The sequence below is a fragment of the Neolamprologus brichardi genome, chromosome 16 (assembly GCF_056152115.1).
Source record: "Neolamprologus brichardi isolate AB-2024 chromosome 16, ASM5615211v1, whole genome shotgun sequence".
NCBI lineage: Eukaryota > Metazoa > Chordata > Actinopteri > Cichliformes > Cichlidae > Neolamprologus > Neolamprologus brichardi.
In genome coordinates this window covers 23,372,546-23,438,023 of record NC_142119.1, presented here as the reverse complement: position 1 = coordinate 23,438,023, position 65,478 = coordinate 23,372,546, and the positions used below count along the sequence as shown (strand labels likewise).

Genomic DNA, 65,478 nt, shown 5'->3' with positions numbered 1-65,478 from the left:
TCTCATATGCACAGAGGCAGCTGCCAGGTGGAGGATAGCACACTGCATGTTTATGAATAGAAATCATTACAGGGACTGGGGAGCATACCGGCATGGACCAGTGACACAGAACTTTTTTATCGTCTACCCAGTGCACAGTGCAGCACTTAAAAGTTCATGTTCCGAAATATTTAGTACAGTAGCGCGTCACTTTATTTGTGGTCATTTGGAGCAGTGCTTGATTAGTGTTTTTAACTGAATGCTAATTACTTGAAGCCTTGACCTAAGTATGAGTCGTTCGTGCCATGCCGACACCTGAGGGGCCAGCTTTAACAGCAGTGCCACTGCTTCGCTCTTCCGCTCTACCTCTCAGCCTGTGCCTCTTATCAGATGAGCCACTTCAATTCATGTGTCAAACACCTCTTTGAGTGCAAATACAAATGTTCAGCAGCTTTTAAGAGGCAGAAGTGCTGTTTGTGGCTGTGTTTGACAAGGGAGGAAGTGTTTCTGGCCTGTTTGGGAACCCTAGCTAATTCTACCTTTGACTTGCCCGTTGTTGTCTTTGAGCCCCTTTCGCTCTCTGCTCCTCTGGCTGGCTGAGAGTTAGGGATTCATCTTAAAACCTCCCCTTTGTCTGACAGACCGTGGAGTCAGCAGTTATTCTTCAACTGGCGACTTTCAGTGCTTGGTGGTGAAAGAGATGAAGCTGAAACACAAAGGCAAATTAAGGGTACAAAAACACTCGCTATTGTTCCATTGTTGAGGGTCACAAATCGTCAAGTAAAAGCAACACAGCGTGGTTGAAATGTATTCGCCTTCATCCCTTTCCCCCCCTCCCTCCCATCTCCTCTCTTTATATTCATTAGATTCATTATAGGCCACAAAGGACTGCCAACAAAACAGCTTGTGATTTTAGTTGAATTCATCCCCCTCTGAGGCCTGCAGGGAAATTAAAGTAGGTGACTATCACTAGAGGGGGAGCAGGCTTGACACATCTGAAGCTTTCAGTGATGCTAATAGTCAAGCGTATCCAAAATACACAGGAGCTGACCTCAAACAGATTGTGGGGGTTTAAAATCATTAGTTTGCAAATGAAGCAAAAGTACATTGGATCTATGGAAGAATCAGCCCACTCTGAACCTTTGATTAGTGTTTGTCAACTCCCCTTTCTCTTCATACTCCCCCGCCCACTTGCAATCCAGAAATTAATAAAGGAGACATAGCGACACTTTGGAGAGAAGCGCTTGCATCTCCAGCACCTGTTAAACAAATGCACTTAAGGCAGGAATCAAATTCCAGGCAGGTTTAAATTGGTGTAAAATCTTCATTTAGATGATGTCCCCAGGGCCTGCTTATTACTTGAGATTTATATAGCATTAGTTCTGCCTCGCAAATGTGGTGCACCATTCCACCTCAGTGAAATATGAAGAGGTTTGATAAAAAGCTACAACAGCTTCTCTCATTAAAAAAACCTAAACCCTTTAAAGATTCATTAATTTAACTTGTGGCACGCAGCTCTGACATGCAGAGTTCTGTGCTTGTGCCCTTGAGCGCAGAATGTTATACAGTGAGATGCTGCTGTGGCTCATCGGCGTAGGTCTTTAAGAACAGGGCGCGCTGATAAAGTAGGCTACCTGCAACACGAAATATACCTCGCTGCATTTCAGCGGTTCATTTTGAACCGTGTTCCGTTGCTGGAAGAAAGCTAAATCTAAAGAATTCCTGTAAGATTCTTTGCACCTGTTGTCTTTTGGAAATCTGCAGTTGGTCACGCTTGGTATCATGTCACATTGCTGAGAGTGGCACACATCGTAGTGAAGCCTGGAACCTGGAAGGAAGCGACGACAAAGGCATTTCATTTGGAGCAGTACCCCTATTGAGTATGTCTGTTTCATTCAGCAATCTGTTTTGTTCTCCATCCCTTTCAATTTGTTTACATTTGGCCCCTACTGGAGAGGGACAGTCTATTGATTTATTGTCCCTGTTTCCTGAGAGTAGCGTTAAGAGTGCACAAGGCCCCCCGTCCTCACACCCTGCTCTCGCATTGTGTCGCCTCGTTGCTGGCTTCTGTTACCGAGACAGGCCAGCGAAAGGCCCTACCCAAGCATCACAAGGACCTCACAAGGAAAAAAAAAAGCCTCGGCCGCACGAAGGCCTGAGAGACAGCGCCGCTGCACAATGTAGCTTCGTCTGAATAGCAAGCGCTGTGGGGATGTTTGCCGCCCACAGAGGGCTTTTTGTCATCCTCGGTTTTCACTGAAACTGTTTCAGTTTTTAGGTGAGATCTCTTTTAAATAATTTTATATTTACACAATTTTATTAGCATGCAATTATTTTATGTATGTATATATATATATATATATATATATATATATATATATATATATATATATATATATATATATATATATATATATATGAAGGACAGATATAAATGGCACTTTCCCTCCATTTTTTTCTTCTATCAGTGTGCTTCGCATTCATGTCCTGTGACATCTCTCTTTTTTGTGCGCGGATGCTTTTCCATGAAAAGCACCTGTCTGAAATTCTACAGAACAATTTATACGAGTGAAAAGAATCATTCCAGATGAAAGTTGAAAACGCTTTTGTAAAAATGGCCTTTCACCGGTCTCGCTTGAAGATAAACAATTTCCCATGAATATATGGCTGGGCCCGCTATCTATCACAAAAATCAGACTGTGTCCCATACTGAGCCTATTGTAGTCTATTAAAAGGAATCCTTCCCTGTGGCAACCATTTTGCAGGTTTCAAGTAGATAAATGCCTTCCAAGAGGGATAAGAATGCATTTCTACAAAACTGCATTAAAGAGTAATGTTTGTCAACTACTCCGATAAAAACTTCACAGTCACAATTCTTTTTAGATGCTGCAAATGCATTGGGAATGTGTAAAGCTGATTGGTCTGGGGAGGCTGCCTACAGGTTAGCAGGCCTCATTTCCAATCTCTGACAGCAATATGTGTCGCCGTGCGCTTCATCCCGATTGCTCATGTTGAACACAAACCATGGTCACTCTATATATGGAAATCTCTGTCTTCAGGGCGAAAAAAAATTAAAAAGGTGAGATTGGCACTTTAACCTCCATGCCCCCCTGAAAATATGTTTTAGTCTGATACATTATACTACTGCGAATTATTTATCAAGAAGATACAAGCTTGATATTTCAAAAAAATAATGAGATGTTGAGGTGGCAGCTGGAATGTTCTGGTCCAGCGAGCAGCATCTATGAATCGGGGGAAATGAAGTAAATATGGCAGGCTGGGACACACCATGTGCTGAATGCGAAAGAGTGGAATACGGTGTTTAGGTGGCAATGGCCCAAAACTTGAAATCTACCCTTTGTGGCTGCCTTCTCCAAGGAATAATCATAGTTAATATTATGAATTCAGTGTTTTAAAAGAAATGCTCATATGAAGAATCGCCCATTAAAGCTCACTTCACACCAAAATCAGATGTGTTAAGAAATGAAATTTGAATATCTGTTTCATGAAGGTTTTTTTCCTTTTTGTGTTTATCAGACAGCTCGAACGACGACGAGTCTAAAATCTATCAGGCAAGAAAAAAAAAGAAGCAAGTGTCGTGCTAAGTTGAATTGAAAGAGCTCACCTGTCGAAACGCTGCGTTCAGAGAACAAGTCATCCGATTATTGTAGTTCATAAAGCGCGATTCAAGTGAGGGGGGGGGGGGGGGAATCCATTCATACACTTTGAATACAGTTGAAGTGTGTTTCTCCGCAGATGAATGTGATTTGACAGGACAAAACAGAGAAAGTCTGTGTGTGTTACTGCGAATCCTGACAGCCCCTTGTGCTTTGATGAATGCTGCAATCAAGGTGAACCATGACTTGACGGATTCTTTTAAGGCTCAGCAACATGTTTCTCTCGATAAGCTATTCAAGCCCAAACAATGACGTTTAAGGCTCAGGTATGAGTTTAGAGAGAGCATTTTGCTCAAAAATCATTTATAAAATCATTCTCCATGATCTCCGTGGTGTAAGATTGTTAATAAAATGTGAAGTAACTGAATATTAAGATGAGATTTGATTCACGGTCAAGACACACGTCACACTTGTAATGAGTGTTTGAACTTGCTAACTAAATCAAATCAAATCACAAGAAAGAAAGTGTTTTATTTCAGCGCTCTCCCCCATCTCTTCTGCTCCCCGCCCCAAACTCTTGTCTTTGTTTTGAATTATTTCATCCTCTCAGAACATCCCGTTGCTTTTCAGGGCCCCTTTTGTTCTTGGTGAAGGGGTCTTTTATTTGGGAGAAATCTCCCATCTCAGACGAGCGCTTTGCCTTGATGCAGATCTTCATTAATCTCCAGGGCCACTGCGGGCTCTACAGCAGCCAGCCGTTTTGATGGGAATTGAATTTGATACCGTATTGTGGCTTGTATGGAAGCTAACAATGGGCTGTGTTCCTTCCTGTGCACAATCAGAGAGACCCAATTAAATAATTTGGTACAATAAAAGGGGAACAAAAGGATACCCAGGCATAAAGTGAGGGCTCCAATATTTGCATTCTACCTATTTCTGTATCATGTTAATTAATTCGCTTTGAAACCACGAAGGGAGGCAAAATGGAAAAACAGTGCAGCTCATTTCAAAGTATGTCTGACGAAGCTTTATATTCAGGTGACATGCTAAATCAACATTGTACAATGGGAAATTTCACTTCTTTCTTATTCATTTATTTTCACAAAAAGGTTCTTTATTTAATCACTTGTGATATTTTGATATCGGAAAATTATTTTTTCACATGTACTGCACATGTATATTTAATTTCCCACAATATACGATAAATTAGAAAAGGCTCTCCTCCGACTCAACTTTTGTTTAAATAGGATTATTTTGCATCTAAAATGCTCTTACCTGCTCTTAATTAACAATGTGTGAATTGTGCGATATATAACTGCTTTTGTTGATGGTAATATATCATATTCAATGAAGGGTAAATGAATTATCCACGAGTGGCCCCGTGATAAGGGGTGATGGGACCCATATGGAGCTGTCAGTGGACTGCTGGTGGGCTCTTCTAGCCCAGCCACTGTAATTGAAAGAAATGAGCCATGGAGCTGACACATTAGCAGTCTCCCCAGAGATGGACCACACAGTCCACGCACACACATGCACACACAAATGGACACACATACACTGGCTTACTTTTTATATATCATCTACACAGACTCTGCCTCCCTGGAAGTGTAACCCAGACAATGTCAGCCTAGTTGGCGCAGGGCAGTTGCCCTACTGTAACTGAGACAGGGTGTAAGATTGGGTAGGTCTCCGTCTGGGTTAAGGGGATAATGAGAAACTGCCCTGCAGTGAGTTAATCAGCTCATCGCTCTCCCAGCACTGCCATTTATTTGCTGTTTATTCCCCAGCACAGGGCCCCCAGGGGGAGGCCTGTCTGTGAGGCAGCACCTGCAGCTTCCCCGACGCTTGATTTAGTGCTGTAAATGCTGCTTGTGGGCCAGATTACGCTGGACAGTGATCAAACCCTATTTGCACTCTGATTAGACAAACTGCTCCCTGCACTGACCAGGCTGAAGCAATTCTCCTTTAGCAATTTTATATTGCTGCCCTGTGTAAAAATGATTAACACTGCCTGAATGAATGTGGCAGCACATTCACCACAGCCGTATTACTGCCCAGCCCTGATTCTGAACCGGGCATCTGCATTACTGCTAACCATCAGCCGACTGCTACAACAACATATCTGATATTTATCTGTTTAACCACACAAGTTTCACTGTTTTTGTATGATTAGGTGGGACTGGATTATTACCATCTCCTAATAGCTCTCAGATAATTACGGTATATATACATACATATCACATACTATTATAATTGTTATTAAATAGCAAACTGAGCGTGTATAATAAAATGACAGCTTTGTGAAATATACTTTATGTTTATGTTTTTTATGGCTAATAAGTGAACAACAATGGAATTTTGAGGACATCAGCACACGCAAACACAGTATGCTTTGTAAGTGGTAATGATTATCACATGTTATTAGTGTTTTATTGTTGATAAAGGATTTATTACTGGTCTGTGAGCCTGTCTTCTTTCATAGGCTGTCAAATTCTGCTCTTTCTTCAAAGTCGTCAGCATCTGAGAGACCTGCACAAGGTGTCCTTTAGTGTTATGGTGCAATGATGAGACCTGTCTCTCTCCCAGCTAGTTACATATCAACCTGTCATCAGGAACCTTTGGCCTCACGTTTTAATGCACTTCCTAAACCTAAAAAAGTCATTTTTGTGCCCAATTTTTTGAGTGCGTTAAGACACAAATTGCACCCCCTACCTGCCTACTAAGATCCTCTTTAGAACAAGTATTACATACAGGTTCAGCTTTGCAAAAAAAAAAAAAAGTCAGATATTGCTCACAGTTGATTTCAAAACCAATTATCAATGAAGGCATATTAATAATTATAATTCCATTGTTTAACTACAAAATAGCTAATGACTAAAGTTTAGTTAACTATAAATTTAGCATCTGTTATCACTCATTTTAAACTGGTAATAAACTAAAATACCAGCCTAAGCCTAGAAAAAGCAGCATGTTCTGCTTTGGGTTATAAATAAACTTGTGTAGGACTAACTCCTCAAATTAAAATACAGCTATTTAAAAAGAAGAAGTTGCTGTGAACCAATTGAGGCTATGCTCGTGTTGGTCATATGAGTCATTATTTATGATATTTTTTATCATTCTTCCTACCCTCAATGTGTACATATAAATGCACATGTGAACACATTCACATATGTGTGCACTCACTTCTATGAACAGACAATACATCCTGTAACCTTCAAAGGTATTGTATAGAGAGAAGGTCTCCTATTCCTTTCAGAATGGAAGGCACTCCACCTTGGTCATTGTACAGCATGTTTTCATGCTTTAGTGCTGGACAAAGCCTGCTCTTTCCACCAAATGATCAGACCATCTTAAATGTTTACACAATGCACCTGAGACTGAATGGGAACCTGTGTAGTGCACTGGCAAGGTCTCATTAATTTCATTCTGTGCAGATGTTGTTTTCTGATCTGCTCTTTTTACCCTGATCCTCCCTCGGACCTTTTCCTCGTCGTCTTTCGTATTCATTGTATTACCATAACCCAACGCAAGACCCATTAAGGACTGTGCTTGAGCGACTGGCAAGCGCACTGAGGCAAAGGGGTATTATTGTGAAGGAAATGTACAGTATAAACAGCTGAAAGGAATAGATTGCAATGCTCATAATGGAATCGGAAAGCTTTCATTTCCCCCCCCCCCTCATTGTCTCTCCTTCCTTCTCTAAACAACCTTCCTCTTTCCAGCTATCGGAGCAAAGTTCTCCTCGAGAAAATGAAGTGCATTCATGCATCGTGAAAGAGGCTTTTAAGGTTGAGTACAGCTCAAACAAAAAGGAACGTGAGCTACGGCTGGCCCGGGTATGACTCAATCTTTGTAACCTTGCTGTGCATAATTTAAGAATCGTGATGAAATGAAAGGAGCTGGTTATGAAGCGCATCCATCCCACAATGCTGGGAGTCTTATTTGTATTCATTAGCACTTTTTGTCTGGGTTGCTTAGGTGACACAAGATGTTGTACGTTTTGTGGAAATTTTCTACATAATTAAACTCGAGCATTCAAAGCTGCTGATAGATTTCAACTGCCGAACAAACCGAGGTAGAACCAACGCTGTGTATGTTTTATTTCTTTTTTCCAAAGACATCTTTCTTGAAAATAATCTCATTGTGCTTTTATTGATTTGGAATGCCAAACTGATATACATCTTAAAGATTAATGTATGCTTACGATAAGATACAAAGAGCATTTTTTTTTCTTAGCTGTCAAGCTCCCTCCCATTGCTCCTGGGCCCTTTCTCTCTTCATTTTGCTAACTGGTGCTCAAAGCTTCTCCTCCGCTGACCAAGCATCAGCTTCCCCACGCTGATAAATGGGCTTCTTTGAATTGATGGCAGGCTGGAGGAAAAAGAGATAATCCTAGATAATGTGGACACAGTTTTCATTTCTTGTCACCCAATTAAACTGCAATTATCCCACTCGCAGGAGAGGAGAAAAGTGGAAAGAATGGCTAAAGAATGGGTAAGCGAGGCTCCCTGGGACACTTTCTACCAGACACATTAGCCCAGATTTGCTCCATTCTGATAAAAGAAACCCATTTCTTGCACTTGGCAGTGCGCAGTGAGTGGCAAACCAGCTGCAACCTGGGGTTTAGAAAAGAATGCCTGTACAATGTTTGTGCCATGCCTCAAAGTGGTTGAGAAGAAACAGATCAGAACATATACAGGTTGTTGCCACATTAAAGCAGCGTGGCATTTTTGTGGCGCTACATGTGTCTTTAGCTGCAGACACCAAGGTTTTATCCCTCAACAGCCCATATGGAGTTTATATATTGTTATTATGCTAATGTACGAGACACATTGTCAAAAGGGACAAAAGTGTGCATTTCGTGAAACCTTTGTCATGGCTGACCAATGCAAGAACCCTGGAGTTAACTACACAGGGGTTCAAAAACCTTCAAACAGTCTTTCAGCATATCCAAAAGTGCTTTAACCGAGAGCTTGTGTGCGCCCACTGTTCCCGCAAGAATCGACCGCTGCTTTTAAAAAAGGGACGCTTCCTCTGTGAATTGTTTGCCTCCAGATGAATCGAGGCTGGGTGAAACTCTCCCCTGGCACAAAATCTAAGAAGTAAATTAATGTCTTTTGTAATTACTGTTCCTCTTAGTAATTATCACACAGGACAATTTATGGATTAACATATTGATTTCACTTGACCCTTGGCAAGGCTTAATTTGAGCAGAGAGGTTACTTTCGGCTTGTGCTGCCAAACGCAAACACCCCTGAGGGCCCCTGGTGGAGCTTTGCTCTTTAGGCATGTCACATCATCTTTAGCAAACATCCCATGGGACGATGATCTGACTCTCGCAGGGTCCCACTCTTTGGTTCTGGTATCTCACTTTATTTATTTTAGCTAAACATTTAAAAAAAAAAGAAAAGAAAAAGGAAAAAAAGCACAAGTGAAAAACTAAGAGGAGCATTGGTAAGAGTAATTCATTAATCTTCATGCAGGCGATTAGCTGCTTTGAAGTCTTTGATTTTGAAAAGCCACGTTCCTTGCTTTACTATCCCTCCCTCACAGGCTGTTTAGATAAACATTGGAAATAAACAGATTAGTTAAAATCATTAGGCAAACATCTTAACACACTAACACAGGCTGTCTGCTTTGGATTGCTGATAAGTGGAAGCCCTTCTGCAGTGGCATCGAATGATGCTGTCGCGTGCGCTGCGTGCGCTGGATCGGCGCTGTGGCGGTGCGTTGCTGATTATGGAGAGGGGAGAATACTCTGTCAAAATATGATCAATATTTCCTATAAGTGCCTCCGCTGCTCTGCATGAGTAATGGCCTGATTAAGCGTGCAGCACGAGAGAGGCTAGTGTGAATGCAGCCTCTCCACTGCTGTGTCCATCAAATAATGAGATCACCTGAGACAGCCACTGTCACACACACACACACTGAACAGAACATGCTGACGGGACACTTACCCTCTCATTGATCATACTGTCATTCAAGCCAGTGCTTAGGAAGAACACATGCACACAGATGACTTTTACACACACAGACACACACACAAACATATTTGGAAACAAACAAACAAAAAAACTGCGCAGGTATCGCTAATCTTTCCATGTGTTTTGTGTCCGGAACAAACGGCTCTTACTGCAGTTGCTCGAATGGCCACATGACAACACCTCTACAAAGTGCTCACCGAGAGAGAAAGAGATGCGATGTTCAGCCGCAACACTGAGCCATCTGCAGGAAGTTGGTTTCACTCTCGTGAAAAGTGGGACTCCTTTTTCTCTCTCGGTGACACGGTTATTATCTTGGTCACTTAATCTCCTCAAATAAGATTGATTTCTCCTTTCAAGCTGTGTTAGAGTGCCTCTGTCAGAAGGCGCTCGGGCCATGGGAACCATAGAGTTCCAGTGCATCCTCACAATTTTCCCATTTGATGGAGGTCACAGTCACCCTGCCTGTTTCTTTGACGTAACGATGAGTCAACGCACAAAGGCTCTTTCATTGTTACAAGTGATGGAGAAAGGCACAGCTATGTGCACAATACGCGACAGGAAAGGATGCAGCGCTTTGAGCGTGTCATACAAATGCAAACAGGCACTCTGAAACTGACAGCTAATTATATACATAGATAATAATCACCAACTGTCAGTAATGTGATCACAAAAGAAGGAAAAGAAAAACTTTTGCAGCTACGTATTTCTCTCACATTAATGGGTAGTTTAGGGGTCATTAAGGTGTAGATCCAAAATGGAAGTAACATTAAGAATTTAGTTAGTGCTACAAATGTTTGGGTGATTGAGAATCCTCAAAAATTCTTATACATACATACATACATAATATATTTAACTCTTACATTCGCCAGAATATATATTCATTCGCAGCACTGTTTGGTCTCTGTCAAGGTCAGTCTTCTGCTCAAGCTTAGTTAAGTCATCTGCTTTTGTTTTTTTCTCTCTTTGGGTTATTTTTACTTATTCTACCTTTCATAAATGACTTTTAGTGGGAATTTTCGAGTATAATGACGTATAGAAAAGGGTAAAAAAAATAAATCACAGAAGGTCATTTTTAATAGGCGACCTGTGAATACTTTGAACAGTTTTGCAGTTTGATCTGATCACATTTAACTTTTGCTTTTCTTCTTTACAGACCCGTGTGTAAAAAAGCATTTAAAAGTATACATAAATCTTGACCTTTGACTTTTCACAGTTTTTACCTTTTGTTTATTCAGTTCAGATGAGCACAAATCAATAGATTCATTCTTTGCATCCCATTCAGAACATCAAGCAAGGTGGTTCATCAAGTCAAAGGTAATTAATAAGCTGGACTCAATAAGCTGCCAACTTTTACACAAGTGTCTTTGACACTGTGTGCAGTGTTAAAGATGAACGAGTCACCTTTTGGATTTTTCTTTTCCTCCCTCTGAAGGACGACAGGGCACTAGAAAAGCCCAAATAGCATGATACTGCGCTGCCACGGGTTCAAGGAGATTGGATCGCTTATTGTTTGCGGAGTGGCCTCAATTCAGCTCGGACATAAAGAGCGAGAGACTAGGAGAGGACTGAGAGAGTGCAGTCTTTGTGGGGCTGAAGGAAAAGGGTGGATAAAAAATTGCCTTGGTGCATCAGTTTTCTCTGATCCCAATTGGAACTATACGTGTATCTGAGAGATGAGCTATCTGTGGTGGGCTGTGCCACAAGCAGGCCTTTTCTTCCCTCTGTCTCTATGATGAGTTAGCAGGACCTGGAGTGATAAAGCTGATAGAAGGGCTGCTATCAGGTGGCAGTCTGGGTAATTACAACTCTCTATTTGGGGCTTTGCAGTGATGCTGTGGCGATAAGGGGAATATAATAAGGAAGAAAGGCCAGTGATAATGTATCCGCTAAATGGTTCAAAATAGTCTATCATTGGAAAAGTCATCTCATAGCCCCGAGGTAAGCAAGTATCTTTGGATATGAACCACGGGGCTCTGCCATAGAGAATACGTGGCAGGTTTAAGCTAAACATATACCCTGAGGGCGGGTGGCAGCAATCGCAGTTCAAAAATCTGACTTTTCACAAACGGTTGGATCGGCCGTTTTCTTTTTAATGATCCAGGAAGTCATTTGATTGCCGCTGCTATTTTGTTTGCCCCTCGGGGTGTGGAGATATTCTGCAGTGTGAGATTACATATAATACTTTGACAAGCGGCAGTTTAAAGATGAAGGTCTTATCAGCCTGGCGGACTCCACATGCTTCTGTGTAGCCATTCTCCTTCCATAATGTGCTTTCAAAGTTTGTTGTAACTGTCAGTTGAGGTCCTCGAAGATTGAACTGACAATCACTCCCCCTTTTTCTTCCCTCTTTACCATCATTCAAGCTTACACACACACACACACACACACACACACACTCTCGCACAGTCCTCAGGGCCATTTTGCCTGTTCAAGTCCCCAGTCTTTAATTTGTGTTCTATCTTGTATGGCTTTTTTATTGTGAATCACAGATTCCCTCACCAGGGATCATGACCACTATCAATAGTATTTTCACTAATGTGATTAAGTTAATACTGTGCTCTATGAGGGGATTATTTCTCAATTCCTCTTGATATGCGTAATATTTAGGTTGTGGTTGAGTAAATATTTTGGTTCTTCACCAAAATAATTCCCACTGAGACAAAGACACAAAATTCTGCCCTAAGGAGCAATAAAGACTGTATAATTAGAATGATTAAAGAACTGCACAACTAATTTGGCACTTATTGAATATATTTTGAGAACACAACCTTCAAAATAGGTCACATTTTCAAACCACAAAAAAAAATTAACTTTATATTCACATTAATTATGCATTTATTCAGACATTCTGCGTGTGACTCATTTGAGGTGATGCTGAAGTCGGCATTGTCTCTTTACCAATCCTGTCATTATGTTGCCTTGCACTTAAGCATGTTTTCTACGTATTGTAAACACTGTAAAGGAACCTCATTAGACAAAATGACTTCTAATCTAAACGCAATCACCTTTAAATAGTAATCAATGGGATCACTTTCAGCACTAAACTGTTTGTCATTAACACTTTATCAAAGGCTCACTTGAGATAAGACTCTGCGGCTAATGGCGTGCGATAGTGACAAATTGACTTTCAATGCTCTCCACATCACGGGGAAAACACTTTTGTCCTTCGCTGTATGTCACATTTATGCCTTAAAATTTGGGATTTTGTTGTCCTGTTTTCTTTTAGCGAGTGATTAGCAAAAAATGTGCAAAAATGATGAAGCGAGTTAACTGAAAATATCCAGTAATTATGTGTGTAACAGAATTATATTTCTCCATCCTTAAAGCGCCGCTTTTATGATAGCTATCGCGCTTTTAAATAGGTTTTAGCTAAATTAATGAAATATTTGGATCCTGATTTGTGCTCTTTATCTGCACACTTAAATCCTTAATCTGAAAATCATCTGTAAAAAAAAAAAAAAAAAAAAAAATCCCAAAAGTGGAGCAGTTGTCATGAGCGTGTAGGGGTAAATAAAGATCATCTCAGCACAGTCGAAATGACTACCTTTCGCTGTGGAGGTGTATGTTTCTCTCTTGGCTCGGTCTGCATGAAGCAGCCACAGCGGCAAAAAAAGGAAGGGGAAGATCCAGGCAGAGCTGTGATCAGACAAGCAGAAAGAAACCACATCAGGTACACAATCAGGAACCCTCCCTCTCCCTTTCTACAAACCTCCCCGATAATGAGCAAACTTTCATGTGACAGTAAATACTCCCCACTCTGGGGTTTGAAGTGGCAAACAGAAGATATTGTTGTTTACCCTCGCTTTTTCTCCCCCCCAGTCAAAGGAAAGCCATCAGATAGCAAGAGGTCAACTTGTGTTCCCTTGAAATCAATTTAATTTAAAGACTCGATTCCCCCTCCTTCCAGCTCCAATGGGAGAATAACAGTAAACACTTTGAAAAGTGGGAGGAGGTGAAGTGCACATCCTACAATATTCTTTATAGATGAGGGCTTTTTATGCAAACTGGGATTATCCAGGGATCCTCATCAAGTCTCTCCCCACAATTTGTTGTGCTTTCTCACAGACTTAGTGGAGTGTTGAGCAGAATAAACTGTTTGTCGCTATCGTGGAGATTCTTGCACCTCCGGGGGGTCCTATTTCAGAGTGATGGCTTTAGCACTTTAGAGTGAACTGTGCGCGATCTCCCCGGGTAGGAAAATGTCCCCATGGGCTTGTTGTTGCTGCTGTCTGCCTTCTATTTGCATGATATTTTTCTATTCACTCTTATCATCAATGTGCTGTGAGGTGGGAGTGCTGGCTCCGTCTCAGAGGCTGGACCCAGGCTTTATCGGCAGGTAATTCTCCCACTCTCACTAACTCATGTTGAATTATTTAAGTGTTCCTTCTAGGACCCAAGCAGAGGTTAAAAAAAAAGAAGAAGAAGCAGGGGGGAAACACAGACTGGAGTGTTTACTGTTGTTGTTATATTATTATTATTATTATTATTATTATTTTAGATATGAATTCCATTACAAATTGAATAAATTAATGTTGTATCAGTCTACAATATAATAAGCTCTTCTTTCAAACAGATAAAATAAATCCTGACATTTTTTTCTGAGCACACAACCTCCTTGGTGGCTGTACCTGCCCCGTTAAAGCAGGCCTCAAATCCGCAATATACATCATTAAAACAGAGACCATAATTTATATATTTCCATGCAGTCAAATAACCCTAACAATAAAAGAGAACAGCAATGAGAAATTCATATAAAGAAGTAAATAAGAAATCTGGAGGGGCCCAGTGACAACAAGCATGTGTGCACATACTTACCTCTGCACGTCTAGAACTCCCAACGAGAACTTTCCACTCGGGCTTCTACGTACAGTTTATAGAAATGTTTGCACTTTGGTGTCACGAGAGGTTTACGCTCCTGTGGAGTGAGCGCGTGCAGCGCTTCGTTGCAGAAACGTTATCGAGGTGAATGACACGCGAACAAAAAAAAAGGGGCGCGCGGTGCTGAGAGATGCTGCGAGCCAGCTAATAAGCAGCAGGTTTGTCTCTCATCTGGTCCCCGTTTCCGGCGCGGATCATCTTCACCTTGTCAGGTTTCGTACCTGAAACAAAAGAGCGATGCCTCAGTGAGCGTCTTCTCTCCGCGGTAATAAAACAACGCTGATCCTTGTAAAAAGAAATGTGAATAAGAAAAAAAATCCTCATCTTCACTTTAGGTCTTTACTGATAACTTTCAATAATTTCCCGACATAATAATAATAATAATAATAATAATAATAATAATAATAATAATAATAATAATAATAATAATAATAATAATTCCACATTCTATATTGTGTAACTGGAGATTAGGCTGAACCGTTAAAAAAGGACAACACTAAGGTGAATTGAATTAAACTTCCGTTTATATCCTCATTTAAACGCTCGACCTACAGCCTAATTCCTCATTTATAATATTGTTCGATGCCGCTCTTCTATTTCTTTTTATTTCCTTTTTTTGTACACACACATACATACATATATAATTATGTACAACAGAGAAGGTGCCAGAACAAGCCACTTAAACCTACAATTTGCTCAACAGGTCCTGCAGATAGCTGTAATTGCTTAGTTGAATATTCGACAACCTAATTTCAGTTGTTGATTCGCTGCCCTTGGGAAAGTCCTTTGAAGTGAAAGTGAAAAGGGGGATTTCAGGAAAGTAATTAATTTTCACCAAGCGCGATTAGAAACACTTCAGACCTCCTCAACATTTGCTTATTTACCGCAAATACCGCAATATCAGAAAATTAAAGAAGACATTCTTTAGCTCTCGTGTTGTCTTGTGCTCACGCTACTTTTTTTTTTTTTTGTTTGAATGGCATTGCCACCCAAAGGGAAAGAGGGAAGGGAAAAGGGACAGCAGACGGAGTCACCGCTGAGGATGAGAGGTGAGAAAGTGGAGTGAGCTGGTTTGATTTGTCAAACGCACACATGAAACTGAGAGGAAGTGTCTACTGATACATTTTAAATCAGTGAAAGCACGTGAGTTGTTTTTTTTTTTTAACTATCTGATTTCAGAAATTCAATACGAGGTGAGAGTAAACGTCAACACACATCTGTCTGCAGTCGCTTTCCACCCTAAACCTGACACCTTATTAATTTTCACATGTGCTGCCATACTCAGGTATTTCAGGTACATCTCTTAAGTAGCCTACTTTTTCTTTAAAAAACTAAACACAAAGTTCTCATTAGAATAAAGCTGCTGGGATGAAAAGATGAAACTACTGACCTTTAACACCGAGGACACATGGGTCTCATATAATACATAAAGATGTAAATACGAGATGCGCATAACCTTTAAAATCAGGGTGGAATAAAAAAAAAGAAAAGAAAAAAACTGTCCAGCAGTAGTCTGCGTGATCGCTGCAAGTGCGCATGCGCCATCAGCACTTTCACTACCTGCCGCACAACCCCTGTATTTCACATGGGGCAGGCGGGAGTTACCATTCACTTGCGTGTATGCTGTTGCTGAGTGCTGTTGACAGTCTCAGGCGACAAGAAGAAAGCAAGACACAGTTTTTCTTTTGCTTCATCTTCTTCATCTTTACTAAAGCCGTACCACTGCTGGATGGAACCATGAAGCAGGAAACACTGGAGCACTCTTAAGGACGCTGCCGTTTGTACTTTTCGCATGATAATCACCGGGGAGATGAAGAACTGAAGTGTTAAGTAAGTAAGCAAACGTACGAGCTGCAGTCTAAGTGAATCTTCATTTTAATGTCGTCCTGCTGACGCTGTCTGAATAAGCTACTCTTTATAAAGTGCGTTTTGTTTTTCCTGTACTTAACTTGGAAGTTATCTATACTTTGTTTGATTTTTGTGCAATATTTTGCTTTCAGAGACAGTTTGTGCCAACATGTCTAAACCGATGGATCACGTTAAACGTCCGATGAATGCTTTCATGGTTTGGTCCAGAGCCCAGCGCAGAAAAATGGCTCAGGAGAACCCTAAAATGCACAACTCTGAGATCAGCAAGAGACTGGGAGCGGAGTGGAAACTTCTCACCGAGTCTGAGAAAAGGCCATTCATCGACGAAGCCAAACGGCTGAGAGCGATGCACATGAAGGAACACCCAGACTATAAATACAGACCGAGGCGGAAGCCCAAGACTCTGATGAAAAAAGACAAGTTTTCTTTCCCCGTGCCCTACAATCTCGGGGAGCACGACGCACTCAAAGTTAACGGGCTTTCCACTGGAGCACTTTCCGAGTCTATCATTGGGAACCCCGATAAGGCAGCAGCCGCTGCTGCGGCTGCGGCGGCCAGGGTATTCTTCAACCCCTCCATGTCCACGAACCCCTACTCATTTTTCGACCTGGGATCCAAGATGACCGAGCTTTCCCCACCTTCGTTTCCGTACGCTTCTCCTTTGGGTTACCCGCCGGGAGGCGCTACGGCTTTCACCGGGACTGGCAGTGTAGGTGGCGGGACGCACACCCACACTCACTCACACCCGTCCCCGGGAAACCCAGGCTACATGATCCCGTGTAACTGTACGGCCTGGCCCTCAGCAGGACTCCAACCACCCTTAGCATACATTCTGCTCCCCGGGATGGGAAAACCTCAACTTGAACCGTACCCTGCATATGCTGCCGCATTATGATAGGCCCACTTTGGACATCTGAGAAAATGAAATGTGAAATCAAAACAAACAGAAAAAAAGCTATTCACGCAAGAGTTTTATTGTGCATGCACAAACCTGTACATGTGATGAAGTGCTCGTCGTCTCAGATATCACATGTGTATGTATATTGATTAATGCCTTTATCTAAGGTAATGCTTATTTAGAGAACTCTCTAATCTATTATTACCAAGCCATTACTTCACACAGCCACAAGGAAAAGGACTAAAAAGATGGCACACATGCACACAGTTTAGAGAGAGAGAGAGGTATAAAAGCAGTTTCCCCTTGTGAAAACTCATTTTTAAGGGTGTCCTGATCGATTTCTATCTTTTGCACCTGCCTGACTAACCAGTTTGGAATCAAGGGCAGCATATACAATGACCATGTTAAGCATCAAGGCAATTCCTCGCAAATAAGTTGCCGGAGGTTATAATTCATGGGTCAAGGGGAGTTGTTACAGCACTGTAAATGTGTACAGATAAAAATGACTTTAGTTTATTTGCCGTTATAGGCTTAGTGTTTGAGATAGGGCCAGGAAGCTACGTATTTCACTAGAAACCCGGTGTATATTTTGAGTTTTTAAACCGTTTTATAGATGTCTGTACTATTTATTGTTTAGTGGAATCTATGGTGAACCAGACGATTTTTTTAAAAAAGTGAATGAGGCTAGTTCTGTATTATTTGCACATGAAACGTAGAGTATGTAATTTATTTTGAAGGTGATATTCAGTTTTAATGCTTTATAACTTTCGGGGTTTGATTCACTAAACCCCATTTTCTTTCTCTTGAAAAAAAGTTCAGATTTGAAGATGCAGAAGAAGATTAAAAAAAAAGTTGCAGATGGAAGTTTATTTAGTGGGTTTATAATTTCCTGGATTCACCATTCTCCCACTCCTCGTATCATGTGCAGAAAAAAAAAAGACGTTTTTAACTAACTCTTATGGAATTTGTATGTTTTGTGTTTTCTTTAACCTCCGTTATGTACTTCAAACTATTGATACTGTTCACTTGTTCAGCAAAGGACTACAATAAAGCGTATTCGGATTAAACGGAAGGGAATCGCGGCTGTAGTTCTTGATGAGATGAACAAGATTGTTATCTTTTCTTTTTCCTGCTCTTGCTCCTCAGTCCAGGTGAAGTGTAAGGTATCCTCCAAAGGCCGCTTTTGTCCGCGCATTGAATGGCATTACTAGGGGGGGGAAATCTAAATCAGCCCATTGTTATCAAGAGCCAAAACCTTATTTATCACAATTTTAATCGTGAATAGGAAGGAAGATAAAACTGTGTGGTACTCTGAGCTTTCTTTTTCCCAAGGAGAAAGAAAAAAAGGAGAGAGCTGCTTTAAGGCTGCAGAACAAACACGTCTTTTATGCTCTAAATCAGCCTGAGCTGCGCGCTCTAAGTTAAAAAAAAAAAAAATCCAAACAGTTATAGCAATTAATAAAAAAATAAAAGAAAATTAATTAAAATTTTAAAGACAAATAAATGCTTATCACCCGATTTAAGGAGTGTGCAGTCACGTGTGCGCGTGCACGCGCGTGCGTAAAACAGGTGTGTATGTGCATTACCGCGCACGTAGTTTTTGTGTTTGTTTTTTTTTTAAGTAAAATGCGTAATTTAAGCAAAGCGCTTCTACCAGACTACACTAAGAGATTAATTCATAAGGATCAGAGCGATTATGCAAAACTAATTTGGACAGTCCAGGGATAATTATCTCCGTCACGGTTAATTAAACCCTTTCACCGCTATGTTCTCCATTGTAACACCTCGATCTCTTCTTTTTACGGAACTTCCTTCTTGGCCTCGAAAACAGCGCGCTGTGTTTAGTTCACAGTAGAAAAGCGCAGAGCGGAAAAAAACGTGTACTTTTTGACACCGGAATTTGACGCTTTCCTCCAGGTTAGGCCTCTTTTTTTTTTAAAGAAAAAAAAGAACTCCTCGTTCTTTTTCATTTTGTAATGAGATATTTCTGAATGACGTGTCACGAACGACAAAGCGTATTTTTTGGAGGTGTCATAAAAGGGCAAAACTGTCGGATCAAAACAGAGATCGTCCCGGAGGCTGTGAAAGAATCCGCATTGCGAGTTCAGCGACCATTTCTTTCTCTTTCTTTGACCCTTTTTTATTATATATTTTTTTCTTGAGCAAAAGAGGAAGAAAGCTGAAAGAACTTTTTTCCAACTCTGGGAGCGTTTAGACGGTCGAGGAGGTTTTGTCTGGGAACAAAACGTGGGTTGGGAGGTTTTGTGAGAGTGTTGTTTGTTGAAGTGGAGCTCAGCAAAAGCGGCTGCTTTCCCTCATTGTGATGAAAGCAATCAGTGGTATTTGGAAAACTGTTAGCATTGTGCACTTCTTCTGTGTCCATTGTGGAGGATTTCTTTTCACAAGGTTTTTTTTTCAGTCGATCCAGCTGGCCGGAGTGAATAGCAGTGCAATGTGTACACGCTTTGTCCCTCCAAGCCCTTCAAGTAGCCCACATTGAATAGAGTGAGTTGACACTGCATGACAGTGAAACAACATAATAAAAAATACATGAGCGCATGAATAGAAGCAGGCGCATAAATAAATAAAATGGGTGGCCAAAACTGGATAAACTGAATGACAAAACGGTGAAAGGGGAACAAAAAGATATTTAACACGCTAGATTAGCATTAGAATGCAATCTACAAGCCAGAACAATTGATGAATAGGTTTACCGGTCAAGAAAGAAATGGACTAAATGCCTTTTGAATAGATAGCCTATGTTTTTTCTGACTAAGAGGGGAACTCAATGGGAAAGGTGGAGATATAACTATGGAACAAAAGTGGGAGAAAACTTTTCTCCCCCTATAAAATGTTGATTCTCTTGCAGGAAAACCAGGAGAAATAAAATCAGATTCTGGCGATATAATATATAGTTGGAATAATTTGGGGATGATTAAAAGTCTAAATACTTGGATATATAACCAAGCTAAACTGACAGACTTATTAGGGGTAATTCTTCCAGGTTCTCGTGACTTTTGATCCTTATCCTTAGTTTTGCAATTGCAATTAAGAGAGATCCTTTTTTTCAGTAGGTGAACTTTTCTCATTACACTTTTTCTCTGTCTGAAAAAAGTTAAATCTGGCCACAGAAAGAGCTGCATGATAAGCATATGATGTAATCAAAATGTAAAAAAAAAAAAAAAAAAATTGAAGGTGCTAATCATTGCGAGGAACTGTTAAAAAACACTGGGGGAATTCAAGGGTTGTTCAGATTAAATAAAGATTAAATAACTCTTTTATCTAAACCGAAAGCAGTGCAAGTAGCAGCCCTCCGTCAGGTACAGTGCCTTTTGTTGGCATCAAGGGAGTGAGGCATAGAAAGCATTTATGTCTATTTGATTTATCTGAAGTGTGTACATGAGATAAGGACTTCTCTTTCTAAAGACCAGGTTGTAAATTAATTTTAGACTTTATTGATGTCTGTTAAACTCTGAGCAAAACTGGCAGTGGGGATCTGACATGAGAAGTGCTTTTAGCTAAAGTGTTAGTCATAGAAATTAGTAGTTTAATATTCAGAGAACACTCAAAAAATTAATAAAATATTTTAAATTCAACCAAATTAAAGAGACTTCTTTTTTTTAATTTAAACTGTAACTAGTTAAATAATATTTTTTAATAGGAAAAAAATGGCAAAGACGGAAATTAATGTTTTCATTGAAAAAAAAATATCCAGACAATACATGCCTTGGTATTTTACTCTAAATATTGACAGTCAATACAAAGGTTTCTACATAAGATTTAAAGCCATGGCTGCCTTGTGTTTTCATAAGCCCCCGCCTGATGCCCTGATATCATTATGTCTTAGTGTTAAACCCTTTATGTGCCTGTAAGACATTTGTAGAAGTGAGATTAGGCAAATTAACATACATATGTATCACCAGTTCAGCCATGTTGACCTTAGAGGGATCTACAATGGTTTCCTCATCTCTAATTCGCCAAGGGCTGCCCCACAAGCAAGTGGATTATCACCTGGCTTCAATGGCCTGAGATGGATCATTTTAGTATTTCTTCTGACATGAATAATACATCAATATCATCTGTTTGAGGATATTTTCTCAATTTGTTTGCAGGAGTGTGCTTCTTGCTCACCTGGTTGTCATAGCATGTGTGTAATGCTGGGAGATATACAGCCAGTGCTGGCTTCTCCGCGAGGAACCTCAAAGAGTCTGATCACTGAGTTCTCCATCTCATTTTAGGCAAATCAAAGTGTGAAAAGTCTCTCCTGAAGCAATATCTCCATCATCGGGCTGGGTCAAGAATGTTTATGGAGGCTGTGTGCCATATTACCTGTAATCTCCAGAGTATGAACTGCTGTATTTCTTACTTCTCTATGCTCCCAGGAGGGGGAAAAAATGCCAAAATTATCTTGCATTGCACCTTTTCCGCAACACTTCAACATGGCAAATCAAAGCCTCAAAACCATACATGTCACTGTGCCCAAGGTCACCAAGAGAAATGAGAAATCTCTGTGTACTGTACAGTCCATCCCTATAAACATGGCACACAGCCTCTGAAGTCTGACTCTGCCTTTAAGAAGTCCAAGTTTGTTTAATAGTACATAATGCAATAAGTAGATGGACCCGTGCTGGAGTTCAGAGAGGGGATGCTTGAATTAGGTTGGGGGCAAATGGGTGCATGCAGGAGGGGTGCTGGTTGAGGTGAGATGAGTAACCTGCACTTACAGTCCGTACAGTCTTTAGCAGCAAAATCGTAACCCGACTTTATTTATTTCGGTTTTTTGGCATACATTTTAGTGCATCTTTTACATCGGTAAATAATTTTTTATAATTGGAGAATCTTGAAAATAAAACTTGAACGCTTTTCTGTATGAAAACATTTCCACCTCATATTGAGAGGAAAAACAAAAATTGTGACCCTTCAGATTATTTAACTGTAATATTTCGAGGCTTTGTAACAGCTCAAACAAATTCATTTGCTTAATGCACAAATTTTATATTTGAAGAATTTATTTCAGGAAATAAAAAGTTAGTTGTATTCAGGGTCCTCAAATAACTCAAATAGTATTGTTTATTGTAAAGGGTTTCCATATGTTCCGTATCGGCTCTCCTTTTGCACCACTACTCTTCTCAAACCTTAAATGTGTGTAAACACACAAAAATAGTCCGCATTATATTTTAATCTTGATTGTATAAGGAGTCTGCCACTGAGTCAAGCATGAGAATATAATAAATGAATTAGATTAGTAAGTAGATGAATATAGAGGAGCACACTTTTAACAATAAATTGTCAAAACTGTACAAAATTAAAGAAATATTTTAGATGTATTATATCACACAAAGGTAAAAATGTTGCATTGACATTTATTTCTTCATGGCCCATACAACATGTGAATCATTTTACATTTTTTTGTGTAAAACGTGCTTTAACACCAATTCTTATTCAGCTGCCTTCATGAAATATGCAGTTTGTGGTACAAGGAAAGGAAAGGAAATGTGAAAGGAAAGGGAAACATATATAAGGAAAAATTAGATTTTGTCATTTTTTTAAAATATAATATAAAATATAAAGGATCCAGCATAAAAAAAAACAAAACAACATCAGCTAAACACAAAGAATATCGTGTCTTTTCAGACTGTAAATATAAGAATAAAATAAATGCACAATGAATAGATATTTCCCTCATCCCCTCTACTCCCACCCAGCTACCCAAATCCCTTAATAATTATTAGGTGAAACCTTCATTTTCAAATAGTCTGTAGACAGAGAACTGTGTTGTGCACGAGCTTGTAAAGGCAAACAAGAGTGTCCACTTTATCCGGGGTTAATTCCAAAACAGAGAGAAACATTCAAAGCGAAACAGACCCTCCTCTTAGCATTTTGTCTGACTCTAAAGCTCCCACTGCTGACTAAAGGAACTCATTGCACTAATGACTTTTTAACCATGCTGAGCATGAGGAGGAACATTATTTCAGAAATCATGTTCAAGCGTTACATTGGGTGGTATGCAAACATAAAATCTGAGAATACTGTACACAGGTATAAAATTGAGAGAGAGAAAAAAAGAATTGCACATGTTTTCGTCGATAAAGTCACAATTTCGAGAAGATTTAACTTTATATAAAGATCGTATAGCTTCAAGGTAGTCACTGAAATCATTAAGTTAATAGCCCAAAACATGAGGCATAGGATTATTCTATGAATCCATCAATAAATTAGAATAATGTCAGCGAGCAGCCTTAACAAATGTTCTTTAAACTGACATGACATTTTTTGTTCCATTTCCAAATGACCGCTGGCTGAGATTGCTGGGTCTCGTATTAATTCTCAGGTTTTCAAGGAAAAATATATCTATCTTAAGTAGAAATAATGAAGTTGAAGAGCTGATGCCCCGAGGAGCAGTCACAAAGAATTATATCTTTCTATAACACAGGACACAGGCAAAAGATAAGTACCTGTCAGTTGGCATACTCTCTTCTACATGTGCCTATCAATAAAAGAGATTATTTTTCCCAGTTATTACAACAAAGATCTGGGGGGCTCGAAGATTGCACCTTTAATGAGAAGGAATGATTTCCTCCTGCACACTCACAACCACACTTGAAGTGAGTGAGCTGTAATGCCATCACCCCCCCCCCCCCTCCCTCGATTTTACAAGAACTTATTAAAATGAAATATTGCCAACATTAATGCACAGGGATTATTTATTACATTTTAACAGGATTATGGTGTGCAAAGCTTGATTTGGGATTCATACCCTGCATTGTGATATCATGGTTTAGCAGTCAAATTGTGCAGACTTGTTGTAATTAACAGTGGCAAAATAGATCATTGCCAAATGATATGTCGCTCCATGAACTAATCTTTGTGTACTGAAATGTCAGGAACCTGAAGAATGCATTCGCTGGACGGGAACTGGGATTTTGTCTTTTGGCTTATGCTACTTTTCCCCTACTTTTCTCTCAGAAAGACATTGTCCTAAACTCCATTACTCTCATAGCTGTTTATTTTTTTTATTGAATTTTATAGTGTCAGGTGCAGCGCTTTATTTAATAGACTTGACACTGATCTCATGACTGTGGCTGTCAGATTGTTTTTTCCGCACTCAGTTTCACAGCGAGCCATGGTGTAATGCGCTGGAACAACTTTATGGATGCCTTAGTAATGACGATATAAAGAACGCTAGTGTACGCACCTTGATGACAGTAAAGCAATAATTTGTTTGGGCACCTTATCATATTCGGCAGAAAATCCAACACATGCAAAACGCGTCTTTAATCTCGAAAACATGGCCGGTTCATGAAATGTGCTATTAGTTATGCTGATGAAGGAGCATGACTTCATACCTTAATTGTGAAGTAATGTGAAGGTCCTCAGAACAAATCTATTATGTATGGTCCTACCAGACATCACATGCAGGGGTCCTTCAGACATCCCATACTCTTTAGCCACACCATCACGCTGTGCCTAGTCAAATTGTGTTGTGGAAATTTTCCATGTTCTTTGTTACAGCAAAAGGGTTACATTGAAGGTAATGGCTTTTGAACATAGTATTTATACCGGCTTTGTTTGCTTGTGTGTGGGAAGAAAAGGGATCTATAAAAGGATGTGAATGGGGAAAGCAATCAAAAGTCTGGCCTTGACTTTCGCTGTGGTGCTAACAAAGATGATACAAGGGTAGGAGCTGCTGAAGTACCTGCATATAGAGGGACATCTCTCTCTCTCTCTCCTTTGAGCCACTGAGAGTTGCTCCTCTCTAAAGGTTTCTCAGTTTTTTTAATCCATATGTAAGATGTATAGTTTTATTCAAAGTAAATAGCTCCCTGACCCGCTAATAGCCATTAAAATCGTGGAGTAAATACACAGCCAGTCCCACAACATCCATGCAACTCTGCAACTTCCAGCATGCTAATTCAAGCACACTAAAGTTATTTGTATGAAAAATAAAATGGGTCAAATGGAACAGTGCCCTTTGACAGTCCTTTTCAACATAGAAAGAAACCTTGGAATTATTCCCTTCCACATATAAACTGTCACAGGAGACCGAATGAACTTGAATGTCTAAAACCAAACCTCTTCTTTGATATTGATGCAGACAGGTGTAAAAATATACATAGCGAACACAGAGCAATAATAAGAGATTTATGTATGTAGGGCGCAAAAGAAATGCCGAGCTGATGCCTGGTGCTGTCAGGTTCATTTTCCTGTTGCGTCATTCACCATGCCGGTGCACAGTGAAGCCAAATATGGCAGAATCCTCCACTCCTCGTACCACGTGCCTCAGGATCTCTTGTCAGGCAAACAGATGTCTGAGAAATATGAATTGTTGGATGTTTGTGTGCGCATGTAAGAAATGAGTAAACAAGTTGAAATATTTCCCCCTTAATTTGATGCACAATGCTTCCTGACAGCTAATTCATTTCATGCAGATTCAAGACCCAGTGTCATATGTCAGGTCCTTTCTGCTCAGATAAATATGTGAGCTTGTAGCAAGTAGCTACTAATGCAAAATAACAAAATGAGGCAGGCATTGCTGTTTAACCTGTAATATTATCAGTTCATTCTGACCCTATCTAACCTTTTACCTATACAGTCAATACACAGAGAGGTGATAAAAGACCATGGGTGAATGGAGTGTGTGTAATGTTGCAGCCAGCAGCGATTACAGAGGTAACACGAAGACTTGGAAGCAACACTAAGACAAGGCTTTCTACGCGTACTAAATTGCTGGACAGCTCCAGGGCTGACATTTAAAACATAACATCACCAAACAAAAACACATTAAAAGAGAAAAGCTGAGCAGGGGGCTTTGAGGAAAACCTGAAATTCAAGTTTTGGCGAAGGCAACTGACCCAAATTTCCTGGCCCTTCTTTTCCTTAACATGCTTCTGCAAGCCTGGGCCCTGGGGTGACGTATCCCTTATACAGGGATTGCCAGTGCATTTACATAGCATGGTTAATGAGAGATCAACACCAGGAAAGCGCCTTGAATATAAAGCTTTCTTGTAAAAATAATGAGCGAGCGATTGATCCATACTCAAACAAGCCGGTTTGCTGAGTTAATACCAAAGGCAGATTATAGCCAGTGCCAAAAGTGCCCTGGCGTGCGACGCCTTTTGCTTAGAGGGTCCCCAAACTTGTCATCACATTAGCACATGGTCAAGGAGTACATCCTACCACTCTCATAATCTGCTTTCCTGCACAATTAGCCTTCTATAATAAGGCGGCTGTCTGACAGCCAGTAGGGAGAAAAGAGGGAAATCACTGAGTTTTACATAGGACGGATGGATCATTTACAGCCACTGAAATATAGACTCTGAGGTGATTCTCTTTCTAAGTCATCAGTGGTCCTCACACCGAGTCTAAACATTATGGAAACATGGAGGTTTGCTCTTCTTTATTGTGCCAAGCATCTATTACACTTTGATGAAGCCAAACAAAGGAGGGCAAGGGAGGGGGTTGAGAGAAATAAAGAGGGAGTAAGTGAAAGAGAGAGAGCACCCGTGGCCAGGGCAGATGTGTTTTAGCCCAAATTCTGAGAGAATCAGATGCTGAAGAGGGTGGAATGGTAGGGAATGGCAAGTTTTCTGAATAAAATAATAGATAATTTCAGTCTGACAAAGGAGAGGAAACTATGGGCAAAAGAACAAAATAGCAGGAAGGGATGGAGAAGGGAAGGGGCTTGAAAAGAATAAGAAGAATTCAGTGCTGCTGCTTGCAAGGGAAAAGAAAAAAAAAACATTGATGACACCCGGTTCCATTCTTCCGCTCTCCCCTTTCTCTGCTCCTCGCCTCGCAGCACGGCGGGCTAAGCTGGGAGCTGTAATGTCATTAAATTGCAAATGCTTTTTTTTCATTTCCGACACACACTGTTTACTTATCTGGCAAAAACATATGTTGGAAGGAATCCGTTAAATTCTGCCCATTGCCTTGGGTGAAAGTGCAATAGAAACGGGCCCACTGAGCTCCTTCTGTCGTCTCCTTTTAGCACTTTGCCTTATCTACAAGGCTGCTTAGCAGCAAACTGGCGAGTTCAATGAAAAATGAAGATACAGAGCAAGATTAGGGAAGAACAGTGAGGGGAGAAATGCTTGGAGAGAGGGTCATCCCATTGCAAATGATTTCACTCCTCTCCATCTGCATAAATGACTATTTTTAAGGCATCTCCAGCGTCTGTATATTTTTCTCACTCTGCCACACATTTAATTTCACGCCCCGTGTTCTGAATATGCTTAAATGCATATCTCTGATGCACCTTTAAGCCAGAGGAAAGAGGATGGGGGGGGTGAGTGGGGAGGGTACGAAAGCAAAATTAAAGATAAAATGGTGTGATTTGCACTACAAGTCTATTACTTTATGGCATTTACATATAGTTTACCTCTGCAATTCCAAGATTTTTTTTTTTCTACCACCTTCCTATCAGTATTTGGGCATGTATAAATATGTATAAATCTTTGTTGAGAAAAAATAGAATTCCTAGAACTGCACTGGAAAGTTTGAAGGGTGCACTTTTTTGCTTTAACTTCTTCTCTTGCTCCCATGAGCCTGTCAGCATATCTGCTGGGGGTGTTCTCTACCGGCTTGCCCCAACAAAGGCGCAGGCTTCAAGCACTTTGTGCCCCATGATCCCCAGATACTCCTCCCCTCGGTGAAATGAGTGGGGAGAGCGAGGTTCCAGGGTCAGGACTTGGCCATGGCTTTAGAGCTCGGGCCTGGCAGAGCCGGATGATGTGAGGAGCTGCATCCTTGTCAAACAAGTGGCTGAACAGCTTGGTTAAAGCACAACATCAACTCCCAGTATGTCATGTAGATTGTCATAGATGATATTTCCACACAGTTGCAGACTCCCACACAGGTCTCACATAATGACACAATGAATAGTACCTACATGTGTGCCACTGTTGTGCTATCAAGTGGATGTGTTGTTCTACCACTAGGGCTAGGAAGTTTGAGCTGTGAGTAGAAAGCCCACCACTGACAGCAGAGAAGACGAAGGCTGTGGATTGGCCTGGGAATGAAAAGGAGAGAGAGAGAGGCTATTCAGAGCACGATTCCTTTCCCTCATTGTCTGCCCGCTTAGATTTGAATACGCTCACTCAAAGAAGATGAGAAAAATGCTTCAGCCTCTTGCATTGTTGGCTTTCTCTCTCGTCTTTCTATTTGCAATTAAATGCATTTCAAATGGAACAACTGTACAGAAAGCATTTCTGATAAAAAAGGAATTCCATTGCCTTTTACCTCCTTTGTAATGGCTTTGCAATTTTTTAGTACTCTTATTATGAGAATTGCACAATCAAAAACATATCTTTGAATAGAAAACGCCACACAAGTAGGAAGTATTGCTTCATTGAAAATTAAATTGCATTTAAAAATCATTTTCAGTCTTCTGTGTTCCTCAGTTCTTAAGCCAATCTTAGTGTTTCTGTTTTGCTGCTTTGTGTGTAACATTGTGCCTTGACAGGACCCTTGTGTCCTGTGCAGTATCATACATAGTGGTCCTAAGCATGGGATGAGATCAGTCAATTAGAATTAATGTCATCTGGTCATTTACAGCTAAACACCCTCCGTGTGCATTGTGTTTGCTTTGTGTGCAAAGCATCAACTGCAAAACCAATCTCATCCTCCAGACATGAATTTTTGAAGGATTTGAACGCTGTAAATAACTCCAAACCCTCTCTTACGAGGTTTACCCCTGGAGCACTTTGTAACTTATCAGGGCTGCCTTGTGCCTCCTCTAATGCTTGCATTATGCTCAAATGTAAATCGGTAAGCTGCCAGAGAGGTGGGCGGGAATCACTGAAGAAAGAATCACTGAAGGGTCTAGCCAATATTCTGATTGGGGCATAGCAAAATAAACAGTATAGTTTTGTTTTTTTAGAAGCTATTTGAACAAAAATATATCACACTACTCTCTTATGTTCACAAACAATTGCTCTTCAGTGTTACACACCACCACAGATTTTAGCTTAAGTAATAAAACGTGAGAGTCGTGTCTTTGACACCACATTGAGCAAAGTTTGGAGAGTTGTAGGCTTTCTTCTGCACAATGCCAACTCCAGGATAAAAGAAAACTCTAATATATTCTGAGTGAATGATGCCCAAGGGTCTGTTTTGTATTTCTAATTTCCATCTCTAATGGTACAAGAGGCTGATTAGTAATTAGGACAGACCCATTTAAATGCATGTAATGAGCATTATATATTTCCCATATACTATGCACTTGCTACTGATGAAAATTGGATAGTATCTTCATCAATTTGAACGCATGTTGACCTTTAATGGCAATTAATCTACGACACAGCTCTTCATGCTGCTTGCCCTTGAATTGGCTTTATAATGTAATGAGTATATCACTGGAATCTCCCAAATAATGGACCTGAAGCATGCTTCGCAGCCTAACTATTAATCTTATTTTCCAGTGAATCATTTGATCAGTTTGCTAGAGAAGTGGGTTATACAAGTACAAACTAGTGCAGAGGGGTATGTGGCCCCTAGATATTAATTTGGAGATGGATAGCAGTCTTAAAGAGGATTAAAACTCTATACAGGCTACTCATTTCACATGACTGCATACCTCCCAAACCACTGTATATACTGTCAGTCACTGCTTGGCATGGTTGAGATTTGAAATGGTGACAGTTAAAGTACAAAGATGTCCAATCCTAGACTATTTCATGGCATATTTGGCGGAGCATCCCGAAGAAATGCAAACTGTTAGGACCAGTCGTTCCAGTGATCCAAGGCCACCACATACAGCAACACTGCCCCCATGCTATTGTCTACAGACACTGCATCCACCCCATCTTTTTTTCCCTCATTCTTATATGCACTGTCCGTATGGACATAAAGATGAAATACCACCAAATGCCAGATAGCACAAGGGCTGATATTTGCACTGCATCTTTGCAATTTTTAGGCATTTGTGATCAATCGCAGACAAAAAACAAAAACATTGTACTAGAGATAGTAGAAAAGAAATATTATGTGTTGATGATATTCTTTAAGAATGTGAAGATGAAGCTCATAGAAATGTAAAAACAAGATTTTATTTAAAGCAAACATATGTGATTCAGTCAGAGGGTGCATTTTTGCCAAATTCTTAAGAACTAAACTAAACATAACAGTACTAAAATGTTATCACAAAAGATAGGAGTTTTATCTCAAAATAAGAAAAAAAGAGATATGAGTAAAGATTTAACTTGAAATGAACCTCAGAGAGCATTTCATTTCACAAGTGACCATAATTTTAATTTAGTTCAATTTTTGTTTTCATAAGAATTAAATTTGCATATGTGAAAGAGATGCCTGAGCCACATCAAGGGTTACATGATTGTTTCTTTTCTGCTCTCTTTGAGTTTTCATGTTTGTGTGCATTTTTACAGAGTGTGGGCTCATTTAAAAGACCGATATGAATATGGAGGAGCAAGGGCGTAGATATGGCATGGACGGAAGGGACATGTCCCCACCAATATCCAGCGATTATTGAATTGTCCCCACCAATAATTTGATCTCTTCGAGTAAAGAAAAACAACCCCGATAGAAAGAAAAAAAAACATCTGTCGACGTCTCATTCACCTAGCGGTGCAGAAAGAGTTAAATTACGTTCTCTACGCGATTCCTACATCATGTGACAAATATGGCCAATGTGATTGGCTGTGCCTTTCAAGGAGCTCTGTTTAGTTTTAGCAGTGGCAAGCCTGCGCTGCCAGGAGGAGCGGAGGATGGCAGCAAAAAGGAAGAACCTGGATATAAGAAAGTATTTTTCAAAGAAACCTGTAAGTCACTTAAACCAAGTTCACGCATAAAATGTGTCCGTAATAATAACGTTACAGGCTATGCTAGGCTTTGGCCCACATCAGTCTAAAATTGTATGTAACCGTGAATAACGTGTTTTGGAAACTAACTGCACAACAGGCGGTGTTCCAGATCTACTGGCGTTTACATCAACTGGCGTTGGTCGAACAGATGTGTGGCAGTCTTGCGTTTCAGGAGCTGCTACCGACAAACCAGCAAAAAACCGCCAAATGTGTCATCTGTGACACTTGTGAGGTTATCTCGAACACACTTTGTCAGTCTTGATGCCGTTGAACAACAAAATGTTTACAAATGTTTCGAGTTTACCTGGTGATATCCTCATGCGCGACGCGATCGCTAAAACAGCAAACAATTAACACCACGCCGATGTTGTTCACAGGACAGCAACAGTAAACGATCGGGAGACTCTTGTCGTCGTTATCGTTCCCCTCGCACGTTTTATTTCTCCGGTTTCAGCGTTTTTGTTGCACAACTAAAGCGAGCAGTTTACTTTGTGCACTAACATGGAGTCGAGTCAACCAGCGCCACCTCTGGCCAAGTGCCACAGCCTACAGCCAGATCAACTTGTGACACACATCTGCACCACGTTTGAATTCGTTTCATGCACAACACATTTGTACCTTTCAATTGTCTCTGTCTGTGCGTCATGCAAATAAACCTTTGAAAAGAATGAAATGATATCATATATTCCTTATTGGCCTACATTTATACAACATTCCAAATTATATATACAAAGTCATAGAAATCACCACCCCTGTTCATCATGATTTTAATATTCTCTTTTTCCATAACAATGAAATACGCCTTGGACAAATATGACATATCAATATTTCATCAGTGTTGTCACATCACATCCTGTAAGCATCGTCTGTCTGTGTCTTTTCTCTGGAAATGAATATTTCCAGCCAATATAGGCAATCCATCAACATGGCTGGAGAGTTGGTGATTATATACAGTCTGCATAAGTGTGGTTAATCTAATGAACATTTGTAAGGAGATGGCAGTTACTGTGAATTCACAGCAGTTACACAGTGATTAGTAATAAACAGAGCCAGTGAGAGTGAGTGGATTTAAGAAAGTCAGTGACTCAGGTGTGGCGATTGGTTTGTCATCTGTTTTTGGGACTGGAGGAGACGTAGAAATCTTTTGTTTTAAATCTTAGTTAGGAAGATTCCTGTTGTAAAACAAGCATTTTGTGTGAGAAATGCAAGAAGTACATCTGCAGAAAGCACACAGTTACATTCTGTCCATCATGTGGACAAAATTGAAAATGTTGAGCATTGAAAAACTGAGAACGTTGGGCAGGTTCAAAAGAAATATGTTTGTAAGAGCGAAAAACCAAATTGTTCCTAAAATACTTATGGAAAGTCTAACTGTTGTATGTCTGTGTTCTACATGTTTATCTGATGGGAAATAAAGTTGCTATTGTTTTATTGCAGTTTCCTGACAGTTCTGAGTGGATTTACACAGTACAGGTCAAAATGACCCGCAACAAAATCAATGTCACTTTTTTGTTTTTCAACATAATACAAGCGTTAATTTCCAACACTTGCATGTGATCTTCAATTTGTAGCAGATCCACTATCACATAGCAGCTAGAGCAGTCTCCAATGCAGGTCAGTCCACTGCTGCCACCTGTGGCCAAATACCATAGCCTACTACTAGATTAACTTGTGACACATCTGCACCTGCTGCTATGATCACATTGAGTAGAGGCTGAGTGGCTGCACTTACCCACTTACATTCAGATCTACCCACAAACATGTTGAAAGATGCAATCCCAGCAATGTGGATTGTCAACACTAAAAACAATCAGTAAGCGAACACAACAGGGATCAATTTTTTCTGTTTATTTAGCAACCACAACATTTGTAGTCGCCTTCTGCAGAGGGGAAGTCCACACACACTGTGTGGTACCACTTCCCATAGAAGGTGCATTCAATCTGCAAGAAAAATTAGATTGTCAGAGCCATTCATCTGAAGTCAGGCTCTTGAGTAAAGCAACTAAACATGTTACAGTGTGCAGATACTGCATATTTCTGTGCAACAGTCTTATCTGTGTATCACTTGATGTTTCCATGCGTCCTTTAGGTGCTCTAGTGTCTTTAAAGTGCAAAGGCATGCAGGTCACCTGAACTATAATTCCACTGTCGGTGCATCAAAGTGACATGTCACCCAGCGATGTTGAAGTAACCTAGTCAAGGTGCTTCCATCTGAGGTATTGATTTCGTTATCTTACCCATGCTAACGACATGTGATGTTACAACACTGGTGAAATATTAGTGTGTCTATATTTGTTCACGACATTTTTCTTATGGGCAAAAGTATTGATATCATGATGAACAGGGGTGGTGATTCTTATGACTTTGTGTATATAATTTGGCATTTTGTAGAAATGTAGCCTGATAGTACATACATGATACAGTAGATCTGGAACAGCGGCACTATTAGTTCTCTCAGTCTCAGAGTAGCATTTCTAATTTTGATTGAAACTGTCAGAGAAAACGGCAGCCTCGAGCAAGCCAGGATATTAGTTTACAGAGGCTGTTAAAATTATATGTCTAACGTTAAATGTTGGTGACACAATAATTTCATCCTAATGGCACTGACATATTCATAGGGTTAATTTTTGAGACAAAATATCATGAGCTAGTCATGATTTTGCAAATATTCCAACCAACACAAAGCTCAGGGAGTAATGGTGATACAAAATTACAGGTGAAATTGGATGATGACTTGATGGTTCATGACTGTATTTGAAGCACATGTGTGACTGCATGTATTTGGAATGTCTCATTGTTATTTATCAGGTGACAGAGGCAGCTCTGCCATGTTGTAGCTCAGACAGAGGTGAAGAGGTGAGGTCACAGGTGACTGACTGATGATTTGATGCTGTAGATTAACTAGTATTTATTATCATGACAATTGTTAGGCTGCTGATGTAAATTGATTCATTAGTGTATATTTGACAAAGAATCTGAATTGACATATCTCACTTTTTATATGGCACAAATCAATGTGTTATTTTATCAGGTGGCAATATGTCCTAGTGCAGTCAGAGGGGAAGAGCCAGGGCCAAAGGTGAGGCACATCAAGCACAGAATAATAATTTTAATCTGAGGATAAAACGCATGTACTGAGGCTGAAAGAAGCTTCAGTGCTCTCAGAAGACTAAAAAGATGGGTAAGGTTAACAGTGACTCGAATGAGATTAAACAATGCTGCTGTATGCCATGTCCACCAGGAGAGACTGGACAATATAGATGTAAAACAAATATGCCAGCAGTTTATCTCAGTTAACGAGAGGAGAAGGCATGTGTGTGGCCCCTTCACATAGTGGACACTGAGTTGTTGTGTGGGACACCAGTAGTCCATGTCTGTTGCTGTAACAGTAGTTCATGTTTAGAGTAAAAAATCCCAGCTCACTGATTTGATAGGAGCAACAATGTGCCTAAAATGTTGCATAATTTTGCTGAGAGATCTTTTACTTTGTGGTCATCTTAGATGAGTAGTTTTATGGACAAAACCCACCAGGTCATTCAGTGTTCCCTTAGTGCTAATGTGTAAGAGATGTTGGTGTACTATAACTGAAGTAATGTTGTTAAGTCCTTAAAGTCATATTTTTTTTATTGTCATGATTGTATTTGAAGCTATTTTTATTTTTGCATGATACCTGATTTGTATGGATTATGGCTGAAGTAAACTAAACTCTAAAATACTTAGTCAGTCATTTGTTTAATAGTAATTTAACATGATATAATTCAAATGTAAAACTATGAATTGTAATTTTAAATGGTTTAAAAGCATGTAGAATAGCATATGTAGGCAAGTATATTTCTCCTTTTTTTTATCAAGACGCAAAGACAAAAAGGGGAAAAAAAAGAAACAGGGCAGGGTTCGGTGGTTGAATGATCCGTCCCCACCAATGCCAAAACCAAATCTACGCCCTTGTGGAGGAGAAATCCAAAAAGACTGTAGAAAGGGTTGTTGAGAGGCGCCTCACGTTGCTAATAATTAGTTAGTTTCAGCTCCATGTGTAATTATATTGGTACTTGACAGAATGGATACATTTGTCCTGCTGTGTTTAGAAGATGCATCATGGAATATTTAGCAGACGTTGAGCCTGAGAGGAGAGTTTAAACCTGCGTAGGAAAAGACAATTGAGGGTCATTAGATGCAAATCATTGTTTCTGTCTTGTCACGTTCTTCTCAAAATCTTCTTCTCACAGGATGAATATACAGTGGGGCAAAAAAGTATTTAGTCAGCCACCGACTGTGCAAGTTCCCCCACTTAAAATGATGACAGAGGTCAGTAATTTGCACCAGAGGTACACTTCAACTGTGAGAGACAGAATGTGAAAAAAAAATCCATGAATTCACATGGTAGGATTTGTAAAGAATTTATTCGTAAATCAGGGTGGAAAATAAGTATTTGGTCACCTCAAACAAGGAAAATCCCTGGCTCTCACAGACCTGTAACGTCTTCTGTAAGAAGCTTTTCTGTCCCCCACTCGTTACCTGTATGAATGGCACCTGTTTGACCTCATCATCTGTATAAAAGACACCTGTCCACAGCCTCAACCAGTCAGACTCCAAACTCCGCCATGGCCAAGACCAAAGAGCTTTCGAAGGACACCAGGAAAATAATTGTAGACCTGCACCAGACTGGGAAGAGTGAATCTACAATAGGCAAGCAGCTTGGTGTGAAAAAATCAACTGTGGGAGCAATCATCAGAAAATGGAAGACATACAAGACCACTGATAATCTCCCTCGATCTGGGGCTCCACGCAAGATCTCATCCCGTGGGGTCAAAATGATCATGAGAACGGTGAGCAAAGATCCCAGAACCACACGGGGGGACCTGGTGAATGACCTGCAGAGAGCTGGGACCAAAGTAACAAAGGTCACCATCAGTAACACACTACAACGGCAGGGAATCAAATCCCGCAGTGCCAGACGTGTTCCGCTGCTGAAGCCAGTGCATGTCCAGGCCCGTCTGAAGTTTGCCAGAGAGCACATGGATGATACAGCAGAGGATTGGGAGAATGTCATGTGGTCAGATGAAACCAAAGTAGAACTTTTTGGTATAAACTCAACTCGTCGTGTTTGGAGGAAGAAGAATACTGAGTTGCATCCCAAGAACACCATACCTACTGTGAAGCATGGGGGTGGAAACATCATGCTATGGGGCTGTTTTTCTGCCAAGGGGACAGGACGACTGATCCGTGTTAAGGACAGAATGAATGGGGCCAAGTATCGTGAGATTTTGAGCCAAAACCTCCTTCCATCAGTGAGAACTTTGAAGATGAAACGAGGCTGGGTCTTCCAACATGACAATGATCCAAAACACACCGCCCGGGCAACAAAGGAGTGGCTCCGTAAGAAGCATTTGAAAGTCCTGGAGTGGCCTAGCCAGTCTCCAGACCTCAACCCCATAGAAAATCTGTGGCGGGAGTTGAAAGTCCGTGTTGCTCGGCGACAGCCCCAAAACATCACTGCTCTTGAGAAGATCTGCATGGAGGAATGGGCCAAAATACCAGCTACTGTGTGTGCAAACCTGGTAAAGACCTATAGTAAACGTTTGACCTCTGTTATTGCCAACAAAGGTTATGTTACAAAGTATTGAGTTGTATTTTTGTTATTGACCAAATACTTATTTTCCACCCTGATTTACGAATAAATTCTTTACAAATCCTACCATGTGAATTCATGGATGTTTTTTTCACATTCTGTCTCTCACAGTTGAAGTGTACCTCTGGTGCAAATTACTGACCTCTGTCATCATTTTAAGTGGGGGAACTTGCACAATCGGTGGCTGACTAAATACTTTTTTGCCCCACTGTATCTTGTTGGAGAGCTGATACCTGCTGTTGAAGTATCTGAAAACACTGATCAAAGGTTGAGTTTTCTTTTGTAAATTATTAAGCTCTACTGTAATTTGATATAAAATAATTAAAAAAAAAATTCTTTAAAAGATTTTGAGCTGAATGTGATTATATGCACTGCCTTGTTTTTTCCATGGCTCTCTGGCACCCTCCTGTGTTTCAGCAGGAATAATGTATTCCTGTTGATGTACACATTTTTAAGAAGATAAATGATTTCAAAGTAATAACTTGGTCAAAAAACAGGAATATAATATTAAGTTTGCTATAAGAACTCATCACTTTATACATAATTGGGTATCAGAGTTCATTTTAAATCAGGGTTAGTCTGATGGTTGGTTCAGATCAGTATTACTGGACTTTTTCTCATTATGTTATTTTAAATATGTGACTGAAATGAAATTATACTATGATGATCATAGCGCATGTAAGTATCTATGTTCCCTATCACGTTGGCATCTCTGTGCAGGGGGGTTTGCTAGTATATATAAATATAATAAATGTGCTAAAAATTAAACAAAAAAAATCATTTTGTTTTTCAAAAATAATTTACTTATGTCATTTATATCTTCGTATAATTTTATCTTGGCTGCATAGCCTATTTTTGAACTTGCTGGCTGCTGCTTTCTATGCACAGTCTGCATCTTGTCTATAAGCTTGTATGAGCGCTCTCTGGGCACTCCAGCTTTTTCACACTATTCAAAGACATGTATATTAGGTTGACTGGTTATCCTAAATTTTCTGTATGTTAGTATGACTGACTGTCTGTCTGTGTTAGCTTCGTGTTTGACTTGCGACATGATCAGGGTGTACCCCACGTCTTGTTCCTATGACAGCTTGGTATTACTAAGTATTTCTTTAAGTATTCTTTCTATTATTTTGTGATCTTCATTCCACTATTCATTTTATAATAATAATGTGCCTCATTGTTAGCTTTCATATGAAGTTTTTCCCATCATGTGAATTCAGATTCCGATTCAGAAGACTTTATTCATCCCCGAGGGGCAATTGAGAGACTGACCTTGCCAACCATACATACAATACACAACATCACATTGGGGAGACAGGTCAGGCTAGGTAGCTGGCCGGTCAGCCACACGAGCAGCGACCCCTCTTAATCTCTCAATTAAGAGGGGAGAACAGACTCTTCTTAACCTTAATTATTACATGGACTTTATCTGCCAGCTGTCACATGAAAGGCCACAGCTATAGTGCATTAGGAGTGTGGGTCAGATTTATTTTATATGTTGGTTTCACTCAATATACAGCAGCAGATCTCTGCCTCTAGATAAAGGTACTTTAAAGAAGTTTGGGAGTAGAACACATTAATATGATGTGCGATAATATTCTGTATTGTGGGAGCATGGTGGTTATCACTGTTGCCCAAGGGCGTAGATTTGGCATGGACGGAAGGGACATGTCCCCACCAATATCCAGCGATTATTGAATTGTCCCCACCAATAATTTGATCTTTTCGAGTAAAGAAAAACTAACCCGATAGAAAAAAACCAAACAAAACAAACATCTGTCGACGTCTCATTCACCTAGCGGTGCAGAAAGAGTTAAATTACGTTCTCTACTCGATTCCTACATCATGTGACAAATATGGCCAATGTGATTGGCTGTGCCTTTCAGGGAGCTCTGTTTAGTTTTAGCAGTGGCAAGCCTGCGCTGCCAGGAGGAGAGGAGGATGGCAGCAAAAAGGAAGAACCTGGATATAAGAAAGTATTTTTTTAAAGAAACCTGTAAGTCACTTAAACCAAGTTCACTCATAAAATGTGTCCGTCATAATAACGTTACAGGCTATGCTAGGCTTTGGCCCACATCAGTCTAAAATTGTATGTGACCATGAATAATGTGTTTTGCTGTTGCCCCACAGCAAAAGGTTGTTGCATTCAAATCCACTTTTTGGCTGAAGCAGACTGGGTTGTTTGTGGATTACTTGTACTCCAGATACTCGGGCTTCCTCCCACAGTCCAAAGACATATGTTTGTAGAGTTGGGTCAAATGATGATTGTAAATTGCTCATGAGTGTGAATGTGAGTGCAAATGATTGTCAGTCTTTCCTTGTTTGCTGTGTAACGTCTGGCAACCAGTCCGTGGTGTACGCTACCTCTGACCCTATGGCAGCTGCGACAGGCTCCAGAACTCCCAACAAACTTGAATCAGATATTATTATCATATACTTAAAGCTTTATTTCAGAATTTGAAAAAATGAAGAATGTGATTTGATTGGCTGGCTGAAAGAAGATATGACGATGATATAGATGGTACTATGACCTGTATTAACTTAAAATGAACCCCAGACAGTTTTTCATCTGTAAAACAGTGAGTAGAATTTTAATTGATTTATAGAAATTTCATATTTTTTAGGTTTCACGTCTGAGTCACAGCAAGGGTTACATGATCGTTTCTTTTCTGCTGTCTTTGAGTTTTCATGTTTGTGTGCATTTATACAGAGTCTGGGCTCATTTAAAAGACCGATATGAATATGGAAGAGAAATCCAAAAAGACTGTAGAAAGGGTTGTTGAGAGGCGCCTCACGTTGCGGACATAAAACAATGAAACACTTTTGAATGAGTTGCTTTTCACCAGTTTCTGTGATCCTGAGCTGTCCTCTCTAAATCTAACTGAAGAGGCCTCCATGTAACATCTAATAGGCTTTCTATTGTGTAGTCAGCCCATATTCCTATGATGCAAAATGCCATAGTGATAAGAAAATGGTGCTGGATTTCTGCATCCACATGCTAATAATTAGTTAGTTTCAGCTCCATGTGTAATTATATTGGTACTTGACAGAATGGATACATTTGTCCTGGTGTGCTTTGAAGGTGCATCATGGAATATTAAGCAGACGTCGAGCCTGAGAGGAGAGTTTAAACCTGCGTAGGAAAAGACAATTGAGAGTCATGAGATGCAAATCATTGTTTCTGTCTTGTCACGTTCTTCTCAAAATCTTCTTCACACAGGATGAATATATCTTGGTGGAGAGCTGATACCTGCTGTTGAAGTATCTGAAAACACTGATCAAAGGTTGAGTATTCTTTTGTAAATATCAATTATTAAGCTCCACTCTCATTTGAAATAAAATGTCCATTCATTCTCAAAATTAGTGCTAGAGTGCAATATAGTCACTTGCTTGTTTTTCTCTCTGGCCCCATCCTGTTTTTGCTGTGGGACTAATGTATTTTGTTGATATACACATTTTGAAGAAGGTAAATTATTTTAAATCAAGTAACCAGAAATATAATAATAAGTTTGTTATAAGAACTCAACACTTTGCAAATAATTGGGTATCAGATCAGGGTCAGTCTGACAGCTGGTTCAAATCAGTATTACTGGAATTGGTCTCATCATGTCATCTTAAATAAGTTACTGAAATGAAATTACACCCTAATGCTGGTAGTGTATGTATGAATATAATGCATGTTCCCTATCTCCCACCTTAGCTCAAGCAAACTCTACACACAGCCTTTCTGTATAGAGTTTGCATGTTCTCCCCATGCCTATGAAGGCTCTTTCTGACTACTCTGGCTTCATCTTATGGTCCAAAGATATGCAGTTAGTGAGGCTAGGCTAAATGGTGATTCCAAATTGCCCATAGAGAGAACAATTCAGAATCAGTGAGTACGAATGGCTTTCTGTCTTTCTGTGTTTGCTCTGCAATGGACTGCTGACCTGTCCAGGATGTACCCGGCCTCTCACCCTTTGGCAGCTGGGATAGGCTTCAGGCCTCCCACAACATATGATTGGATAAACAGAAGTAGATGCAACACTCTATATTACAAAAATATTATATCACATATAAATCTTCAATTCAGTATTTGAAAACTGAAAACATTGCAATTTGTTTGTCACTAGACTTGATAACTGTAATAACATTTCATAAGACGTGGAGTTCATAGATGATACTATGGCCTGTATTATATGAACTTCACCCCCAACTGATCGCTGCAGATAGCTGCCCCTCCATGAGCCTGCTTCTGGAGGAGGTTTCTACCTTTTAAAAGCGAGCTTTCCTTCCAACTGTCGCCAAAGGGCTTGCTCATAAGGGGTCATATGACTGTTGGAGTTTTCTGTTTTCTTTGTATTATTGTAGGGTCTTTACCTTATAATGTAAAGTTCCTCAAGGCAGCTGTTGTCATGATTTCCCACTATATAAATAAAATTGAATTAAACTGAACTTAAAATGCACCCCAGACAGTTTTTTATCTGTAAAACAGTGAGTATAATTTTAATTGATTTATAGAAATTTCATATTTTTTAGGGTTCACGTCTGAGTCACAGCAAGGGTTACATGATCGTTTCTTTTCTGCTCTCTTTGAGTTTTCATGTTTGTGTGCATTTATACAGAGTCTGGGCTCATTTAAAAGACCGATATGAATATGGAAAAGAAATCCAAAAAGACTGTAGAAAGGGTTGTTGAGAGGCGCCTCACGTTGCGGACATAAAACAATTAAACACTTTTGAATGAGTTGCTTTTCACCAGTTTCTGTGATCCTGAGCCGTCCTCTCTAAATCTAACTGAAGAGGCCTCCATGTAACATCTAATAGGCTTTCTATTGTGTAGTCAGCCCATATTCCTATGATGCAAAGTGGCATAGTGATAAGAAAATAGTGCTGGATTTCTGCATCCACATGCTAATAATTAGTTAGTTTCAGCTCCATGTGTAATTATATTGGTACTTGACAGAATGGATACATTTGTCCTGGTGTGCTCTGAAGGTGCATCATGAACTATTAATCAGACGTTGAACCTGAGAGGAGAGTTGAAACCTGCGTAGGAAAAGACAATTGAGGGTCATTAGATGCAAATCACTGTTTCTTTCATGTCACGTTCTCCTCAAAATCTCACCGGATGAATATATCTTGTTGGAGAGCTGATAGACTGCTATATAATCATCCTGTTTTTCCTGTGTATTACTCTTTGGCTCTTGATGAAGGCGGTCGCACTTTTCTCCTCTCCTCCTCTCCCATATCTTCCTTGCTTAGCCTCTTGTGTCCTTGTCTAGTCTCGTATTTTTATTACTTTTCCCTGGAACATTCTCTCACACTCTGTTCTCTTAAACCTAAAAGAAGAATTATGGGTTTGATCAACTGGTCCCTGAATGCTATTGACACCCTTTTCGCAACGAGAAGTCTGGGCTCGGGAGAGCCTGAGTGTCCTGGAGGTACTTTCCTTGCTGGATACACGATGGACAGGTGGCATAACTGGAGGGTTTTGTGCCTGGCGGGACTGTCGATCAAAGACGCTAATTATATCTACCTATTCGGAACCATGATAACAGGGTTCTTGCTGATCGGAGCTGGCTTGGCCCTTTTTTATCAAAGAATTAAGAAAGCGGTATTGCCCCCTGGGAATGAAATGATGGAACGAGGCTTGAGCTCTCAAATTGTGCCCATTGAGTGCAGCACTGATGAGATCTTGGAGAAACTTGCGTCTGTCGTGAACACTCAGAATAACACCACTCTGCGCAAATTGGATGACATCTTGGAGAAGGTCCATGCGGCCGCGAGTTCTCAGAATCTGCTCTTTGAGCAGATTAACAACATCACGGAGCGTAAGGTTGATAACATCATGGAGAAGCTCACAGCTCTCCAACGGGAGATTGAGAGACCAGTGTCGGTCTATTAGAACAGCTTTGAAATTCATATGAGTTGTTCCCACTAAAGTAAAAACCACCATAACTTCATGCGGCTACCACTTTGGCGCCAGCTCTGGTCTCAAGGCTGGAGCCACCTGGGTTGGCTGGAAGACTGTTTACTTAGCCTGGCAGGGCGAAGGACACTGTCTCAGCTGAACTCTGGACACACACACACACACACACACACACAGATATATACACATGCAGATATACACTCATCCACCTCCCCTCCAAACGCCTTCGACGCTTATTTCCTTCCGATGCAGACGGCGGATCAAGGAGACCAGCACATATGCTGCAGGCCTGGATGCACTGTCTACACTGGCTGTCTCTCACCCTTTACCCATCCCTGTTGCTTGTCATGTGTTTCTTTGGTGTATTAAGAGTTTTTCATGTGCTATGTGTAGAGGTTTTTTTTTTTCTGTTCTCAAACTGATCTCCCTGTTGAAGCTCAGTCTGGGGGGAGTTATTTTTTTCTCCTTGTCTTTCCTCATGTTGTGCATTTTCCATTGTTATACCTCTCTGACCCGTCTTGCCCATGTGATGTTCTGTGTAAGGTATGTATGGTCAGAGGGTAAGATGGCGCTGGCCAGGCAATGGACGGCACCCTTAACATGAAATTTCCCACTCGTGGGACTAATAAAGGTATGTTAATCTTAATCTTAATAAGTTTACTATAAGAACTCAACACTTTGCAGATAATTGGGTATCAGAGTTCATTTTAAATCAGGGTCAGTTTGATGGCTGGTTTAAATCAATAATGTTTTCTATAAACTCTGCACCACACAGATCTTTGTTTGTTTTAAGTTTAAATCAGAATAAAATAAATGAAATAAAATGTCTTAGGACTAGACAATTCACTCATGTCTTTTCAGGTTAACAGGTAACTGTAAATTTGGGAATAGACTATGAATAACTGTCTTTATCTCTGTGTTTTATGTAACCTATTGTGGGAGTGCACCCTGCCTGTCACCCAATGGCAGACAGAATAGGCTCCAGCCTCACTGCCACCCTGATTAAATGGTTTAAAAAAGGATTGATGGATGAATGTAATTCATAAAATTCAGTTGGCAGACATTGTAATGTTAATAAGCCGCCATTATCTGCTTTTAACTTAGGCCTAAAGCTATTTTCTATAACATATCAGTGTGCATAAATGAATAACTCAAATTACTAATTTTACTATTAATTTTAAACGTATGTTTGAGGGTTTGTGAGTCACCCACTGACAGGGTCCACCGAGACCAAGTTAAGTGGATGCTCACCAGCTTTGACAGAAAGGGGGATTTGGTTTAGGTCACTCTGCTTTTCCATTTTTTAACAAGACAAAGAACCTAAAAACCATCTACCAAATACAAATATTTGTAGCTGATCTTGTTACCAGAAATTAAGCAGGGTCATGCTTTTAAAACTAACTGCACAAGCTGATGAATACGGAGCCCCACAAGGGACATGGGAAAAAAGAAAAATTCTCCCGAGATCTCGCAAAAGTTTTGCGATATTATCTGGATATTAAACAGACTTTAAACTGTAAGCTTTCTAGTACACAGTCATTTATGAGAATATCTTATATAGAAATATTTATTGTTGTGTTCCAGGAGGGTCAGTGAACTAAAGTATAAAGGGGAGTCTCTGCCTGTTAATGATATTCTGAGTGTTCTTTAGCACAAAAACAGTGTAATGTTCTGTCAAATGTTATCAAGTTCTATGTCTGTGTGTATTACTTCAAATTACTTTAACTGTCTATTTGGCTTGATACATGGATCAAAACATAAGACACAAGTCTTAATTTAATGTGTTAGGAGTTTTAATGTACAGTGTTTACTCAGATAATGGTGGTTTATGTTGAGTATTTTGTAATAATTTTTAAATGGTGAGTTGGCATTTATTTACACCATCTGTATTTGTTAGTGACGGGAATATTTAGTTGTTGATGTTGGCTAGAATAGTTTAAAATCGAAGAGATATTCTATTATGACTTGTTGCTTTATATATATTATAACGCCAACTGTCACACTGGCAGGCTACACAAAATGGTACTAAGGGGCGTCATAATCTGAGGGGGGGCACCTTGCTTTTTTTTTTTTGTCATGATTTCCCACTATATAAATAAAATTGAATTAAACTGAACTTAAAATGAACCCCAGACAGTTTTTTATCTGTAAAACAGTGAGTATAATTTTAATTGATTTATAGAAATTTAAACTGAACTTAAAATGAACCTGTCAATGGAAAATTGTACTTAGTAGTCAGTATAATCTTTTAATGATATAAGTTTGAATATGGTAGAATACTGCATGTAATCATTTGTGTTTAGAAGTATGTAGTTGGTCTCATCCTAGGAAGTCTGTAACATTCCAGGGTGTTCTGGCTTTCACCCCCACATCCTAGGAGCATGGGAAAAGGTCGTACCTTGTTTTATTGTTTTACGGTAGGATTAACGTAGTTATATCTGTTTCCAGTCTAAGTGGTTTTGGTTTGATGAACTGCTGGACTTCCAGTCCAGCAAGTTTAGGGAAGTCATTTATGGGGTCACACTCTGACCACACACACACCACACACACACCACACAAGCATCCACTGAAGTATATAAATAAAGGACCAGGGCAAGTCCTCAGGGCCACTCTCTGAGACTCACTCTTGGGGTGTGAGTTCTGAGAGATGCCCTTGCTAGCAAGAAATTCTGTGTGTTTCTCCTCTCTGATTCTCTACTGAAGAAGTGTTTTAGAATATATCTCTTAACATTATTTGGTCCTTCGTAGCCGGATCAGAAAATATCAGAACTGTTATCTGTGACTCTGTTCCAAGATCCAGCACTGATTCCTGACGCCGTGGGAAGCCAGCACCGAAGCCTGTCGACAGCCCTCTTAGACAAGGAGAGAGCCCCAGGACGTGAATTTGGGCCTGGGCCGGTGTTTTTAGTCTGGTCCACAGCGGTGGGATTCAGTCTGATGATCCGAACCACCAGTGAGACGTCGGAGGGTGAGAAACACTATTTTGGTATATAAAACGGCCGCAAAGGTTTAAAAGTCACGTGATAAATTAGGTTGGGTTCGCCGAAAGGAACTGAATTAGACTTAGGTTTTAGAGGTAGCCGAAATTACTTCGTGACAAATTAGCGCGCAAATGTCTATGTGTGTGTGTCTGGAAGTAAGTTGATTTTACAGCACAATATGCTGCTGAACTACTTCCATTTTTGTTTTCTTTGCTGAGGCTCAAGTACTGGTGACAAAGGAGAACGGTTGAGTTTCATCTCATAAAACTGATACCGCTTCACCGTTAGGGTGAAGTCGAAGGCCGTATCAGTAAACCACTCTGAAGTCAAGCGTGCCAGCGACGGCCCAGCAAAATCTTTGAAAATGGAGAATAAACAAGCGAAATTAACACCTGATGAGAAATGTTTAGAAAAACAACAAGCCGGAGGACTTTACGACACCAACTCTCTGCCATCTATAATCCAGTTTTGAGATCCCTTTCCAGACGCCTTAACGCCCACTCACACCCTGGGCCATCTGACCTCAGGAATTCGCATGATAAGGTGGGGCCAGGTTTCACAATGAACTCACCTGAAACTCTGGCTGATTGGGACCCACACCCAGTTCCACACCTTGGCTCAGGCGATTAGAGGATCATCAGGGGGTCCTTTTGTCCCTCTGTGGGGGGACACTCCCACTAGGTTTATATCTGGGACTCTCCACCATTTGACCTTAGAACTGAAGAAGCTTCTCGGATGAGAGGTGAAATGTCTTCAAGTAACTTAAAGAAGTCCAGACGCTTTTCTTTGCAAGCTCCTTTGACTATGATAACTATGATAACTGGAGTGTGCAGCGTTTCCGTGAGCAGTTTTCCTGCATCTTGACTCATGTGTGTAGCGTGTTCATAGCATCAGCATCATGTTTCTGTTTATTTGTTTTGTTGGGTTGAAAATAATTCAATAAATTTGTGATCATATTTATGGATCACCATGGCACATGCCATTGGCCAAATGATTTATGTACGCAGATGAAAAAGTGAGTGTTAATGTGTCTGACGTCACAGTGTTTTTGTGCGCTGTGTAAAAGTAATTGCCTCTGATTGTGAGAGTGGTGATTCTGCAGGTCACCAGCTATTGTAAAAAAAAAAAAAGAGTAAAAAAGAGACAAAATTTACACTGTAGATGAAAAATAATCATAGGAAAAAGGTTTTGTGTTGATCAGCCAAGAACAACTACAATCTCATTTTCTGCTTTTAAGAAAGGACAGTTCACAAAAACAGAGAGAGTGAGTTGTGTGTGTTGGTTAAGCAGTGATAATAATAATGAAAATGTCTTAGTTTGTCACTTTCATGTGACAAGCAGACCTGAATCAATTTTCCACATGCAGCGGTCGGAAGAAAGTTATAGTTTAACATCATTAGTAACATTCAGGCCAAGTTTCTGGCTGACTTATTTACAGCTCCATGTGTCTCTCAAACTCACAAGCGAGCTCTCACTCCTCCCTGAAGACAAGGAATGCAGCTCCAAAGAGCAATAACATGGCAGATAAAAAGACAGCAGCAAAGTCCTGAGCAAAGAGTCGCAGCAAGCAGCAGCAGTGTGGACAAACAGCATGAGAGAAGAAGAGCAAACCCATCATCCTGCCTGATTGGATGAATGGCACCGTGTTCCCAACAAGCTGCAAATTCACTGTGCATGTGAAAAGAACGTTTGAGGAGAACTGAGGAGACTGTTGGAGTTTGACATTTGCCACCTTTGGAGAAAATGGCAAGAAGAGACAGTGGAACACAGGACAAAGATGAAAGAGAACTGCCTGCTATTGGACTGTTGAAGTGGGAGAGGACAACAGTGAGAGTAAGTGAGAATGCTGGTGTTTAAAGTGGGAAATCAAAATTTGGGTTAGCAAACCTGGGAAAAACAAAACTGACTGCTTAAGTGGTGAATTGTGAAGGAGTCTGAAACACTGCAAAAAGAAACATACAAAATCACACACACACAAGCAGAACATGCATTAACCCTACTAACACTTCCAAATACAAGAGAGCTCATGAAGATTAGACAACATTTTAAGCATGTGAGTCTGTTTACCATCTTGTCCAAGTCACTTAGTGTGATGAGAAGTGATGCAAAGATCAATGGACTCATAGCACATCAGTTACAAAATGATTAAATAATAGCAGAGAAATGTGTAGGAAAGGCAGCTTTAAGAACATGTTCTGCTGGATATGCAGCTCCACAGACATGTATTAAACCTGCCTAATAACACAAACACACATGCAATGAAAATTAGCTTGTTATCTCTCATCAGTGTTAAAATAGTGTGAATTTAACAGACACTTGTTATCAAATGCTGAATTTATCCAATGCAAAAAATTGACTCTCTAGGTTGCAGGACAACAGTTTACCTTTTGTGGGAAAAAAAGATTCTGGTTTGACCAACCAGTGATCAGACAATAAATTTAGTTGTTAATATAGTAAATTGGGAGATGCTTCCTGCTTGATTGATGCAGCACAAGTAATTTACTGTATGAGGGAAATTCTATTTTTGTGATAATATTTTGAACATGCATTTCTGTTGTCCTGTCATCTTAGTGGGTTAATAGCTGATATGCAAATTAGTTGATCGTTCTTAGATTAATGAAAGGTGATTGAATTCTAGCACGAGTGAATGGGATGTGTTGGAGTTTGTTAGAGTGGAGACTCTAAAACACTGAGTTTCCTGTTTTGATGTGTGAGTGAATCCTGTACCTAGATACACAACTCTGAATACATAAGAACAAACGTCTTTTGTGAAATAGCTGATGACATGTCTCACGTTTTATGATGACGGGAAAAAAGAAAAACTGGATAAAATAGATCTGTGGCCCAAATGAGTGAAAGGCACAGACTTGGGGATTAAACTCATAACATATTAGGGTTATGTTGTGCGTTGTGTGGTTGATGGTTGGTTCGGAGTGAATCTAGCTGATGATTTTTCTTTTGTTGTGAAGTTGAGCCTGCCAATTAGTATGATGGTATGATAAACCATGCTAATGGTATGATTTACCCTCCTGAGATGAGGAGCTTGTGTCATGACTTAACAAGGCCTTTTTATTTTGATACTTTCACAGTGCACTGAAAGTTTTGTTCGATAATCTCTGTTTGAGCAGATCTGCACGATTAGAAGCGCTATACGATACGTCGTCAAGAAAATTGTTACAAGTGAGTTTCTCCACATTAAAATGGGCTCAGGAGAAAGCCACTTATTTGGGACTGTAGTGGCAATTCCTTTGTTTGACAAATCAAACATCCCACAATCAAAAGTCCACAAGCCACTGCTGCACTGAGAGACTATTTTGTACGCAGGCAAAAGAAGTCCATTGTCCAAACTTGAAAGTTGCGTTTTGATGCTTTAGTTATCCAGTTTGGCAAGCAATAACAAGATCCAATGTTTTTGTTACCTCCTTCTGCTTCTCCTGCTCTGGTAAAAAACCATAGGCCCACCCCAGTGCATGCTGGTCCTATACCAGTTGCTTTATTTATAGAAAACAAAATGGCCCTACAGCTCTTCCTGACTAATTTAACAAATTAACATCAAACAAACTTTGAAACAAAATATTAACCAACAAATAAACCCCAAAATATAAGTAAACTAACAACAAACTTTAACTAATTTCAAAATAATAAAAAATAAGAACAAATAGCTCCGACAGGGACAATTAGAAAATGAGAGTCCCTGCCCAAAAAGGATTCAGCGAGGTAATCCAATCTAAAATTCTCCTTTTTCTTTTGAAATGACGTCATTTTGCTGAGGGTGGAAATCAAATGCGGCGATAGTTTCCACTATCAGCAAAGAAAGAAAGAATGGATGAATGAATGAATGGAAATAAAAACAAACTGACTGACTGATAAAACCTGACAAGACTTGACCACGACTCAAAGTTAACCTCCACCTAGACAGGCCAAAAGGGTGGATGAATTTATGTGTTTCTTTTTACAGGAGCAGAAAGATGACAGCAACATCTGAGGTTGCATACCGATTTAACTTTTAAATGCCACTTTCTGTGTCTGTGAATCTACCAGGGGTGTGTTATTCATGGGTTTGTGTTGCTCACAGAGATTACTGTGAGAAAGAGTGTATACACCTGCGTAGCGCTAACATTTACATTTCTTTTCTACAGCATTACAGTTCTTCATGTGACTTGATCATGTGATTTATACCAGGACAACTAGTTAATGTTTTTCTACTACAGGATTTCTGGGTTTATGTGTGAAGAAACTGTGTTTATAGGTTATGAGTTGGTGATGCTGTTACACTGTGTTTCCTGTGTTGAAAACTAGTGTCACTTCTTTCCACAGCTATGGATGGCTAACTTTATGGTCTTTTTATGGCACCTCTGGAACCTGTCGACCTGCGTCTGACCACAGGGATGGTCAATGTGTATTGCTAATGTTTGTTTTTCTAAGAGTACATTTAGGGAATTCAGCAGAAGCGGACAAGTGACATGAGAAAAACAAATAAGAGATGCAGTGTTTATGGTAATAATTGTAGTTTACTGATTTGAAAAAACCTGCACATGATACTTGTCTTGCTGATGTTGAATGCTTTATTACTCTTATGATATAATTGTTTATAAGTGTGAAGTTTGATTTCACTTCCAGATCTTGTTTTTCAGGCCATGATGGTGTGTATGCAGGCTCCTGGCGGAGCCAGTTTTTAAGCAAACTTAATATGCAAAACACACTAACATCTTTTATTGCAGGATTATAGGTCCGGGGTGGTGCTGCTCCAGAGGAGGAGATGCCCTGATGTTGCCTGGGACATGATCTAGCTAACCTTTTTATTTAAGACAGGAATCTGGTTTTGATGAGTTGACTCATGGGAGTGTCCATGCGTCAAGAGGAGGGGTCCAGGATTAACATGAAACAATGAATTAACATTAAACTATGTTTTATATGATTTTTGCAGCGATTTGTGTGATTAACAGTTCATTCAACGGGTATTAAGCCTATGCAAGTGGTGCATCCATGTTCAGATGAGGCTTTGATGGCCTATAAGTGAAGTTCACTGAACTAAAGAATGTGGTTTGATGATTGTTGACATGCTCTCCAAATAGAAGTTTTTCCTCCTAGCAAGGAAATACAGGTGCAGCAGTCATCTCCTGAGAAATCTTCAGAGGCCCAGTGAGAAGCGAGAACCATTCCAGGCATAGCTGACAGCCCAGGCAGTGGTTGAGGTCAAAGGTCAAGCTGGTTGGGGCCCATCATGAGATCAGACTTTGGAGCCACAGCAAGGACCACGAAACTGCGTTGGAATGAGAGCTGTGCCAAGGGGGATTTCCAGAGGCCAACGGAGGAGATTGTGGACAACAGACGGGCACCTGAAGGATGAGGGGAGCGTGCCAAGCTCCATCGACAGCGCAGGGGGAGTCCGAGGATGACATCATGATTCTGTGAAAAGCACAGGAACCAGAAGCTATGGTGGTGATGACAGCAGTTTCCTATGAACATCACCTAATGCTGTGTCACTGTACTGTGCATACGATGACACTCTGAAGACTGCTGGGATCATAACAGCAGTAAGATACAGTGGGGCAAAAAAGTATTTAGTCAGCCACCGATTGTGCAAGTTCCCCCACTTAAAATGATGACAGAGGTCAGTAATTTGCACCAGAGGTACACTTCAACTGTGAGAGACAGAATGTGAAAAAAAAATCCATGAATTCACATGGTAGGATTTGTAAAGAATTTATTCGTAAATCAGGGTGGAAAATAAGTATTTGGTCAATAACAAAAATACAACTCAGTACTTTGTAACATAACCTTTGTTGGCAATAACAGAGGTCAAACGTTTACTATAGGTCTTTACCAGGTTTGCACACACAGTAGCTGGTATTTTGGCCCATTCCTCCATGCAGATCTTCTCAAGAGCAGTGATGTTTTGGGGCTGTCGCCGAGCAACACGGACTTTCAACTCCCGCCACAGATTTTCTATGGGGTTGAGGTCTGGAGACTGGCTAGGCCACTCCAGGACTTTCAAATGCTTCTTACGGAGCCACTCCTTTGTTGCCCGGGCGGTGTGTTTTGGATCATTGTCATGTTGGAAGACCCAGCCTTGTTTCATCTTCAAAGTTCTCACTGATGGAAGGAGGTTTTGGCTCAAAATCTCACGATACTTGGCCCCATTCATTCTGTCCTTAACACGGATCAGTCGTCCTGTCCCCTTGGCAGAAAAACAGCCCCATAGCATGATGTTTCCACCCCCATGCTTCACAGTAGGTATGGTGTTCTTGGGATGCAATTCAGTATTCTTCTTCCTCCAAACACGACGAGTTGAGTTTATACCAAAAAGTTCTACTTTGGTTTCATCTGACCACATGACATTCTTCCAATCCTCTGCTGTATCATCCATGTGCTCTCTGGCAAACTTCAGACGGGCCTGGACATGCACTGGCTTCAGCAGCGGAACACGTCTGGCACTGCGGGATTTGATTCCCTGCCGTTGCAGTGTGTTACTGATGGTGACCTTTGTTACTTTGGTCCCAGCTCTCTGCAGGTCATTCACCAGGTCCCCCCGTGTGGTTCTGGGATCTTTGCTCACCGTTCTCATGATCATTTTGACCCCACGGGATGAGATCTTGCGTGGAGCCCCAGATCGAGGGAGATTATCAGTGGTCTTGTATGTCTTCCATTTTCTGATGATTGCTCCCACAGTTGATTTTTTCACACCAAGCTGCTTGCCTATTGTAGATTCACTCTTCCCAGTCTGGTGCAGGTCTACAATTCTTTTCCTGGTGTCCTTCGAAAGCTCTTTGGTCTTGGCCATGGCAGAGTTTGGAGTCTGACTGGTTGAGGCTGTGGACAGGTGTCTTTTATACAGATGATGAGGTCAAACAGGTGCCATTCATACAGGTAACGAGTGGGGGACAGAAAAGCTTCTTACAGAAGACGTTACAGGTCTGTGAGAGCCAGGGATTTTCCTTGTTTGAGGTGACCAAATACTTATTTTCCACCCTGATTTATGAATAAATTCTTTACAAATCCTACCATGTGAATTCATGGATTTTTTTTTCACATTCTGTCTCTCACAGTTGAAGTGTACCTCTGGTGCAAATTACTGACCTCTGTCATCATTTTAAGTGGGGGAACTTGCACAATCGGTGGCTGACTAAATACATTTTTGCCCCACTGTAACTGGACCCAGCACCCTTTCCACAGAGGGGTTTTTCTGCAGAGGATGGACAGTAGAAGAGTCATAAATATTCCTATCGCAGGACGAAGGCCTAAAGTGAGGTGATGGGGGTTGATAGAGGCCATTTCAAGTGCCTCTGACCACTCCAACTGCCTGCAAAATAGTGGAGAGACCCTCCTGGATACATCAGAGCAACTGCAAAAAGGTTGAGGTCCCAGAGGATTCCACTTCCTTCACAGAAATCAACTAGTAGAGGAAAGTTTCACCCTCACTTGGTTGCTTCAGTGGCGAGGGGGAAGTGCTGATTGGGCGCCCGTAGGGAATTGCTTGCACTTCAACCTCCAGCCATTGGCCAACTCTAGAGTAACCAAGTAGTAGGGTGTGACGGACCTGTACGTAGCCATGGGAAGGTGGACCCTCCTGGTTACCTTGACTACGACGCTCACCTTTACAGGACAAAGACAGAATCGGCAAATACAGACTATTATGTCTGTTCCCATATGCCCAGCACGTCAACACACCCCACACTATATGTGTTCCTGGACCAACTCCCAGGGAAGAACTACTCCATGATACTAGCAGAGAAAAGGGGACTTTGTGTCCTCTTCAACAACACCTGCTGCACTTACATAAAGACGATGTACATTCATCAAACATGACTGACGCCCTGAATGCTTTGAGACAAATCCAGCAGGCCCAAAATCAGGACTATGTAAGTGATACAAGTGACTGGTTTTCTTGGCTTTACACTGGCTCCTGGTTACAGGTGCTAAAAGGACTACTCATCGGAGTTGATATATTTCTACTTTTATTTTGTGTCTTTGTAACATGTATACTGCCATGTTTAAAACTCTTGATTAACCGCATAATATTTTCCACTGTTGCTGCATACATAGCCGTGACAAGTGATGATAATGACTCCGACCTGTTGGAACATGAAGACTTTGTGTGACCAATGACGATGTGACAGAAAATGTACAACAAGATGTTACATACTGATATCTCATTTAAATTTATACTGACAACAGGAGGGAATGTCAATGGAAAATTGTACTTAGTAGTCAGTATAATCTTTTAATGATATAAGTTTGAATATGGTAGAATACTGCATGTAATCATTTGTGTTTAGAAGTATGTAGTTGGTCTCATCCTAGGAAGTCTGTAACATTCCAGGGTGTTCTGGCATTCACCCCCACATCCTAGGAGCATGGGAAAAGGTCGTACCTTGTTTTATTGTTTTACGGTAGGATTAACGTAGTTATATCTGTTTCCAGTCTAAGTGGTTTTGGTTTGATGAACTGCTGGACTTCCAGTCCAGCAAGTTTAGGGAAGTCATTTATGGGGTCACACTCTGACCACACACACACACCACACACACACCACACAAGCACCCACTGAAGTATATAAATAAAGGACCAGGGCAAGTCCTCAGGGCCACTCTCTGAGACTCACTCTTGGGGTGTGAGTTCTGAGAGATGCCCTTGCTAGCAAGAAATTCTGTGTGTTTCTCCTCTCTGAGACTCTACTGAAGAAGTGTTTTAGAATATATCTCTTAACAGAACCCCAGACAGTTTTTTATCTGTAAAACAGTGAGTATAATTTCAATTGATTTATAGAAATTTCATATTTGTTAGGTTTCACGTCTGAGTCACAGCAAGGGTTACATGATCGTTTCTTTTCTGCTCTCTTTGAGTTTTCATGTTTGTGTGCATTTATACAGAGTCTGGGCTCATTTAAAAGACCGATATGAATATGGAGGAGAAATCCAAAAAGACTGTAGAAAGGGTTGTTGAGAGGCGCCTCACGTTGCGGACATAAAACAATGAAACACTTTTGAATGAGTTGCTTTTCACCAGTTTCTTTGATCCTGACCCGTCCTCTCTAAATCTAACTGAAGAGGCCTCAGTGTAACATCTAATAGGCTTTCTATTGTGTGGTCAGCCCATATTCCTATGATGCATGTCCATGGTGATAAGAAAATAGTGCTGGATTTCTGCATCCACATGCTAATAATTAGTTAGTTTCAGCTCCATGTGTAATTATATTGGTACTTGAAAGAATGGATACATTTGTCCTGGTGTGCTTTGAAGGTGCATCATGGAATATTTAGCAGACGTTGAGCCTGAGAGGAGTTGAAACCTGCGTAGGAAAAGACAATTGAGAGGCAAATCACTGTTTAAAAGACCGATATGAATATGTATTACCCTTTGGCACTTAAAGAAGGCGGTCGCATTTTTCTCCACTCCTCCTTTCCCATATCTTCCCTGCTTAGCCTCTTATATTCTTGTCGAGGTCGTGTTTTTATCACTTTTCCCTGGAACACTCTCTCACAGTCTGTTCTCTAAAACCTAAAAGAAGAATTATGGATTTGATCAACTGGTCCCTGAATGCTATTTACACCCTTCTCTCAATGAGAAGTCGTGGCTCGGGAGAGCCTGCCAGATACACGATGGGCAGGTGGCATAACTGGAGGGTTTTGTTCCGGGTGGAACTGTCGATCGAAGATGCTGAAGATATCCTATTCGAAACCATGATAAAATGTTTCTTGCCGATTGGAGCTGGCTTGGCCTTTTTTTATCGAAGAATTAAGAAAGCGGTATTTTCCGCTGTTATTGAAATGATGGAACGAGCCTTGAGCTCTCAAAATGTGCTAATTGAGTGCAGCACAAATAAGATCTTGGAGAAGCTTGCATCTGTCGAATGCAAATTGGATGACATCTTGGAGAAGGTCACTGTGGTCGTGAGTTGTCAGAATCTGCACTTTGAGCACATTAACAACATCACGGAGAAGCTCACGGCTCTCCAACGGGAGATTGAGAGACCAGTGTCGGTCTATTAGAACAGCTTTGAAATTCATATGAGTTGTTCCCACTAAAGTAAAAACCACCATCACTTCATGCGGCTACCACTTCGGCGCCAGCTCTGGTCTCAAGGCTGGAGCCACCTGGGTTGGCTGGAAGACTGTTTACTTAGCCTGGCAGGGCGAAGGACACTGTCTCAGCTGAACTCTGGACACACACACACACACACACACATATACACATGCAGATATACACTCATCCAACTCCCCTTCAAACGCCTTCGACGCTTATTTCCTTCCGATGCAGACGGCGGATCAGGGAGACCAGCACATATGCTGCAGGCCTGGATGCACTGTCTACACTGGCTGTCTCTCACCCTTTACCCATCCCTGTTGCTTGTCATGTGTTTCTTTGGTGTATTAAGAGTTTTTCATGTGCTATGTGCAGAGGTGTTTTTTTTCTGTTCTCAAACTGATCTCCCTGTTGAAGCTCAGTCTGGGGGGAGTTATTTTTTTCTCCTTGTCTTTCCTCATGTTGTGCATTTTCCATTGTTATACCTCTCTGACCCGTCTTGCCCATGTGATGTTTTGTGTAATGTATGTATGGTCAGAGGGTAAGATGGCGCTGGCCAGGCAATGGACGGCACCCTTAACATGAAATTTCCCACTCGTGGGACTAATAAAGGTATGTTAATCTTAATCTTAATAAGTTTACTATAAGAACTCAACACTTTGCAGATAATTGGGTATCAGAGTTCATTTTAAATCAGGGTCAGTTTGATGGCTGGTTTAAATCAATAATGTTTTCTATAAACTCTGCACCACACAGATCTTTGTTTGTTTTAAGTTTAAATCAGAATAAAATAAATGAAATAAAATGTCTTAGGACTAGACCAGGGGTCGGCAACCCGTGGCTCCGGAGCCAAATGCGGCTCTTTAGTCTTTATTTTGCGGATCCGGGTGGTTTGGGAAAATAAATTAGAAGTATTTAGCTGAAGTGTATTTTATTTGTGTTTAGTTCTTTTTTTAACTTGTAATTCTAAATTGGAAGATTATTGTGATTTTGAAATATAAAAATAAAATTATATCTTATTTATCCATCGCTCAAAATAAGCGTCACACTCGCGGAAGCCGGTATACCTGCCGAAACGCCGTGCATTTATCGAGTCTTTCAACCCCAGGTAGGCCAATTATGGATCTTCGGATCCACATTATGTCGGCAGCTGTTCTCCACCGTGAACTATGTTAAAAACAAACACTGCTCACGCCTCACAGATGGCAGCTTACAGTCCTGCGTAAAGATGAAAGCCCCGATTTGCAGACGCTGTGCGCCGAGGTTCGGGACCATAAGTCTTATTGTAAACATATCACGACCGACCCGACGATGTTTGCATGAACACGCTTTTCGGCATCTCTTTAAAAAAAAAAAGTCAGGTCAAGGCTCCAAAAGCCCAAAGGCGATATGAGGGTGGTGGCTCACAACAGTTTTTGTTTGTTACATGGATCATTTTAGTTCAGCTGGGTGTCTTTCCTTTTGTTATATTTCTTCAAGAGTTCAAAATGTGTTATTTACATGAGTAAAATGTAATTTTCTCTGTAGCACTTCATGGATTTCATAAGAAACACACCTTAGTTGCTCTGTGGATTCTTTTAAAAAGCAGTTAAAAACTATTCTGTTCAAACAAGCCTTTTGTTGATCTACGTATTTTATATTCTTTACATTATTTACATTTGATCTTTTACATTGTGTATAATGTCTATTGATTGTATTGTTTATTTTAATATTTGTGTACAGCGCTTTGTGACTGCCTGTCTGTGAAAAGCGCTTAATAAATAAACTTTACTTACTTAATTTAGTTGTTCACACAAAGCATAAAAGTAAAAAACAATATATACAGAGTTATCTTCATTTTAAATTTCAAAAAGTATTTGCGGCTCCCAGTGTTTTCTTTTGCGTGGAAACCGGGTCCAAGTGGCTCTTTGGGTGTTAAAGGTTACAGACCCCTGGACTAGACAATTCACTCATGTCTTTTCAGGTTAACAGGTAACTGTAAATTTGGGAATAGACTATGAATAACTGTCTTTATCTCTGTGTTTTATGTAACCTATTGTGGGAGTGCACCCTGCCTGTCACCCAATGGCAGACGGAATAGGCTCCAGCCTCACTGCCACCCTGATTAAATGGTTTAAAAAAGGATTGATGGATGAATGTAATTCATAAAATTCAGTTGGCAGACATTGTAATGTTAATAAGCCGCCATTATCTGCTTTTAACTTAGGCCAAAAGCTATTTTCTATAACATATCAGTATGCATAAATTAATAACTCAAATTACTAATTTTATTATTAATTTTAAACGTATGTTTGAGGGTTTGTGAGTCACCCACTGACAGGATCCACCGAGACCAAGTTAAGTGGATGCTCACCAGCTTTGACAGAAAGGGGGATTTGGTTTAGGTCACTCTGCTTTTCCATTTTTTAACAAGACAAAGAACCTAAAAACCATCTACCAAATACAAATATTTGTAGCTGATCTTGTTACCAGAAATTAAGCAGGGTCATGCTTTTAAAACTAACTGCACAAGCTGATGAATACGGAGCCCCACAAGGGACATGGGAGAAAAAAAAGATTAAGATGAAGTTTTGCGATATTATCTGGATATTAAACAGACTTTAAACTGTAAGCTTTCTAGTACACAGTCATTTATGAGAATATCTTATATAGAAATATTTATTGTTGTGTTCCAGGAGGGTCAGTGAACTAAATTATAAAGGGGAGTCTCTGCCTGTTAATGATATTCTGAGTGTTCTTTAGCACAAAAACAGTGTAATGTTCTGTCAAATGTTATCAAGTTCTATGTCTATGTGTATTACTTCAAATTACTTTAACTGTCTATTTGGCTTGATACATGGATCAAAACATAAGACACAAGTCTTAATTTAATGTGTTAGGAGTTTTAATGTACAGTGTTTACTCAGATAATGGTGGTTTATGTTGAGTATTTTGTAATAATTTTTAAATGGTGAGTTGGCATTTATTTACACCATCTGTATTTGTTAATGACGGGAATATTTAGTTGTTGATGTTGGCTAGAATAGTTTAAAATCGAAGAGATATTCTATTATGACTTGTTGCTTTATATATATCATAACGCCAACTGTCACACTGGCAGGCTACACGAAATGGTACTAAGGGGCATCATAATCTGAGGGGGGGGACACCTTGCATTTTTCTAAACTCAAGTTTCTCAGTCTAAAAATATAATTATTTCATGTCATTTTTGCTATTTTTTTTTTAATATTTATTCTGATTCCAGACGAGCTTTCCTTTTTTAATGTTGGTTAAACAAAACTGAAAAAATAAAGAACTAAATAAAGACCTTTTGAACTCTTAGAATTTCAAATAGACATAAACATTCTTTTTTGGTCACTGAATTTATCTGAAGCTTATTTTATCAGCATAATAATAAATTCTTTGCACCCACCTGTTGATGAACAGCAATTTCATTCGAATGCTATTTTGGCAAAACTCACCACTTCTGAAAGGATGATATGTGTTGTTGAACTTGTTGTTGACAAATAAACTGAAATCCAATCAATTTCTAATTTATTTTTTTTTAATGTAGTACAGACAACTAAAAAAATTGCAAATGACAAAAGCATAATGACAACATCTGTGTATGGACCTCCTGTGTTCCCAGGCACTTTAATTTCAGAGAAGGGTAGACAGAAGTGCATAATCTGTCAAAAATGTGGCAATATTTTATAATTAATCATATATACTATTTAATCCAATTTGAAATCCTGGCCTACAATCTTGATTATTCAAGAAATCTGTTAAATCTGATAATCATGAGCCTGCTTCTGGAGGAGGTTTCTACCTTTTAAAAGCGAGCTTTCCTTCCAACTGTCGCCAAAGGGCTTGCTCATAGGGGGTCTTATGTTGGAGTTTTCTGTTTTCTTTGTATTATTGTAGGGTCTTTACCTTATAATGTAAAGTTCCTCAAGGCAGCTGTTGTCATGATTTCCCACTATATAAATAAAATTGAATTATACTGAACTTAAAATGAACCCCAGACAGTTTTTTCACTTTCATTCACTTTGCTTTCTGCCGAAAAGTGCTCTTTATTCACAAAACAAAATCCACAATAACATTATAGTACAATCTTCTGTTTTTAACAAAAAATTAAATGTTATGCAAAACAAATATGAACAAAGGAAATCATAGCAAAAAATTAATAAAATATAAACAGCAGTAATGGCGTCTTTGAACAAATACAACGTAACATTCACTTTGCTCTCTGCAAAAAAAGTGCTCTTCGTTAACAAAATATCCATTTTGCTGCCTTCTCTCCTATTTCTGTGTGTGTGTGTGTTCAATCACGTTGTTAAGAGATATATTCTAAAACACTTCTTCAGCAGAGAATCAGAGAGGAGAAACACACAGATTTACTTGCTAGCAAGGGCAGCCTGCCCTGGTCCTTTATTTATACACTTCAGTGAGCGTTTGTTCCATACATTGAAAAGTGTGTGTGTGTGTGTGTGTGTGTGGGGGGGGGGGGGGTCAGAGTGTGACCCCATAAAGACTTCCCTAAACCTGCTGGACTCAAAGTCCAGCAGTTCATCTAAACAAAAGCACTTAGACTGGAAACAGATATAACTACGTTAATCCTACCGTAAAACAATAAAACAAGGTACGACCTTTTCCCATGCTCCTAGGATGTGGGGGTGAATGCCAGAACACCCTGGAATGTTACAGACTTCCTAGGATGAGACCAACTACATACTTCTAAACACAAATGATCACATGCAGTATTCTACCATATTCAAACTTATATCATTAAAATATTATACTGACTACTAAGTACAATTTTCCATTGACACGCGTTCATCACATGAAGTAGTTATGCATTGGAGTGGAGAAATGTTAGCATTTTTACATGCTCAGCAGTCAGGCTTGCCCTTTTTTTGGTGACAATGTTTCCAGCAACTGAAAAAAGCCTTTCAGATGGTGTTGATGTGGCAGGTACAGCCAGATATGATTTGGCTAAATTAGCCAGTGTGGGGAATCTTGTTGCATTATTCTTCCACCATGTAAGGGGGTCATTATCCCTTGGAATAGGGGCTTCCCCAAAATACAGCAGTGCTTCTTTCCTCACCGCCTCATTTTCTCCATCCCCACCTTGGTCAGTGTTTTCATTACAATCTTCCTCCTCAGAATCTGTACCCAACAAAGTGTCCAACACAGACCTCTCCTTTGTTGGGGGACTTGCTGAGGCTTCCTGTCCCACGTGTTCCTGCTGCAACTGTGATCTCTGCTCCCTTTTGAGATCAAGTGCCTCCCTCTGTACTGTTACTTGCAGTTTCAGAGCATCTTCTGGAGAAAGGAATTTCAGTTTACGAAAACGTGGATCGAGGGCAGCAGCAATGAGTGACACATTTTTTCCATCTGCTTGAAATGCAGATACCTCTGGCTGCCACCTATACAAGATTTCCTCTTCTGCACAGTTCTGGAAAGAGTTCACTGCAGCAGAATCAAATGATTTGTTTTGGGTGGATTTCAGGAGACCTTTCAGCAGGGGGGGAAGAACAGAGACTGTGACATAAAACTGTCCACTAAGAACATTAGTGGCTTGCTCATAAGGTTTGAGCACCTCCTTCAATTCATCCAGAAGAATCCACTGATCACTTATCAGATCTAGGTACTGTTTCCCACTCTGTGTGAGTTTTGGATCTGAAAGCGTCGCATGCACTGGCCATCTCTGTTCCAACAGACGTTCAATCATGTAGTATGAACTGTTCCATCTGACAGCGACATCCTGGATTAGTTTATGCTCAGCTGTACCCATCTGCTTTTGCTTCTGCTTAAGTTTGGTGCTAGCTGGCTCACTTTTCCTGATGTGCTTTACAAGGCCCTGTGCAGCTGATAGTGCCTTATCAATCTTGCCGTCTTTCAGTGCATGGTTTACAACCAGTTGCAGTGTATGCCCGGCACACCGATAGGACACCACTCCAAACTTCTCTTTCAGGATGTGGAGAGCTGCAACTATGTTACTTGCATTATCATGCACAACGGCAAGGACATTATACAAGGAAATGTGGAATTTTTCTGCCACCTTCTCCACCCAGGAGGCAAGGTTTCCTGCAGTGTGGCGCTCTTCAACTGGCAGTTTTGCTAAATTGAAGGAGAGAAGATCCCAATTGTCATTAATGAAATGACAAGTTACCCCTAAGTAGGACTCTGTGACCAGACTTGTCCAAGCATCAATGGTAAGGGAGATTTTGGATGTGGCCTTTTTAAGTTCATTCCTTAGTTTCTCAACTGAAGTTTCATACTTTCTCTTCATCATGCTTGTAAAATGACGCCTAGACGGCAGAGTGTATCCTGGTTGGAAAGTGGTCAGCATTTCTTTGAACCCCCCCCCCCCCCCCCCAACCACAACAAGTGGTCTCATGTCTTTTAAAATCATAGATAAGACGCTCTCGGTAAGTACAGCCGCCTCCTGGGGGGTGCATGGTGTACTTCTTCTCTGACAGTAGTCCTCCAGACTTTTCTGTTTGTTCCTGAAATCATAAATCACACACAGCACACAGATGAATTCGAATAATTACAAAATAATTATATGGAAAGCATAATATCAAAAATAATTAGATAAGGATCTGGTTGTTATATATATATATAAAAATATAAACCATGTATGTGCCTTACTGTTATGCCATGTGCTTTCATAGCATAACAGTAAGAGATTAATGATAATCACCAATGTTGAACATATGATATGCAGCCATCGTGATGGCTGCAAAAAATAGCGTTCAAACAGCCATAGCTGATGGCACCTTTACTGGTGCACTGCTTTCTAGCCATTAGATGGCATAACTTTGACCTATAAGATCAAGCTGAAGAAGCATTACGTATAAAAACAGCGTTCAAATAGGATGAAAGACATTAAACTTGACAAATCAAGAGTTCGTTGTCATTTTGCTTTTGCAAGCACTTTAACAATGTTGTAATAGTGTCCACGATGGCTACGTTTAGCAGGTGGTGCATTATCCTTGTTAACATTTCTCCTGCGGCCAATTCGATGTCTCACATTTTCGTCTTTCGCCGATTCTGATAATCAGCCTGCGCGCATTCCGACTCATTTTGCCAGCATGGGCCTCAAATAAAAAAAAAACAAAACAACTAAACAGCAGCTGCTATATGTTACTGCTAAGCAGCTTAAATTAGTTTTGTATTTACGGAGGTTGGGTGTTTATCTCTGTCTATGGGTGAGTGTATGTCTAGGGGAGAGGGTGTGTGTGTGTGTGGATGAATTAACGGGTAAAAACCAGCGTTAGTATAAAAAAAAAAAAGTTGAAAACTTACGGTGGCTTGTCCTTTTCAGAAGCTGCTCCTGGATGTCGTCGTTTGAGGTGCTGGTGCATAGCCGTCGTGCTTTTATGATAGGCCATTTCCACCTTACAAAGCCGGCAAACGACTGAATCACTTCCTTTTCGGTTAAAATATCCCTATACTGTAGAAGTGCGTGTTCGGGTGGAGTGGTTTAAGTCGACTGCGACTGCTCGCTCGCAGAAGTCGAGTCTACGGTAGTGCAAAGTCTACGCTGACTGTCGTTTTCATTGGCCCGGAGTCTACGGTGAGCGTAGACACTGTAGACTCAGGCCAATAGGAGAGGCCGAATCCCACTGTAGACGACCAATCGTCTGCTCGACTGAAGTTGCGTCACCAAAACAACAACAACACGAAGCGGAAGGGCGAAGAAGCCGGCAACTCCGCAATTTTTAGGGCCCGAGTAGTGATGGGTCGTTCGCGAACGAAATGGCTCTTAGAGCCGACTCTTTGACGTGAACGACGCGAGCCGACTCCTTATCGCGAGCCGTCACGTGGCTTTTTTTTTTTTTTTCTTTCTCTCAGCTTCTCTCTCGCACTTTTTTTCTGCTTCACTCAGCACATGAGCCTTGTGCTTTACGCTGGACAGAGGGGGGAGGGGCGGTAGTTGCACTCAGTAGCACAGGAACAGAGCCAGAGCCAGAGGGAGAGAAAGAAAGTCAGGGACAACAACGTCACATTAGAAAGGTATAGTAATCATCCACAACTATTTTCAGTTGCAGATGATAAAGGATTCAGAAAGTTTATTCATGCAGGTCCATCTGACAGAGAATATGCATCTTCTTTTTGTTTTCATATTTTAATTTATATTTAATTGTGTTGTGGTTTGCAGTGTTTTGTGTTGTTTCACTTTAAATTTGTAAAAGGAAAAAGCTGAAAATTTAAATAGTTAAAAGTTGAAATGTGAATAGTTGATTTTTGTATTATATGATTTATTTATTACATTTTATGTGGAGTGAATAAATAAAAGTATATTTACGGTGGCCCCTAGAGACAAAGCTCATACAAACTTCAAATCACGTACGAACTCTGAAGCACGTACAAACTCCAAAACACATAAAAACTCAAAACACGTACAAAACACAACAGAAGTGCTTCAGGATGATAGGCGCAGTGTTGAGCTTTTGTTACCTAGTGGCTACACAAGCCAGCAAGTACCAACGACCGGATTTGGTGTGTGGTAGTAACAGGTAAATGAACATTGTTTTTAAATTATTTAAATATATATGAGTGCCTGTGTATAAATACACAAACAATACACACATGCTTTCAATTGTGTAATTTAAGTGATCTAGTAGCTCTGCTTTGGAAGTTCAGTTCATGCTAGAAATGTGTTTTGGAGTTTGTACGTGTTTTGTCTCTAGGGGCCACCGCATATATTTATATATAAACATATATAAATAAAACCACTTTTTTTTTACATCAGTAATTCCTTATGTGTATAATTTTATATTATTGTTAATAATAAATTAATTAAAGCAACAAAACAACCTGAAGAGCCGGTTCGGATCCGAAAGAGCCGGATCTTTTTAGTGAATCGAACCGAAAGAGCCGGATCTCTAAAAAGAGCCGGAAATCCCATCACTACTACCGAGCACTGAGAGTGCGAAGGCCCTATTGTATCTGCTCCGTTCATTATTATTATTATTATTATTATTATTATTATTATTATTATTATCAGTTTTCATTGAAATGAATTGGCTTTTTGAGGGCTTTAACATGCTCAAAAACTCATGAAATTTTGCACACATGCCAGGTCTGGTGAAAAATTTTGTATTTTAATGGTTGTACATATGAGCACTGGGAAATGGGTCTAGAGCGCCATCTATGCCTTGTTAAATGCAGCCCTACGACCACATCGTTTGAGCTACATGTATGAAATTTGGCACACATGTGTACCATGCCAAGACAAACAAAAAAGTCTAAGGACCCATTGACGCAAACCCACAGGACGTCCGCCATTTGGACGTAAAGGTGACATTAAGGCTCTAATTTTGCCATTTCCATGCCTCGAACTTTTTCGAACTCCTCCTTGGGATTTGGTCGTATAAGCTCCATCTTTGGTCAGTGTCAACTACACACGTGGGCCATGTTAAATTGCGGAGCTTTTGAGTTTTCGGGATACGGTGAGGCCGTGGCGCCACGGCGAATTTCGATGACTCGCCATGAAAATCTTATTGCCTCTCATTCTGTCATACATTGTCCGATCTGGACCAAAGAGCACACATATGATAAGGCTCCACCCTTGAACATTTTTCAACTGCCATATTTGACATCAGGGAGAGCGCCACCTAGTGGGAACAGGAAATGTCATGATTTACACTTTGGGGTAGTATAGTGATGGGTGACATCTGCAGCCTCAAATTTCTCCAGGAAAGCCTCAAGGAGTTGGTCCTGGGTTACAGTGAAAACTGTGACTTTTCGCGAAAGGGTGTGACCCCAGCAGAATGGCGAATTTCGATGTCTCGCCATGGAGAAACAAATAAGTATAACTCTAAGAAATCCAGTCTGATCAGAACCAGACTTTACAGGCATGATGTCAGACCCGCCCTGAACAGATTGATGTGCCCATTTTC

At 40.3% G+C, this 65,478-nt stretch overlaps 2 protein-coding genes across 2 annotated transcripts; one reads left to right on the top strand and one right to left on the bottom strand.

Moving 5' to 3' along the window:
• The first annotated feature begins 16,057 nt into the window (after positions 1-16,057).
• On the top strand, positions 16,058-18,297 carry sox21b (SRY-box transcription factor 21b). Its single transcript, XM_006788409.2, has 2 exons — positions 16,058-16,288; positions 16,459-18,297. Exon 2 carries the CDS (start codon positions 16,476-16,478, stop codon positions 17,220-17,222), a length of 747 nt encoding a protein of 248 aa, XP_006788472.1. The 5' UTR covers positions 16,058-16,288; positions 16,459-16,475; the 3' UTR covers positions 17,223-18,297.
• Positions 18,298-59,498: 41,201 nt separating this feature from the next.
• On the bottom strand, positions 59,499-63,103 carry LOC148098261 (E3 SUMO-protein ligase ZBED1-like). Its single transcript, XM_087830019.1, has 2 exons — positions 62,879-63,103; positions 59,499-62,076 (listed from the first exon to the last, which is right to left on the bottom strand). The coding sequence occupies exons 1-2, from the start codon at positions 62,962-62,964 to the stop codon at positions 60,417-60,419; spliced, it is 1,746 nt and encodes a 581-aa protein (XP_087686145.1). The 5' UTR covers positions 62,965-63,103; the 3' UTR covers positions 59,499-60,416.
• Between the last annotated feature and the right edge of the window lie 2,375 nt (positions 63,104-65,478).

What these genes read in the sequence shown, in the direction of transcription:
- sox21b (XM_006788409.2), top strand. Translation starts at nt 16,476, where the DNA reads ATGTCTAAACCGATGGATCACGTTAAACGTCCGATGAATGCTTTCATG.
- LOC148098261 (XM_087830019.1), bottom strand. Translation starts at nt 62,964, where the DNA reads ATGGCCTATCATAAAAGCACGACGGCTATGCACCAGCACCTCAAACGA. An exon ending in TCTGAAAAGGACAAGCCACC is followed by an intron (nt 62,077 to 62,878) that starts GTAAGTTTTCAA and finishes TTATGATTTCAG; the next exon opens with GAACAAACAGAAAAGTCTGG.